Raw genomic sequence first — 72,089 nt, 5'->3', positions numbered from 1 at the left:
TGTTCACACATATGGTGCAGTAGAATACTGCCACTGACAATCGTCGGACTTTAAAACTTCACTTGCACTGTGGTGAGCGTCTGCGTGAACGGTGTATTAACAGAAATTCTCGCGTCATAACATCACACGGTGTTTACAAGTTGATTTACATACTAATATTTACAAGAGTTCATTTAAATCGAGAAATAATCTAATTGACCACTTTGAATCAAAACAATTGTTTCTTAATTAGTCTTTTTTTTTATTTAAGTACTTTTTCTTTGACCAACTCCATTCCAATCTCCTTTACAAATTAATTTCATTCATAGTAATCTTTATCACGCTTGCTTATTCATTTTGTAGGACCAATACATTTTTTTTAGTGCTCGTCTTATTTAGTGACTTGTGAGGGGAGCTTCATTTATGTCAAAAGTTTTTCTCGTATGTGCTTGTACTTAAAGAAAGTTCGAGGACAGATTTGAAAATAGCAATTCCGCCTCTGAGTTTCGTGTAGAAATACAAACAGTCGAAAAAAGAAAGGTGGGAAAAGCGGGTCTACTCGCGGATCGTCGACAGAATCTAAATTACTCCTCAACCAGGTCGAAAATTTAATTTACCTTGCGCATTACAAAAGCAATATGCGCGTCGCGAACCTACTCATTTTTATATGTAGTGCCTCACTTCCTAAGCACACGTGCATCTTTACAAGTTGATCCTGAGGAGTGGATAGGATCAAGGATCTTAAAGGATTTGCACTTAGGAAAGGGATTCAATAATCACATAATCACAGAGAAAACAATAAATATTGCAGTGCACACTTAAAATAAAATCTATCACTTCAAGCATGTATATCTAATATGTATCTTGCTGCAGCTTGCTTACTACTCTTTGCTCATTTCTTAGACTAAGTCAAGTTTATGCATTACGCATTTGGGTATTAATTATCATTTGTATATATATATAAGCCTCTCACTAGAGTGTTGTTTTTTTTTTTTTTTTTTTTTTGCTGCTGTCGCTACCTGTGAAGCTTGGGCGAGATCCTTATTATATGTGCTGCTAGCTTGTGAATTTGCAGTATCGCTAATGCTCAATAGTACCGTGAAGTTGGCATAATAAACCATGTTACTCATATCTTCTTTGACTCAGCTTGTTTATAGTCTGGACTCATCTTACTTTGCGTTATACAACAAACTTCCTTTTTATTCCATCACGCTTTTACTTAAGGTTAACGTCAGGCCTTTTTAGAACAATTGCACTGCGTCATCAATCTGTTCATGCTTAATCCTAGGTATCTGTTCACTTCAAAGAGATGTTATTTTATCGCTGGCACAGCACTGTGCTGGAATTTACAAGTTAAATCTACCGACTGTTTGACGCTAACAGGTGGTGCCTTATTTACGTCACCTTTGAAAATAGGGAATAACCTCATGGAATCGAATCTTTTCTTACAACTTTCCTATTTTGTCTGGACGTTTAAGTATTTCCTTTTAAAACAGGTCATTAATTTGTCCTCGATTAAATTTCACTTACTAATACTAAGCACATATAATCATCATTTTCATATTACTATTTAGTGAGAGAAGTGCATTATTCGCTCCTTCCTGCTCATTCTCAAATTACTATTTAGCGAGAGAAGTGCATTATTCGCTCCTTCCTCTTTCCTCATTTTAGTACCTCGGGGCTAATTAATACCTCTCGAGTACATCATTTTCCTTACATACTAACTTATAACTAAAATTGAAAATCGCCTCTAGGACATGTCCTCCTGTTTACATAAAGATTATTCATGTAAATACTTGTCTACAACTTATTCTGTATTTTATTTTCCAGACGCGTTGTTTTGATACATAAGGTTTCCTTTTAGCACCGGCTAACGTCCGTAGTCAGTTCAGTTCCGTTCTTGTTACTCATTGGTTAATCCTGATCTCCAATACCTTAGAATTTTCTTACAGCTTAAATTAACTTAATTCCTGGCGTTATAAAATTTTCTTAAATCTTGATGGTGGAACAATCCTTTGATTTTATTCGTGGCAGGGTCAGATAACAAATAGCTACCAATGTGTGGTTTCCTCATTATCACAAAGGGACCTTCACAAATGTGTTGCCACTTACGATTCTTCTTTAACAACAGTGATGGTTTAAAGTGAGTCCTGACTAATAACTAACTCCAAGAAACTTCTGCAGATGCTCTTCAAGAGCCTCTGGTCTCGTTCTTATGGGTACTATAATTTTATTGATTAATGTTGCATCTAGGACTAGCCTTACGTTACCATCTGATTTTAGCACAGACAATAAAGGACTCGAATAAGGTGAATGAGATACTTCTATCACATTCCAGCGTAACATTTTCTTGATCTCACACTTGACAGCTTCGCGTCTCGCATATGGAATGGAATAGCTTGTTCTACAGTAGGTTGAATGGGGCAGGACATCCATTCGATATTCAAAGCCTTTTATTAGTCCAGGTTTCTTAGAAAATACTTGAACGTAATCTGTTAACAAATTGTAAAGCTCATTCTTCTGCTGTTTGGATAATTCAATGGACTCACTAGCTTTACCGTATAATTCATTCTGACCGGGAATTAGGTCTTTATACTCATCGTCATTAACACTTTCAAGATCTGTCATGTCTTCTGTCTGACTGTACTGTTGTCTTTTAGTCCATGGCCGTACTGCTGTTTGAAGCACCCCAAAGTTTGTCTTCACCTTACTTCTTAACATATTTACAGTTACTTGTTGCTGGCTCGCTACTAGAGTACAGATTCCACACTCGATGTCAATTTTAGCTTTCGTCTGCCTCAAGAATTCCATACTCAGGATACATGGCACTGATAGGTTTTTAACAATAAGAAAAATGCACGTTACTGAAATAGACTCTATCTGGATTTGAAGCTGAGTCTGAAGATTTACACGTTGTGTTAGTGGACCAATTGCTCCCGATATGGTGCAACCTTGAATTGGAAGTGATAAAACTTTGCATACAGAGGATATTTGCTTAAATAAACATAAAGATAAGACATTTATATTAGCTCCTGTATCTACAATAGCTGTTACTGGTATGTTGGCAATTGATACCCTTATGGAAGCTTGAACTTGTTCGTCCCATACGTCATCATTGTCTTTCGTCTCAGTGTCTGCTACTAGATCATCCCGTAAGTTTGTCTCTTTGTCATACCTAATTGCTTTAATTTCGTGTGGACTAAGGGACAGGGTGCCCCCATTCAAACCTGCAGCATCCTCTAGGAGGCTCAAAGGTGCTGCTTTTAATTTTCCGCTCGACGCTTACTTTCCTGCTGATTTATATTTCTTAATGTTTCTTCCGTCTGGAACTGGTGTTGGTTTTGTGGTACGAACTCTGTTGGAAACGGATCTTGTTGTCCTGGCGTATTCGCTTGCGCATAATAAATTTGCGTATTATGCGGGCGTTTAGGCTTCAGAGTTCCCGAAGGTCCGTTCGCTTGTTGCGTGAAGTGTATATTTTGTGGCTGAAAGGTATTTTGCTGTGGCTTGTGTTGATTGTAACCGTTACTGAAAGGTGTACATTGGTCTCCACCTTGATTATGCCATTTATTTCTTTTCCACTGACGATTTGAATCGTAAGACTGATCGTTTTGATAATTACCGTTGATCGGTTGCGTGTTTCCATATTGCTGGGGCTGTGTGCTATAATGTGTATTTTCGTACTGAGGTGGTGACGAATTATATATTGGATTGTATCTCTGGCCGTTATTGTACTTATTTTTGTATTTGCTGTTGGAGTACGTAGTGCGTTTATTTTTGAAACCGTTGTGGGGTTGGTACTGGCTGTCGCTGTGACGCGCTTTCGCTCGGCCACCATTGTTGCCTGCGTATTCTGTATTGTGCTGGCCGCCTGCACTGAAGTGGGCGTTGCCAACATCAACTCTAGCGTCCTCGTAAATCAGATCTAACGAGTCTAACACAGATAGGAAAGTGTCCGTATCGTCCTCAGACACGTTTACTAACTTTTCTCTGATCGCAATCGGTAGCTTAGTTTTTAGAATCATAATAACGTCTTGGGCGGTGATCGGCGAATCCCAGAACTTGATTTTCGCTAAATACTTTTCAAAATATCTTCTCAAACTACCGCGCTTACTGTTAAACACTTCGGCGTTGTAAACTTCTTTTCTCAGGCGCTGCTGCACACCAGAACTCCAGAATTTAGCTAAAAACATCTGTTCAAACTCTTTGTAACTTTTACAAGAGTCGACCATTTCGGTTCCCCATAAGGCAGCATCGCCTACGATAAATCCACTAACGAATTGAATTCGCTGGCGGTCACTCCAGCTACTCGGGAAAATTCCTGAAAAATTTCGGAGGAACACTATAGGATGAATTTCTCTTTTCTGTGGGTGAAAGGTCGGAAAAATACGATGTTTGATCACGCTTTCCTCCTGCATCAAACTGACAAAAGTGGATGGGCTGGTAGTCTGGTTAACTTGTGCTTCTATAGAACTATGAGTTTGAGCGTTATCAAATGGTGAACGGTAATGTACCTGCTGTTGTTCATTACTTCGTGGTGAATTATTCCAGTTTCCTGACACGGGAGGTGGGGAATTTTCAACTTGACATTTTAGTGTACGAACTTCATCAACTATCTGTTGACGCCATTCAGGTAAATCTTGAGCTAACGTTCGTCTTATCTGGCCTAATTCTGACATCACCGTGTCTCCTGTTTTTCCAGGGGCTGCCAATATTTCAAAGGTCATGTTTTTGACAGTTTCCCTGAGTTCGTTCTTGACCTTGTTTTCTATGAATCCGTCTTTGTTTTTAATCCACTCTTGGTAGTGATCAGACAATGCTTCAGCATGTGCCTTAACAGTATTCTTTATTTGGTCCTCTACATTAAGAGTCTCAATCTGTTTCGAAAGATCATCAACAACATTCTCGATCGTGTCTACTGCGGTTTTAACTCCTTTGACCTCATCAGAGATTGCAGTATAATCTTCTTTTAAGGTCGCAGCTTGTTTTTGATATTCTATCACTTTTGAATTTATCTCTCCCTTGGCTGCTTCGATTTTTTCATCTAACCGTTTTGAAATATCCTCTATTTTTGACTCTACTTGTGTGTCAATTTCTAGCCTCATGATCGTGATCTGACTGCTGATTTGGCTTTGGACATTACCCAACAGGGTATTTAAATCAGCTGTTATGTCTGCCTTTAGTTCGGCCTTTACCGAATTTAACCGTGTATTTAGGTCATTTATCTCCGTTTGCAGATCTGTTTTTACTGAATTTATGTCTGTTTTTACCGAATTTATTTCTGTTTTTACTGAATTTATGTCTTCTTTTACTGAGTTGCACAGATTTGTAAGGACCTGATTTTTATTATGCCGTCTTTCGGCCTTCTCTTTTTCTTCGCGGGCCTTTTCTTCTAATTTTTCCTGCTTTTCACGTTCCTGTCTTTGCGCCTCTCTCTGTCTTTGACTTTCGAACTTGCGTTCCATTATTGCTTCGATCATTGCAGCCAAGTCATTTTTTTCAAAAGCGGGAATAGTTTGCACACTAGGACCAGCTTCTAAAACTTCGGTCGAGGCTGCTTCTGCCTCCGCTCGTGTACCTATCGCGCGTGATCGTAATGGATAGTGAGGTCCATTCGCATCACCGCTGTCGTCTGGTTTTGTTTGTGTCCGCTGTTTACCGTCAGCCATGTTCATGAATTATTTGTCAAACGTCAAAATGCTACAGATATTGTTTGTCACTGCCGTCAGTCGTTTGTCTGTGACGTAGTGCTATGGCTTACTGGGACCTAAGATAAAATTTTAACTCTGGGTAACAACTGACGTTCATTTACGCCAAGAAGACAAGATGGTTCCTACTAATTACAAACAAATGAAATATCACACGTTTTACCGGTTTTGAGCGTAGTTATCCGCCATATCGTAATTTTTTTATGCACTGACAACAATGTTACACTTTCACTGAATTTAACTACGTAAGAATGGACTATGGACAAATTGAAATAAAGCTGTTTCAAGGCAAGGAAAGACAGGTTTATGTTCTGATCAACTCGAAAGATGCTACGTCACTACGAAAGCTTGGCTACTGCGTATAAAAATTTGACTTACTATGGCTGTCTTGATAATGATACAGCTGGATACTCGCGTTTTTTGGTAATTTCATCAATCGTTCTTCTGAATTAATTAAAAGGTTTTCCAACTTCTCTTTCTCGGTTGAATTGCGTCCACATGAAAAAATGAAACAGTTATTAGAAGAAGCAAAGAAAATTTTTTAAACACATACATGAAATGATTTTTTGATCAAGTCCCTGTTCGGGCGCCAAGTGTAGCGTTGCTCTTGGGGCACATAAATAAAAAGAATTGTTACTTTTTTTTTTTAATGTCGAAAAAATGAATATTTTGGTGGGCCACTTGGCAACAGAATCAGGGATTTATTACGCTATTATAATAACATACGTTGACCATTAAATACCTGAATAAGAGCAGCATATTGATATATATATATATATATATATATTTGAGATCGCTCGGAAGAAACATTATCATTTCTGTGCATTTTTATAGTCGCGATGTAGTCATACCCGGATCAACACTAAGGGACCAGAAGATTTATAGACTTTAAAAGAAATGCAACACTACACAATTAAAAAGAGTTGGTTCAGAAATAATAGGAAAACGATAAAGTTCCTTCTGCCTCATGCTGCGTTCGGCCCATCAGCGTGATCGTAATTTCTGATGAAGTAACACAAAAATAATTATCATTCAGTTAAATCAGGAGATGGAATCATCAAGGTTAATTTACGAAAATAAGCACACTTATCTTTAACACACGTTTTTTTAATGCTACGTACCTTTTCATATTAAATTACAATAGATGACCATTGTGGTTAAATACTTTATACATAACAGTCAAAATGTCCTCTTGATTCTGTCTGTTCGATATCAGTTACAAGAAACTACATCTTTTGTGATTGGAAAAAATAACAATTAGCATATTCACTCAATATTTTCACATCAAATATAATATACAGTTGTGGAACGCAGCAAGTCCGCGTCCGCCTCTCATGGAATACAAACAGTAAAAGGTGAGGCGCGAAAAGCCTCATTTGTCTTGAAACAACAGAATTCTTTTTTTATACCATTAATCGATACATGTACATAGAGATTTACTGGCACCGCGCAAGAAGGGCAAAGATAAAGAATAATAGATTCTGTCGCTGCTATGCGATGATTCATTTCTTTTACTTTACAATTTTTCGATAACTTTAGGCCATCAGGCGTTTACTATTGAGCGTATATTAATGTTTGTGAGGCGAAAATTACTAATATTACACGCTACAACTCTCTCTACGCACTTAGTACCCCGTTTACTGTAATCAATAATTCTTGAATTAGTGTCTCGATCATACACATCTCCCTACAACTATTTGTCTGCGTCCCCCGCTACAGACTTCTACGCTAGCTACTCTTATTGTTACGCTCTGTGAACGCAGCACTGGTCCGTCGCTAGGCAATTTTCTTTTGAACTGGTCAACCCAGCTGCTCTTGCCGCATTTAGAAGAAGTTTCGCTGCTATACATCGCCGTACTTTTGCAACCTGGTGTACACCGGGCGCCTACTAATGGAGGTAAAGAACATACGTATTATGTGATATACCTTAAATAGTCTGTGTACCGTCCTTTTCACGCTGAAACGTATGGATTACGGAAGGCCGATACGTACTTTCTTAGCAGTGAAGTAGCAGAAAATAAAAGCTCACTTGGGCGTATAAAAGTATAAAAAAGCAAAAAATTACAAAATAATGGTTTGGGTACAGTAAAGAATGAAGATTCGTTTCTGTGACACATGGCCAATATTGGTGGTTGGTTGACCCGCTTTTTATCGTGACGGTTCTAAACAGTTTACCATTAATTACATTTGCGTCAACATTGTGTATCGTTATAAAACTAACTTGACTGAAAGTCTGTTGGATTAGCTCCTCCTGCCTACACTGGGAAATTTTTGTCTTTTGGAGTTTATTGTATCGATCATGTATAAAGTGAAATAACCAATGCTCCCTCGAATAATGATATATGTGAAACAGGCCGATTAAACGCCATGACAAAGATTAGGCTAGTCTAGCTTTATAGCTTATGGTCCTCTTCGTCGTTCATAAACTAATTTATTAGGTCTACAACTTTGCTTTCGCCACTTACAACAGATGGTAGCAGCGGAAAATGGTGGTGCAGCTGGCAGCTAGCAAGTGTCACAAAATAAACTGCATCTGTGAGCATAGCGCCATCAGAATATTTGTCTGTTTGTGATGGCATCATAAAGATAATCTCGACGGAATATGTCAACTTCCGTGCGCAGCTCTAGTCGTCTGTTATAAGTAATAATTTTCTGCGTTAACATGAAGAAATCTGCGGCAGAGGACCATCAAATGCTGCGTAAGATCTATGGTGAGTTACCTATTAGAGAATGGTCTCTGTAATTCAGAAACGGTGATTCTGACATCGAATACCGGAGCGGCGATGGAAGAGAAAAGGTTTTCGTAGCTATTGGAACCGACGGAAACAACCACAGGAGATTGTTCTCGAAAGCAATTGATGCATTTGAGCCCAATCCTGGAAGACAAATGACCACAATACATTGACAGTCATGAAAATGTGATTTTGCAGCGTGACTGTGCCACGGTTTGATGAAGACTAGTTAAGAAATGATGAAAATACAGAACAATAGTGTAAAACTATTTTGGCAGACAGACTTAACGAAGCCAAAGATTGCGTAGGAGAGGATACTGAAGAAAGATTGAAACGGTCAGTGAGACTGCTGAAACTATTCAGGCTAGAAAGAAGAAATCGAGATCCCAGGTCTGGTTTAATGAAGATTGTAGGATGAAGACAGAAGACAGAAGAAAGGAATGACCCAATATAATGAATGCTGGAGAGGAGAACAAGAAACACTGTAAAAGAATACCAGGAAAAGAGAAGTACATAAGGAACATAGGAGGAAAAAGAGAGAATTTGAAAAACGGTGGACTGATGAGTTGGAAGAGAGAAAGACTGCTCAGGAAACAAGGAAAATATATATGTGGGTGAAAGATATAAAGAAACGATCCGAACTCAGAGCAATTACCTGTAACAGGAGGAATTCTGATTAGAGGAAAAGATCAGTTTTAGACAGATGGGTGGAATATTTTAGTGTACTGAATACAGAAACGGAAAACGAAGGTGAGGTTCATGCTAGTATCGTAGAGGAGCTGCAGCAAGAAGTAAACAAAGGAGAAGAGTACCGGGTATCAGCAGACGGAGCATCACTGAAGAAGTTAACGGTAGTATCAAGACTCTTAAAAACAATAAATCTCCGGGAGAAGACAATACTACAACAGAAATGAGAACATATGGCTGAGAAAATCTAATAAGGGTTATGTATGAAATTATAGTGGAAAGAAAATATTGCTGAACAATGGAATAGATTAATACTCTGCTCTATGCAGAAGAAACACGACAAAGCCGACCGTGCGAGTTATAGAGGAATTTCAATGCTCGATATAGTATATAATGTAATAGGAAAAAACATGGTTGGCCCTCTAACAGGATATGTATAAATCTAAGATACTACCAGTGAGGTTTCAGAACTAATAGATCAACTACAGATAAGATTTTTACTATCAGGCAGATCCTTGAAAGATTTTATGTGTATAACCGCGATGTCTACCAGCTGTTCATTTATCTCAAACAATGATAAAATCAAAAGGGATGAACTCTCGAATGCAATGCAAGAGGCAGGCGTACCCAATAAACTGGGAAGACTAGTTCAAACGACTTGAGAAGAATAGTATCTAAAGCAAAGATTGAGGGAGCATTATCAACGGCATTTGAAGTTAACCGAGGACTGCGACATGGTAATGTGCTCTCCATTATTCTGTTCAATGTCGCCTTGGACAGGGTAATACGAAAGACACAAAGCGGCAACCCTGGGGGACCACTGTTTAATAGACTGACACAACGATCGTCCATATGCAGATACACTGAAGAGCTAAAGAAATTGGTACACCTGCCTAAAATCGTGAAGGGCCCCCTTCAGCACAAACAAGTGCCACAACACGACGTGTCATGGACTTGACTAATGCCTGAAGTAGTGCCGGATGGAACAGACACCATGAATCCTGCAGGGCTACACATAAATCCGTAATAGTACGAGGAGGCGGAGATCTCTTCTGAACAGCACGTTACAAGGCATCCCAGATATGCTCAATAATGATCATATCTGGAGATTCTGGTGACCAGCGGAAGTGCTTAAACTCAGAAGAGCGCTCCTAGAGCCAAGCACTCTGTAGCAATTCTGAACGTTTGGGGTGACGCATTGTCGTGCTGAAATTGCCCAAGACCGTCGGAAGGCACAATGGACATGAATCGATGCAGGTGTTCAGACAGGATGCTTACGCACTATGTCACCTGTGAGAGTCGTATCTACACGTATCAGGCACGAATACAGAGCTGCACACTCTCCACACCATTACAGAGCCACCAACAGCTTGAGCAGACCGCTGCTGACATGCAGAGTCCATGGATTCATGAGGTCACCTCCATACCCGTACACGTCCATTCGCTCGATACAATTTGAAACGAGACTCATGCGATCAGGCAAAGTGTTTCCAGTCATCAACAGTCCAATTTCGGTGATGAAGGCGAGTGGTAAACTTTGTGTCGTGCAGTCATCAAGGGAACAGATTGGGCCTTTAGCTCCGAAAGTCCATAATGGATGATGTTTCGTTGAATGGTTCGTACGCTGAATCTTGTTGATGGCCCAGCAATGAAATCTGCAGCAATTTGTGAAAGGGTTGCACTTTTGTCACACTGGACGATTCTCTTCAGTCATCGTTGGTCCCGTTCTTGTAGGACCTTTTCCCTGCCGCAGCGATGTCGGAGATTTGATGTTTTACGGGATTCCTGATACACACGGTATGCTCTTGAAATTGTCGTACAGAATAATCCCCACTTCATCGCTACCTCGGAGATGCTGCGTCCTATCGCTCTTGCACCGAGTATAGCAACACGTTCTCACTCACTTAAAACTTGATACTCTGCCATTGTAGCAGCAGCAACCGAACTAACAACTACGCCAAACACATATTGTCTTATACAGGTGTTTCCGACCGCAGCGCCGTATTCTGCCTGTTTACATATCTCTGTAATTGAATACGTATGCCTATACCAGTCTTGTTTTGGTGTTTGAGTGTATAATGATTTGTTATCCAGGAGGAAACGGGACCTGAGAGAAAAATTTAAAAAATTAGAAAGGTATGGAGCGGAGATGTGGCTGACAATTAATTAGTCAAAGACCAAGTGTATGTTAACATCTAGGAAAAGGTATGGTGAAGGACAAATAAGCATGACTTTGAATGGGGGGGGGGGGGGAATATGAGCACTGTGAGAGCTTAAAATATCTTGGGCCCCTGGTAACTGAGAATAATCTTATGGGAGAAGAAATACATACATGAATTGCGGCTGGTAACAGGAGTTACACTGCATGGATTAAGGTATTAAAAGCAAGAAGCCTTAGTAGGAATCTGAAGCTGACTGTGTATCCTACAGCAGTGACACCTGTGGTGATGTATGTTTCGGAGACTTGGACGATAAGGCAAAACGATGGGGAGTTGTTGCAGAGATAGGAAAGGAAGATACTAAGCAAAATCTACGGACAAATGGATGATAGGGGAGCTTTGGTGAATCGGAAATAATGAGGAGATCAGAGAGGTGTATAACAAAGCAGGTATTGTGACACAAATAAAGAATAATAGACTAAGTTAGTCGGGAAGTACACAAAGACTGGTGAAGATCAGGACAGCCAAGAAACAGCCAAGGAAGTTTTCAAAGGAAAACCAGGGGGACGCCATCTAAGGGGCAGCCCAAGAATCACATGGCTAGATAACGTGGAGGAGGACTTGAGAAGAGTGGGAGTCAGAAGATGGAGAGCCGAGGCACCCAGCAGAGAAGATTGGGCGTAGATTGTCCAGGAGGCCAAGGCCCTACATGGGCTGTACCACCAATTAGTAAGCAAGTAAGTAAGATGTATGGTGATGGACCTTTTAGTGAAAGTACTTGTAGAGAATGCTTACAGCGCTTCAATAACCGTGATTTTGACGTCGGAGACCGGCATAGTGGTGGAAGTGGGAAGCATTTCAAAGCGACTGACACCGAGTGGAAACAGTCACAAGAGGTACTTGTCGAAAGCAATTGATATTTTTGAGCGGAACACTGGAAGGCAAACGGCCACAGTACAGAGAAAGGCATGAAAAGGTGATTTTGCATCATGACAGCGCTCGACCTACTGTCGCAAAACCCGTCAGAACGTGCCTGGAAACGTTGAAATGGGAAGTAATAACCCACTTGCCGTAATCTGCAGACATTGCTCCTTCTGACTACCACCTTTCTTGGACATTTACACAAGACCTGGCTGACCAGTGCTTCCGGTCATATGAGTAAATGCAAAATCAGATCGATTCATGGATCTCCTCAAAAGATGCCCAGTTCTTCCGCCGTGGGATTCCTATGTTATCCGAGAGACGGGAGAATGTGGTGACCCGCGGACGATTTTCGAATGTGACGAGACCTGAAATGTTGCAAAATTTATGGAAAGAATTTTTGGTTAGAGTTACATAATTTATTGAACAGCACATGGTTGGCTGTGCTTGAGATCTGTAAGCGTACCTGGCGCTGTACTAACATCAGCACGCTGCCGAGGCATTTACCAGCGCCAGGGAGCACTGAACTGTGTGGAGCGACATCTTCTGTCAAAAAAGTCGTTTGTAACGCTGCCCAGCGTTGAAAGCCATCTAACGCTGGTAAAAAGCTTTCCTGTGTGCTGCTGTTCGTACCTAATCGGTTATCATTGCTACAGCTGTCAAACCCGACCAGTCACGGAATACTCATGAAATTATATGACTGTATCCCGACACATATGTGTTTAACGAGTTTAACATTATACTGAAAGTGCCTACAAAGAGGAAACATCGAGGTATAGAAAGTAAAAATAAAATAGATATAAAAACAACCAAAGCAGGAAGCCAATTTATTTCAAGCGGTTTACCACTGGCGAGGAACCTGTTGCAACTAAAAGCTATTAAATGGGATTGTAGCCTAATCGGATTTTGGGATTTTTTTTAACATTGTTGTTTGTTATCTTCTAGTTTTTTAGCGAGCAGAGAGTGCTATTTGTCGCTTATCGATTAATATCTAATTGCTTGGTATATATTTAGGACTATATTATTTTACGAAACTATGATGTCATATTGCAATTCATTGCCTTTTATGTTTAGTCTTGCTGATCTGTGGCCCTACCCGTTACCACTCTCTCATTTTTTTACGTATCCCAGTATTTTGTTTCTTATAGCAACTTCGTAAGTCAACTGAAGCGTATGTATATCTTTTGCTTTCTCGCTGGTGTGGTACTTATTCCGTCCCACTGATCTAACGAACATCTTGCTGCGGTACCAGCTGATGCTACGTGCGTCCCTCTAGTGCAATAGATTTGGTATTTAATTTAGGCCACGTCTCTTCGCGATTTTGGTTCCTGTTTAGGCACATATCGATAAAAATATCAGTACAGAGTCTGTTTCTGACGTATATGTATTACCGTGTTTGGCATTTTGTGACCTCAGCGTGAAATACGTGCTTCTTGGAGCCATGTTATCCGTTGCTTATTGAGGAACAGGTCATCTGAAGACAGCTTTCATTTTGTTGTAGTTTTGTTCTACCGTAACCTTTTTCTTTTGCACACGTGGCGAAGAGCATTACCATTGCAAGGCAAATGGTCACATAATGTTTTATTTTTCATTGATGTACATGAAACAACTTTAATTTGCAGACGTTCGTGGCTCTGTATTCGTTGTGGTTGATTTGTAGGGAACTGACAAGGAAAAGGCGACGTTGCCTATAATGTCCCGCTATAAGTTTCAGTTACAATTTAAGAAACTTCTTCCTATACTCGAGTTGAAAAACTTGTTTAGCATTATTAGTGGAACATAATTCTTAAATATGATGTGGTGCATTTTATCACGTGTTTTTATGCGAAGTTATTAATCGAACAATAATGTTGTATTATAATATGGTAACATAAAGGCGTTATGACAAGTGAAACGCAGATGAATTGGACATAGTTGTAACAGTATATCTAAGTGGCAATCATAGATTAAATGTATATGAACAAATATAAAATGTCCCTAAGCTAAACAGTTTGAGACACGCTGAAAATGTGAAGGAAAACGCCAACGGGCATGTTAAAATGTTTCCCAACAAAGCTGAAAACGAATTGGCATGATATACTCTTAAATTCTAAGAGATTATGGTCCATTTAAGCTTCTCGGACGTAATAAAACTTGCGTTAGACTTCGCAGAACGAGTCTGCTTGTCCCATAGTTTCGATCCAAAAGGAGCAACGACAGACAAAAACAATGCTGAAGCTGTCCATCAAATCAAAGATGAAGAAAATTAGAACTACAGTTCGACCTGTGAAATGGAAGTGTATCGGAGATTGCGGGAGACCATTACAGCGACTCATTCCTAAAACACAGAAATGGTGTAGTGAGTTTTTGATGAAGACCAAATGGAAGAAGTGACCAGACGCATGAAATAAGAAAATGTGGGCTCCTGCCAAGTGTAAAGGGGCAAGGAACGCAGGGAAGAAGTTGTATCCCGATGCATACAAATAGTGTTTTAAGAACTAAAACTTCGAACATTACCTTAAACTTTGACTAATACGTATCTTTAAGTACAGAGATATAGTTTACAAGGGAATTACAAATTAAGATACCAGATTCTCAATTTCTTCAGCCTGTAGATGTTTATAAAATTAAGTGCAGTGTGTTTAGCTTTCCAAGAGTTTGTGTTCCTTAAATCAGACAACGAGAACAACATCCTACAGTTGAGGATGACAATGTTTAAATAATTTTATAACGCAATTTTCAGTCTATAGCGAATAAAATATCAAATGTGGTACAATTCAGACAACTCTCATGTACTTGTTCAGGTTATTGTGTGCAGTCCTAAGGATAAGATTATTTTAATAATTACGAAATAATTTATCGCTCCTTTTGCTTAATTTCAGCAGATTCGCTATCAATTGTACTATTTATTACAATTTCCACGATTGTAATTTCGACTTTCGATCATTTTAATGTGGTTGAATGTGCTGAAAATACAGCAGCTATCAGTAAAACGAATAAAAATAATTTAAACCTGTTTTCACTTTATTAATGTTGACAACTGCTGTGTTCTCAGAACAAACAAAGATTTATCGTTTCTGTTTCGTTGGTACGGAACTCAGTAAGAAATGCGAGACTGCGTTGCAGCTTACGTCTACTCACAGGTTACAACTGGAATACTTATTTGTTTGTGTGAAACACATCAGCAGGTAACCTTAAGTGGGACAAAGAAACGTACATCTACATCTACATACATTTAGCGCAAGCCACCGTGCGGTGCGTAGTGGAGAGTACCCTCGTACCCTGTACCAGTACTACTCATCTCCATTTCTGTTCCACACGCAGACAAAACGAGGCGGCTGTGCTCAGATGAACCGAAAGTTACGACCACGTGCTCAATAGCCTGTCTGTTCGTCTCTGGAACGAAATACATCACTCATTCTGCGTATAAGGGATCCGGCAGTTTGTTGGTAGGTTTGTGGATGTATGTGGCATTCTATGTCTACGGACAGATCATGTAACTCGCACAAATAACGAGCCGCTGCTTTACATACAGGATGATGGGGCCAGATATCGACTCAGATGGGTACCATGGGATTTACATCAGGCAATTTTGGTCGTCTAGACGTTTACGTGAGTTCGCTCCTCAAACCATTGTAGTAAGGATCTTGTTCCGAGACACGAGCAGTTATACTGCAGGAAGATGACATCGCCGGCGGGAAAGACATCAAGCGTTAAGGGATGCAGAGGGGAATGTCTTCCACAGCAAAATACTGCTCCCACCAACCTGTGTCCGTGCTGTGCTGCACGTCTCGAGCCGCGGTTCACTTCGATGACGGCACGTGTGGAGACAACCAGTGACTCAGTGTGGCAAAAATGTGATTCACCGTATGGGTCGAGGCGTTTATATTAATCGGCTGTAGAATCTCAATAGCCCTTTGCTCATTGCAATCATAACTGACAATGTCGTTGGATCAACATGCGAAAATGTAGGCGTGATCCACTGCGGAGCTCCATGTTGAACAACATATGATGAACGGGGTGCTCCGAAATACCTTTGCGTGCACCAGCATTCTACTCTTTCGGCAGATATGTCACAGATCGTCATTTATCATACTTTATATAACACGCTTTAAAGTTCCTCCATGAGAAGAAAGTCGCTTTCCCTCCAGGAAGCATCTCCGTAATACTTGCGTATTGTTCGGACCTAGCAGTGACAAATCTAGCAGCGTGTCTCTGAATTGCTTCGATGTCCTCGTTTTTAATCCGACCTACGTATCCAAACCAAATAAGCAGAATTCAAGAGTAGCTCGTACTAGTGTCCTACATGCGGTCGCCTTTAAGGATGAATCACAATTTCCCAAAATTCTCCCAATGAACCGAAGCTATATATATAGATATTTAAACGTCAATGTCTCAAGCAGGTCACTAATAATGCTGTATCCGAAAATTACAGGTTTCTTTTTCCTACTCATCCGTATTAACTTACATGCAGCTCTAGATGTCATTCATCACACCAACTAGAAATTTCGTCTGAGTGATCTTGTATCTTCTTACAGTCAGTCAACTTCGACACCTTCCAGTACAACACAGCAATATCACCAAACAACTGCAGATTGCTGCTCACCCTCTTCACAGATCATTTACGAATATAATAATTAACAATGGTTCTGTCTCACTTCCCTGGGGCACTCCTGACGATGCTCTTGTCTCTTATGAAAATTCGCCGTTGAGGACAACATACTGGGTTCTATTAGTCTTCGAGCCACTCGCATATCTGGGGATCTATTCCATATGGAATCTGCCTGTTTCCCTTATCCGTAATTCGCAGTATTGCACGTGAGAAAAGAGCAAGCTGAGTTTCGCATGAGCGATGCTTTCGAAAACCATGCTGACCCGTGGACATAAGCGTGTAGGCATCAAGAAAATTTATTGTATTCAAACCGGGAATACGTTCACAGATTCTGCAGAAAGCCGATGTTAGAGATATTGGTATGTAAGTTTGCGAGTCCTTTCGTCTGCCCTTTTTTTATAGTGTAGTCAAATTCACAAACCACCCATTAACCCGTATCTTACCCAAAACCACCTTCCATTCAACAGCAGATTGAAGCTTAACATGTTACCGTCGGCATAGCTTCCTTCTCGGTATATCCCCGCTGTCTTTCTTCCGTCCACCGGGGAATCAGTATTTCTGGCTCATAGTCAAGACTGTCCCAGATTCCCTCCAAACTACCCATTTCTTTAATTATTCCCTTAAACTCATCTGCTAACTTTTCAATACTATTTCTTTCTCTTCCCCGGAGCAGTCATCTTGATCCTCCGATATTACTGCATCATAACTAGTTGACTTGTACTACTGTTTGTTTATCATTGTTTCGATTCGAAAGGAATGAAACATTACGTGATAATTATTTAACACAATTTTGATAGCACCGGCATTACTGTAACAGTACACATTCACTTTCTTTAGTATTGGTAGTAGCAGTATTGATAACATTAGTGTTATGAGGTGCAATTCATGAACTAGGCCAAGTTCAGCGTTAACTCCCCTAAGACGGTTTAGATGTTAGAAAGGGCTGAATTCCTTACTATTGCCTCGTAAAATAAGTATGTAAATAAATTAATTAACAAATAATTCAGTTTTCTTTAGAAAATATCCTATAATTGTAGTTATAGCACGTAAGTTGTTAGCTGCACCAAAAATTCCTTACACAGGTATATCTCGAATGATATATGTTGGCCTACAGCCATATAATCACTAGAACTCTTAGGAAAATCAGCGTTACAGTTAATGATCGTCAGTTTTCCATTTTCGTTATTCTTAGTTACAAAAAATCGCTATCGAACATTGTACAAGTTTTGATATCAGATAAATTCATCCCCTAAGCCTGGAGGTATTATTAAATTTATCTGCTTAGTAACAGACTTTTCGAACGTTCACCAGCGCGTACAACTAAGTACTGCTCTTCACAGAACTAGTTTTCAGGGATATCTGCCCAAAACTATGTTTCACATAAACATGTGTTTACGGGCGGCTCAGTTACTTGAGTACGAAAATAGCACCTATGTTCAAGAAAGAAAATCGTATCAGAGTCATTTAAAAATATTCTCAACTCAGCTTCATTAATACTGAGGTGATAAAGGTCACGGGTTAGCGATATGTACGTACAGAGACGGTGTTAGTGTGGCGTGCACAAGGTGTAAAAGGGCAGTGCATTGACGGATCTGTCGTTTGTACTCAGATGATTCATGTGAAAATGCTTCCCTTTGAACGTGGGATAGTAACTGGTGATTCACGCATGGGATATTCAACTTCGGTAATCTTCAGGGAATTCCGTATTCAGAGGCCCACAATTTGCTGGAGTACGCCTTCGCCAGCACACCGGTCGGCACTGGGAAACACTGGACAGCAGGCTCTGAACTAGGCGTCCCGATGAGGAGAGGAGATCAGGACACGGCCCCAGGGAACGCGCCGATGGCGCCCCCTGGGCCGCGTGCATATAGGCAGCCGTCGACGACCGGCCTGTCTCCCTCGTCAGCCCCCCTTTTCTCCCCTCATCTGTCCGGGTCCACCCCCCACCCCCATCCCTCCATCGGCCATAGGTTGTGGTGTCTCATCTCCGTGATAATTTTTTAGTGTAGTGTTTACGTGAGTGTTTAGTGTTGAATTTCCGCCATTTCAAAATTTAAAAGGTCACCGTTTCTATCGCCTGCTTTTATTGTTTATTATATTCTTATCACATTTTTAAATATTTTGTAGGCTGAAGAGCGACGTACTAAGCTGCTACCAGCCCACTCCATGGAGGGGGGGGGGGGGGGGGAGATCGAAACCCAATTCAGAAAAAAAACAGCTCTCCCATTCTCTCATCTAGGTATACTGCCTTGCTATGTCGCATCGAGACTCAGCTGGCATTGCGCCTCAATATGCCACACTGTGCTCTAGTCTTACACATCAATAGTCGTCGTCTCGCACCTTCGCTAGCTATGATAATCGTTAGACATAGTATTTTGATTGCTGTTAACCAAAGAACTTCAGATTGGACATCATTCAAATTAAGCACCACGTGTGCATTTTTTGTTGTAGTGAGAGGAAACCGTCCACCCACCTATCATTCCACCCTCCCCTCACGCAGCCAGGAATCACGAAACATCACGGGAGGGCACAGCCGCAATAAGTGGCGACGATTCTGATCAACAAGTTTTATTTAATTATCATGTGTTCTAGGTTGCTGCCGGGGAGCTGTCGTTAATGATTCTACACGCAAAAAAGAGTTTTGCATCACCCTCGTTCCCAGGACTCTTGAAGATAGAAGTTGACTGTGGATATTTTATCACAGACACAGTCCCTTTGACTGCCATTAAACTCGGCCAAAGGTGTAAACAACCATGCATGAGCAGCGCCTATTAGACGGAGAGGGTCTGACAGCCGATCAGTTCCAGTCATTCCACCAGGAAAGAGGTACATGGATCGTGTGGTCTGTAGTTCAATCATGCCTACACAGTAAATATTGCAGTCCGACCACGTCCGCATTTTTACTTTGCGCCAGGAAAGACTCTCAACAAGGGAAGTGTCCAGGCGTCTCGCAGTGAACCAAAGTGATGTTGTTCGGATATGGAGGAGATTCAGAGAGACAGTATCTGTCGATGACATGCCTCGCTCAGGCCGCCCAAGGGCTACTACTGCAGTGGATGACCGCTACCTACGGATTATGGCTCGGAAGAACCCTGACAGCAACGCCACCAAGTTGAATATTGGTTTTCGTGCAGCCACAGGATGTCGTGTTACGACTCAAACTGTGCTGCATGATGCGCAACTTCACTTCCGACGTCCATGGCGAGGTTCATCTTCGCAACCACGACATCATGCAGCGCGGTGCAGATGGGCCCAACAACACGCCGAATGGACCGCTCAGGATTGGCATCACGTTCTCTTCACCAATGAGTGTCGCATATGCTTTCAACCCTACAATCCTCGGAGACGTGTTTGGAGGCAACCTAGTCAGGCTGAACGCCTTAGACACATTGTCCAACGAGTGCAGCTAGGTGGGGACTCCCTGCTAAAATTAAATGTCATGTAACTAGGGTCTCCCGTCGGATAGACCGTTCGCCGGGTGCAAGTATATCGATGTAACGCCACTTCGGCGATTTGTGCGTCGATGGGGATGAAATGATAATGATTAAGACAACACAACACCCAGTTCCTGTGTGGAGAAAATCTCCGACCCAGCCGGGAATTGAACCCGCACCCTTAGAATTGACATTCTGTCGCGCTGACCACTCAACTACTGGGGGCAGACTATTCCCTGCTGTTTTGGGGTGGCATTATGTGGGGCCGATGTACGCCGCTGGCAGTAATGGAAGGCGCCGAGAGGCTGTACGATACGCGAATGCCATCCTCCGACGGATAGAGCAGCCATATCGGCAGCATATTGGCGAGCCATTCTTCTTCATAGACGAAAATTCGCGCCCAGATCGTGCACATCTTGTGAATGGCTTCCCTCGACTAGAGTGGCCAGCATGTTCTCCAGACATTAACCCTATGGAAAATGCCTGGAATAGATTGAAAAGGGCTGTTTATGGACGAGGTGACCCACCAACCTTTCTGAGAGCTCTACTCAGAATCGCCGTTGAGCAGTGGGACAATGTGGACCAACAGTGCCTTGATGAACTTGTGGATAGTATCCCACGACAAATACAGGCAAGCATCAATGCAAGAGGACGTGCTACTGGATATTCGAGGTACCGGCGTGTACAGCAGTCTGGGCCACCACCTCTGAAAGTGACGCTGTCTGGTTGTACAACATGCAATGTGTGGTTCTCATGATCAATAAAAAAGGCGGAAATGATGTTTATTTTGATTTCTATTCCAATTTTCTGTACAGGTTCGCGAACTCTCGGACCCGAGGTGATGCAAAACGTATTTGATGTGTGTAGATCGATTACAAGTACAGGATATAGTATGACAGTTGTTTGAATAGGTTGGCCATCTACGAGAAAGTGTGTATCTCTACATGACACAACGTGAATTGATTCATTTGGGTTGAGTGAGACATGGTGGACTGTGTCATGGGAAGCATGGAGGTCTCGATATGGATACCGTTTCATTGATGTTTCGCTGTGTTTAATGATGGTTTCTCCAACTGACTTGGTGTTTAAGACTGTGTTGGTCCCTTTCCTCTACGCAGCAAAGCAACTAGCAGTCATTTTCATGTCCGAGATTAACTCTAGTATAATTTTTGTGAATAGCTTCTTTGAACTGCAGTCACTCATGTTTGACGTCCAACTGAAGACAGTGACGAAACATCGCTTACTACGTCAGCTAGGGGCCGTGGCCTACTTCTGTTGACGCATGCTGTTGGTTCCTGTACGTCCATGTAACATTTGAACCTCTTCGTCAACCTTCCGTCTTCTTCTGACGAACACAGCTTCTCTGTCGTCTCTCTAAAAACATTCGAGTTTCTGTTTCTAATCTTTACTCTGTCACTTAAATGCAATAACTTATTGTGTGCCTTAAGAATTATAAATTTCCTACAATTTGTATCTTCGTTTAAGTAAATCATTTCAGTCTTGCTATTAACAGTTACCATTTGCGTGAAAGTTTAACTTAGTGAAGAAAGAAGAGTAGCTTTGATTTGTGCCCTTCGGTTTCCAGCGATGGGGGGTTACATGTTGGTTTTGAGAGAAGCTGACCGAACTGTAACTGGATACACCGCACAAGAGACTGGAATACGTCCACCTTTGTACGCCTTGGCTGTATTGTACAATACTATGCAAGGTAAAATTTTGAAGAAATGAAGTCCCATTCTTTACATCACTAAGACTTTTAATAACTACCTGAGACTCTGGTAAAAATTAATGTAATAGCCATGTATTCTACAAGTTCGCAATCATAGCAACACTTGTAGAATGTTAGTGCAGGACAACCCATAATCACCAATACTGCTGTCATAATATTTAATTCACTGTTCATTTTTTTTTCAGAGAAATTCCCAGAAAATCAACAAAATTACGGTGCAAGTTTTAACGAAAGACGACGAGGCCAATAGCATCCGCGTGTCCAAGGGAACGACGCCGCAAAGTTAATGAGTTGGACTCTGGCTGCGAGCCAGTCGTCAGAAGTGGCGCAGCTCTACCGTTTCTGAGGTGCGGAGAGACGAACCCAGGAGTAGCCGGTACAGGACAGGAGCTGTCTGCGCCGCCTCCCTGGAAAGCGCGTGCGAGGCCACTGTCACCATTAACACCAGTGACGACTGCCACAGTATATGCTAAATAAGTCTCTCCACGAGCTGTTTCTGGTGCTGTAATAAAACAGCGGCAACTGTATTCCAAGATATACTGCACAGCGCTGTCACCATGAATAAAACTGAGAATATCTGCTGGACCGAAACGACCTCCTGGGACAGGTGGCACAGTGCGGAGTAGACGCTCCCCAGCTTCCGGTAGCGGTCCGCAAGTGGTCGCCGCTGTCATCTGACTCGGGCTGTAGCTCTCAGACACTGGTTCAGCTGGCGTAACTCACTCCTCACAAGGAGAACGAGGCCCGCATACCTGGCAACAGCGGTAAGTGCAATACAACATGAGAGCAGTGGTAACATGTATGTCCATTTCACTTCGTTCGTCAGACATTTCAACGTCACAGCGGCCACACGTTGCGCGAGAGAGCCTGCATACACCACTTTGCAGGAGATCCTCACTGCCGCAGTGGAGAATTGGCGCGACCACAGGATGCCACTGTCCCGATAAAACAACAGAGTGAGCATCTTTTGGTACTTGTAGGTGTTTCGAAACAGGTCTGCGGCGATCGATATGGCCGTGGTGGAGTCGTATGTCGTCACATAGCCTAACAACCACGTGAAGGTAATGGAGTCCTTTTTTCTTGCGTTCGTAGCTTGCAACCAGTCCTCCACATGCGCAGTTATTACTAGGTTCATGACGAGAACAAAAGCTGCGTATAGAGTACCAGAACGTGTTCTCCGTAGCTCACACTTCTCAATGTCGACAGTGAACGGCGTCAGCCTGAAAACCCTGCAGACGGCGTGATATCGCGCCGCAGAGCTTGAGAGGTCTCCTCTATTCGCCATTTCAGCATCGGCTACCACTCCAGGATGCCTAAGTTACCTGTGATGAAAGAGAAAAGTTCTCTAGTTATGGTAAGCAACCTGCTTGCATTACAGAGAGATTTAATTAAAATTAACGACATACGACTGATCAACAAAGCACACTCAATCTGAGATAGCACTTCGAACGTAAATGAGTCAAGGTTCCACAAATCAATAGGAGATCAATGGAGTAAACATAGTCATGATTAAAAAACTCCTTCATAGTCACGATTTTCCGGCATCTGAAATCGATACAAAGGTACGATCATTATAGCAAAACAAAACTTGACCATCCAGTTCAGTTGCTGCATCTTGCAGACCGCAAATAGTGAATACTGAGAACTCGAATCACTCACGTATAAGTTCTTGTGTAGACCTATATTCAACAAAGTCAGTAAGACTGACCCTGCCGTAATATATTTATTAAATACTACAAGTATAGTTATTGTTACGCAAAAACCACCTATCAAGCTCATAGCAAAGTTTACTGTTACGAATATCTTTAAGAAGTCTTGCTTACATCTCAGACAGAGTCTGAAAGATTTCAAAATTTTGGGTAAAGTAACAAAATAAATGAAAGTAAATAAGACAGTAAAGATGGAGAGTTAAGAGAATATATTGGATCGTAATCGGAACCATTACAGACGGCGCACTAAATCAGCTGACGAGGGAAGTGGCGGTTGCCACTTGAAGGAGTAATGTCGACAGTCATCAGGGTAAGCGAAGCAAGCCTACATCATCTGGCTGAACAGAAATTCGTGTTCCTTGCCCCCTATACATGAGTTTAGTATTCCAAACTTTATCGGAAGTTTTTTTGCCAATATGGTATGACAGTAAACTGATTTTCTTTGTTATCATGTTTCCTCGTTAGTGTGATGCTGCCTTTTATTTTATTTTCCTTCCATTTCGGTGTAGCTTTTTAATAAAAGTTTTGTCGTGTAAAGTGGAATAGTAGCCATAGTTTTCTTCTGTTTTTGGTATTTAAGTTAGCTCTAAAAAGTTTATTTTATTTCGGTGCTCATGCTCGATTGTACATACATTTTTGAGTGAAATCAGATAATGGAATGACAATATGGGAAGAACAGATTGCTGCTCATCACACAGACGAGGAATTGAGCTGCAGACAGGCACAATGAAAAGACAGACTAAATCCTGAGTTTCAAGACGAAGTCCATCTTCAGAAGTAGAAAACACACACATATTCAGTCAAGCATAGTCCACACAGACATGGCCACTGACAGTAGGACCTGACTCATGCTATGTCGTACTCAGGCGCCTAGGGACAGTGGTAATGTCTGTGTGAGTTGTGCTCGTATGAATGCGTGTGTGTTACTTATTTCTGAAGAGGAATTTTGCTTTAAGGCTCAGTTTTGTAACAGTCTGATCGAACCTCTCTGTGACCCAATGCCTCCTCATGTAGTGAGCAGCAATCTATCCTTTCCATATTGCTTATATTTTTGTATAATTTGTTCGTTTCAGTAGAATATATCTATTTATTTGTCTGATCGGTCTTGCAATGTTAGGGTGTTATCTACATACCTGTACAAGAAATAAATATTATTAATCCATGTGAGATGGTATGAGGAAATTAGTTCTCAGTATGGTGTAGTAAAATACTAGCTAGTGTACCAACAAGGTAGTTTCCTATTACTAAACCGTATTCTAGCACATGTAGTTGGTTATTGGACGTGGAATATTTATGGGAGAGCTATAATTTTAGTGAAATAATGAAATTCGTCTACAAATATTGCGTTCATCTGACGATGAGTGCATTATATTTGACATTTTCAATGGTGTCATCAACTGCTACGTTGGTGATCATGTTGATTACATTCAACAAAATGTTGTGTAGAATATCGATGTCTATAATTTGTGATATCATTTCGCTCAAACTATTCACTGTATACTGATTTCTGCTTATACAGTCTTGAGTAAGTATATACATTACCTTGTTGTTTTAGTCAGATTGCAAATCTCTTTTACAGTTTATTACTAGATTAATAGGGCTGCTACGTATATGACTTTTTGGTAGTGACTGCAATGTATATGCGGATAGGTTCATTATGGAGCAATATGTATTCTTCTCTTCTGTCAAGTAACTGTTGAAAACTATTAAGAGATATGTAATTTTTTATGCAAATGAAACTCTAAGATTCTTTTTCTACATACTTTCTTCAACATGACTGCTACTGTATTTCCTTGTCAGTTACTATTGCTTTGTTAGTGTTTATTTTCTCATAAATGGTATCGTTGGTTTACATATTGAGGAAAGTGTCAGGTAATATGAAACGTTCATGTCAAAAGTCCAAGCTGAGAATAATTATCAGAACACGCAACAGAAGACAAACTTGTCATTTTGTGGAACAACCCTGTAAATTCACACATTCAGGAATGTATAAGTTAAAATGCGGTTGCCATGAAATAACAATCATACGACTAACAGGAATATTTCAAAACAATATCCATGGAATTTGCGAACGTCATTGACATGAAACTGTCTAAACTTAGTTCACACCTAAAACTACAAAAACTCGGTTAGTGACGTAACACGATGCCTGGCGGTCCCAGCGACTGCTGAAAACCGTAGGCAAGTAAATATTTTAGATGATAAATGAAGTTTTACATATGTGACGAAACATTCTGCATTGCTTTTAACACAGAGACGGAGCTAAAAAACAAAAAAAATGCATCGAAAATTTCACGAATTCTCTTACAAATGTTTACTGTTGAAATACATTCCTTTGTAGGATATTCTGTCAACAAAGATAATGTAATGTACAAATGATTAGGTATAGCCTGTGATCAGTCAAGTTAATCGCCTTTGGATTTAAAGTACATCACATTTGACAGTCATCTACCATATCTACAGGGTGAGTCAAAATTATGTGAAGAATTTTAATTTTTTTTTTCCTTTTTTACTCCAGTTTGTTGGAACCGATGTCTGATAGACTCACACTTGAACAGAGAAGAATGATTGCAAGCTTACTGTAAGTTGTGTTGCCGGCGAAAAAAGTGTGCCGCAGGCTTGCAGAACGATTTTCAGGTAGATGGTCACCTGCTCGTTTACCAGAAGATTTGTAGCTATTGGATTAGTAGCAGACAATTATCAATAAACTGTATTTCTGAACGTTGAGTGCATTAGCTGTGTTGATCAGGTTGAGACTCTGTATAACGAAATCTCGGAGCAAGTCCTTTTTCTCAAATAGTATTCACATAATAATGAATCACCCTGTATGTGCTGAGTACCAGTGACATACGCTAAGGTAATAATATGTAAATTATTGACAAAAGTTTTTGGCATGTGCAAAGAAAAAATTACGTAACTTGTGGGTTAGATGGAAAAATAACAGATATGGGACACTATGCACCTGAGGAAAAAGTCTTCTGTTGTGCTGATACCACTGGAGATGAGTATGTATCCCGGTTCTAATATGGAAATAAGTAAATAAGAATATTATCTACAGGGAAATTTACGACAGTCAGCCTCAGTCTATCACCAATCCTAGACAGCTCTGGTCTGCTGCGCTCGTTGTATCTGCATATTCCTTCTATCTTTCGTTTCCCAATACTTAAGAGTCTTTTTGCAGTTTACTTTTAATAATCTGCATCTCACAGGGTATAAACTAATTCCAGAGAGCAAGCCATCGTATTAACTCTCATACAGCACAGTCGTCCCCTCAGAAGTGAAGGCTCCAACTCATTCTCTTCCCACAGAACTGAAATATTACGTGTCTCGTAGTTCCCCTGCGGGATCGAAATTGTTATATGTGCCGAAGCAATGTTGGTGACTGTTGGCGACCAGATACCGTTCCTGAGCCGACCACTCCCCGTGGCACAGAGTCTGTGTACCTCATCTGTCGGCGCCTGGTGTACAGCTCATGTCTGAGTGCGAAAGCTTCCTTCTGAATGTTTGTGCAGCAGGTATCTGGCACGGGGTGGAGGCTACAGCCCAGTATTTACACTGGAGGCTTAGGGAAAGTGCATAAAAGCCACCTCTAGACCGAGTGGCTGAAGAGCCCTCATCGTTAATCCGAGAAGAGAATTTGCGTGACACGTGTCTTCAAATACTGCTCAATGAAGAGTCTCAAAAAGTGTGTGTAGTGAATACTCAGTTGGGCTTGTGTAAATATTTGCGTTTGCCTCTTGGCAGTGCTTCCTCACCCACCATTTTCCAACGGTATTTTGAACAGCTGACTGCACAAGGTCCAAACTGTTCAAACTATTTTGACGATATTGTCATAGCAGGTCGTACACCTAAAGAACATTTGCAAATTTGACTGCTTTGTTTCGTATGTTATCGGATGCAAGACTGAAGTGTAGACTGGACAAGTGTGATTTTCTTAAACCCGAATTGAAATATCTTTGTCATGCCATAAACCGTCAAGTTGTATATGCTCTTTAGTCGCATTTGTTAGCTATACGAGATTTGCCTGTTCCTCGCAATGTTACAGAATTGCAGTCAGGTTTAGGGAAAATGAACTATTACATTTGGTTCATACCTAATGCTGCACAAATTACAGCTCCATTTCTTCGTTTGCATCGGAAGAATCTCCCCTTTGTTTGGATAGTTGAGTACCAAGTAGCTTTTCAAAAACTTAAAGATGCATTGTTCAGGGATCGATACTTAGTTCATTTTGATCCTGACAATCCATATGTATTGCAAGTTAACGCTTCCACAGAATTGGTGATAAAGAGAGGCCTATTCCTTTCGCATCAAATGTGTTGTCCAGAGATCAGTGTAACTATTCAGAAATTGAAAAGGATGATTTGGCCCTTGTGTATGGTGTCACCAAATTCCACCACTATTTGTATGGCACAAAATTCTACTTAATAACGGATCACAAGCTATTTCAGTCCTTGTTTCATCCCACGAAACCGGTTCCTTTCCAAACTACCCAAAACTTGCACAGACGGGCTTTGATGTTGTCTCAGTACCAGTACAAGGTTGTGTACCGTCCGACTGCTCAACATGGTAGTGCGGACGCCCATTCACGTCTTCAGATTGGCCCTGATACAGATTTTGACGCTTCTGCTGCATCTCGTTGCCACATCGATGCTCAGGTTTCAATCTTTTCGGCTGAACTATAGGAAAATGACACAGGCTGTGGAACCTGATTCAGATTTGTACATTTTGCTAAAATTCATTCGCACATATTGGCGTCGTTTCATGTGTAGCATAAAGAACTCTGTCGTGCGCCGATACTTTGCATGTCGGCGTAGCCTCGCTATACTGAAATGGGTGATTCTTGTTCAAAATGACAGTGGACACCCAAGTGTGTTGATCCCTAAAGCTTTGCAGAAAGGAGTGTTCCACTTACTTCACCAATGGGGATTGTTCGGACGAAACATTCAGCGCGTCGACACTCTACGTGGCAGGGTATGGACGCCCAAACAGAACAGATGACGTCACAGAGTGACGCATGTGCGGAAAACCAGTCCGCTCCGCCACAAACATCACCATGGCAATGGGTGCACATAGACTTTGCAGGACCTTTTTGGAACGCTCGTTGGTTGATTGTGGTTGACTCGTATAGCACATTGACTTTTGCTGTGCCAATGAACTCGACAACGTCACGTAGGTGCTGTCCTCTAATTTTGCCTCGAAGGTTTACCTGAAGTAATAGTGTCAGACGACGGACCTCAGTTCACGTCAAACGAGTCTGAAACTTCCTGTGCACGCAATGGCATACAGCATGTAACTATCGCACCGTTCCATGCACAGTTAAGCGGCGAAATGCAACGTTCAAACAGTAAATGGCCAAACTTCGCTCCGCACACACCAGGGATGAAGCATTGGAGCTGTTTCTCGCCTCCTATCGTTCGCACCCACGAATGCACCATCGCCGGCGGAATTTTTGTTGATAATTCTTCCGGGTTATATGGGCGTGGTCCATGGAATTCTTCTATTCCTAACGTTTCGTCCAATACTACGTTGGACATCTTCAGAGGTATGGCTGGTCCTGCTGGACTCCGGCAGGACTCAGCAGGACCAGCCATACCTCTGAAAATGTCCAACGTAGTATTAGACGAAACGTTAGGAATAGAAGAAGTCCATGGACCACGGCCATATAACCCGGAAGAATTATCAACAACAGTACCATCCGGTCGTGAAAGCCTTCATTGCCGGCGGAATTGCTTCACAGCCGGCGCCATCGGACACTGCTCCACCTGCTCCACCCTCCTCAGCATCCGGCGACGAAGGAAGGCCGCAAGTATCGCTTCGCGTCGCATGTTACTGTCTTTTTCAGGGTGTTTAGCGGCAGCAGATGATGGGCGCGAGGCGAGATCGTCCGTCAGCTTGGCGCATGCATGTACCTTATTTTAGGTTCAGACGGCATGTAGCACCGCCATCAAAATCAACTTCGACACTGCCATGTGCACGGTGATCTTTCTGTGCCTCTTGACCCAGATTCATGGATCCCGAGGACAGCGCGGCCACATCGGCCGCCAGAGAGTGTCATCACGACACCGCGGGACGGTCCCATGGAGACGGAGCCTCCGCCTTCTCTAGTCCTACCACTGGAGCTGAATCCGCCCACACAGCAGCAGTCGACACCTTCCACATCAGTTTATTGGCCGGTGGAGGTGGATGCGTACCCTTCTGGTTGCTTTCCGGGGGACGTTTCCAGGGCGCAGGCCGGACGGAGCGGTGCGAGGCGAACCGGAAGTTCGACGCCACCTGCAGCCACAGCCTCCGGTCCAGCGCAACTTCCACCCCCCGGCCTCCCCCGCCGTTGCCACGCTCTCTGCCCGACGACGGTCCGTCTCCTTGAGGGGGGGGAGGGGGGAATTTTCCGGCGTAACATCAAGCGTCGGCACGTAGGCATGGAAACTCACAGTAGAGAAGGCTGTGAGACGACCTCAGCCAATAGTACGCTGACTAGAACGACACCACTGTAGGAGCGGCATCTGTACGAAGACAATGTAAGTGCTCCTCCAGCTAGCTTCGATCGCACTAGAAGAGCCGCACTAGAGCTGTGGTATAAACTCTATAGCAGTAACTTATGAGCTTGGATGATCTGCTTGCATGGAAATTCTATATATCGAGAGACATTAATTGTTTGCATGTCGCCATTTGCTTGTTGCTCATCTTTGTGGAAACGCAAGTGTTGTCAATTTAACATATTGAAATAAACTCTATTAATAGGATTTGTCTGAAATGTTGTTTAGCTATCCGAGAAAGGAGATTCCTAGGCACCCTACATTACACGATTGGGCAGGATCCCACAAATAGGATCAGTCAGGTTCTTCGGAAATTCTTCAGTCACCTTCCATGGCACATCAGTTGATGGTTTGATGGTCACCATAAGAAAGCGTCTCATGCTCGGTGTTCTTCTTGCTGTAGAATGATTCTATTTGCCTCAACATTACCTATCCACTGATAGGTATTAACACTGATCCACCATATCATATCTAGAAACATTTCGACAAACTCATTCTCCTTTTGTGATAAACATTGAAGTGCTCTCGATAGAATCTAGCGTTGTGCTGATTCATATTGGCTGTCCTGTTCCTTATACCACTGTACCCACCTCTCTTTGTTTCCTCAAACCTACTATATTTCAAATACAAAGAGTACACTGCTGGACATTAAAACAGAGCAAAAAAAGCATAGTCAATAATTTAGTTGTATTTTTAGTGCAGCACTATGTAACGCTTGGCAGAGGAATACTTTATTTAATTTTTTCGTTGAAGATGTACAAGGTGCAGAGTGGTGTCAGGACTGCGCTTGTATTCAGGTGTCCCGCTGCTGATTATGGTGATTGTGAGTGTTATGTAGCTGCGTAGAAGAATTTTAACCAAAGAGATGCCAGTTAGTAGTTCAGCGAAGTGTGAAAGAAAGATTAATTTATCCATCCCATTAGTTATAGCAGTTGATTTGCGGCCCTGAGCAGCGAGTGTCAGACGTCGGTCCTGGATATTAGTAAAGTGTTAAACTCAGCTAGCAGCCTTCACAGACCAGCCAGTTTGAAGCGGTGATAGGCCAAGGAGAGGTGTCAATGGCGTCAGCGCTTTGGCAGGTGGAGAAGTGTCAAGTCAGGCCCCTGGGCCAGCGTCAGGCTGCTGTGGAGGCGAGGAGATATAGGCACGATGCTGTGAGTGTGCTGAGGTAGGCAGTGTGAGCGGGAGCGACAGTCGTGTGCAGAACTAGTGAGCCAGCAAAAGACAGCAGCCGAGTGTGCATGCAGTAGGGATGCAATGACTCCTCGACTGGTCAAGCCGAGGTGCGAACCCTAACCCACTGTCAGCCAGTGAGCGGTCCCCTGACTAAAGGTACCAGGTCGACACTCTGCAGCATCGGGCCTAGGTCCTGCCAGTAGCAGCCAATGCAGGTCACCTCTAGTAGTGGCAGCTAGATGAATTACATCAGGTCAGCGAGTGGCATGGAGCATTTCTCGAACTCTGCTGGCAGTGGCTAATGCTGCCTGTCTAAAACGGGCAGCATTAATGTGAGTTTCACCCACGAACGGTTTGCTGAGGCAGCATATCTTGTTACATAGGAAAAATAATAGCCAGGTGTTGGTCCAGAACGTGTGGTAACTCTGGTCGGCCTTGCTACATTCTGACTCCTTCACTTCTACTGTGTCACCAGTGTTCGGCCCTGATGGAGACGGTACTCCTAGAAGTATGGTAACTTTGTATATGGCAAGGAATGAATGGTAATTTTTGCTGTGTCAGACCGGTCCATTCAGAGCTTCTTGCCAAAGAACGCCCAGACGCCCTCCTCTGTCCTGCTACCATGTACCTTCTTCTGTCAAGTAATGTTGGCTACTGACATCAATCCGGCCACACTAAGTACAAAGAAACCGTGACACAACAAAAGAGTGACATACATAACACAGAGCTTCCACCTCTGATGGCAACAGTGGCTCTGAACCTGCAGTCTACGTAGCCGAAACGGAACTGGATCATTGATATGGGCACATCATTCCATTGTGCGTAAACTTTGTCGTGGATGTGGTTAATTAGTGATTAAGGAATTCCAGTAACTCTATAACTTATTACCAGATAGTTTCTCTAGATGACACATCCCACCATAAGCTGAGTTGGGCAAGAGTTGGATATCAACAGTATCAAGGTACATCATTATAGGATTGGCAGCCTGCAGCTTTATAGTTTCTTGTTTAGATGTAACGTCACGGGGCCACCGACCTGATAAGAAATGCAGTAACTGTTGTTCATCTTATCGACTATGCGAACCAGAACTGATCGTGTAGCGTACCCAGTGACATCCCACACCTATACGCCATGTGCTGTGCCCATATGACAGTCTCGCGCTGACTTCAGAGGCTTGCGCACACGGATACGTCTCTCGGAACAGAATACGTAGAACAGAGACTCGTCTCAAAAGATGCTGTGGTGTCACTCTAGTGTCCATTGTTGCCGTTCCTCCGCTGGTATACCTCCCTCTGTTGCTGACATTCCGTGGTGCTCAACTCGTCGTTGCACATCGCGTATACATTCTTGCCTTGCTGGAAGCAAGCCCATTTCCCGACTCAAGAAATGTGATGTTACTGTACGATGCTGTAGGGTCGAGCCAGTCCTCTCGCACTCTAGTCGCGTGCGATCCTTGAGGCCTATCGTGGTGTTCGGCAAAGTCACTATGATCTCATCAATTTCATATTTACGTGGAAATCGTGGCATGCCAAACAACACGTGCAGCAACATTGTGGAACTGCAGACCCGATATGTCATGATACTGCTGCAGTCGAATGCCAGAATGTGTTGGCAGACAGTCCACGTTCTTATGCAAATTACAGTAATCAACATTCACATACCATTTATGAATAAGAAACCCCTCTGTCTAACCTTTTCTTTTATACAGAATGTGGTACAAGTAGTATTCACGCCATTTGCTTGTTTCTTGCGTGCCATCTTCATGTTCGTGTTGTTTCACTTTTAATAGGCAGCAATTTACAAACATTTCCTAATGTATTAAATTTCAAGGCACACGGGTGCCATTATTATCAAACATTACTTTGTCTGAAAGACACTAACCTCCCCCCCCCCCCCCCCCCCCGGCCGGCCAGAGGAACAGAACTGCGTAAGGAAGCAGAAACTGATTCACGGCATTGTGGACATACAGAAGATCACGACAGTATCCCTTGTTCTGCATAAACACAGGGAACAGAGAGTTACGTATCTTTCGACTGTGAAAAAATACTTGGATGACTACAGCTATGTCTGCATTCGGAAAGAACAAGGAAGAGAAAATGAGTGCATGGAGACTGGATTGGCCTGGAACAGACGTGTTGGTAGTAGGTATTCATTTGTTTCCAAGCGAGAGCCACTTTAATACCCACTCCAAGGTAAAATAGAATCAACACGGACTTATCTTCCCAGTTCCGAATAAAAAGCATTAGCCATTAATGTCATGAACGGGAATTCAGGGTTACAACAAAAAATTACATTTTGTCATATACATTTTCTTACCTTCACAATTTAGTTGTGCGTGTAGTTCGCAACATAGGCCGTATTTCTGCAAATAATTTTAGTAGATGTAATGTTCCAGTCCGCTTGAGTTTCGCGATATTAATAATGGATTATTAAATAAAATGCGAGTGGTTTGGTTCAGGAAAAGTTCACAAGAGGAACAGAAAAAAAATGGCTCTGAGCACTATGGGACTTAACTTCTGGGGTCATCAGTCCCCTAGAACTTAGAGCTACTTAAACCTAACTAACCTAAGGACATCACACACACCCATGCCCGAGGCAGGATTCGAACCTGCGACGGTAGCGGTCGCGCGGATCCAGACTGTAGCGCCTAGAACCGCTCGGCCCCCCGGCCGGCCAGAGGAACAGAACTGCGTAAGGAAGCAGAAACTGATTCACGGCATTGTGGACATACAGAAGATCACGACAGTACCCCTTGTTCTGTACTGGCTATTTGTCGTTAACTGACTGACCGAGAGTCGGCACTTTGAATGGGAGCAGCCAGAATTTGTGTTTGCATAGTACGACTCGAACGCACTGAAACATATGCATATAACCAACCAACTAAAATATTAGTCAGACAATCTGGACGGGACTTCCTAAGTGACAAGCATCTACAAAGCATTCTTGAAAAATCTTTCATTCCATCTTAAAGGAGATGTTGGGTTACAGGCCTTTCCAACCGGTATTTGTATTCTGTGTTGTTGTGACGCCAATTATTTACGACAACTGGATCCTTATTTAATTTTGTAGAACTTTTAACTGGATCTAGATGGATAGCTGAGAGTAAGATGTTGTTAATTAAGTTTCTTTCGTGCCATGTTCCTGCATATGCCTTACGCCTGAGAGAAAAACCCCTCTGTCGATAAAAAACCCCGGTAGGAATTTGTTGCTCGTTGTTCGTCTTACGTACGCACATATTGTCTCAGTGGTCTTGATAGTGCTATAGTGTGATTTTGTAATTCGTTGGTGTAGAAACGTTTCTGTCTAATTCTGTGGAAGACGCGAAACTTTAAAATCTTGCCGGTGCAGAGAATATTATCTTCTGATATAGGAGTTGTTTGAAGTAATTTTGCTCAGTAAGTTGTTCTCCTGTATATCAGGCTGCTACATTATCCCAAATACTTGTAGATGCTCTTGGTTTGTGGACAGTTTCATTGAGTTCTTCGTTTTCCAGAGGATTCGGTTGGAGTGAATTGGATACTGCTTCGAGAAAAATATAGGGGAAAATGAACTTTTGAATTTCGGAAAATTAAACGTTGTATGATAGGGCTACAAGAGTGATTTTGTGAGTCTGTTGTTACGTAGTCTGTTGATCCCGAATCTGGTGATTTCTTCTTTTATTCTGTGTAGTATGTTCTTGGTTTTAAGTGTTTCGTAAGGAAGTTTGTTTTGAAGCTATACCGTCGATCTACAGCAGTGTGTTCTTGGTTTTAAGTGTTTCGTGAAGGGAGTTGGTTTGGAAGGTATATCGTAGATCTTCAGCTAATTGAAGCATCCTCTGGTTAGCAGACAGAGGTTATTTTTTCGTTTCATTAGAATGTAAGAAGAGAAACTGGTAGCTCCAGTCCATTTGTTTGATATTTCGTGAGACGTCAAAATTATATCGGCTTTCAGCTTGTTTAATCTTTTCAGTCCTGTCTTTCTGGCTACTTAAGATTTCATCTAGACAGATGTAGACAAGGTATTTGACGTTTAGTTGTGGAACAATTTCTTGTCCACAAAGTCGAATGTAGAGTTTTGGGTTATCCTGTAGTCGGCGATTAGTAAGATTGCCATGTCTGAAAAGGAAAGGTTTACTTTTTGGTGGATTAGATCAATCAGATTCTCCATTTACTGGGCTACGTTTCAAATTTGCTGATGTAGCTGTTGACTTGTTCATTGATTGCATTCGAGTTGGGCGCATGACACCAGTAAGTGTTGTCATCTGCATATAGAACCATGTCTTCATTCCACCACCGGGGTCTTGGAATATCTGCTGTGTATATCGTACATAACAAAGTGGATATGACGGCAGCCTGAGGTACTCCGGGTCTGGGTGTGGAATAGGATGATTTTTGATCCTCGTCTCGTAGTTGTACTTTTCAGTTTCAAATGAGTTTAACTAATAATTGTACTACTGCAGATGGGAAGTGGTGCTTTAGCACTTTGTGAAGATGTCTGTACCTTATCAAAAGCGCGTCCTATGTCCAGAAAGAGGGTAGCAGTTGCACCTGTGAAATTGCAGGCTTCCGCTGCATTCCTAATTAGCCTTAATCGTGGACCAGCGGGATTGTGTTTCTGAAACCAGCTTGTTCATGTGATATAATGCTTTTGTCTCCTGCAAAATGTTGTAGTATGTTGTTAACTTTGTCTTTCAAAGTCTTGTCAATTATTTATAATTATTTTTATATTTCTAAGTTTGGTTTCAAAGTCGGTTTGCTGAGTGGTGAGTTCGACACGGTTTCTTCTTTATTTCATGTAAATCACAAATTGTACAAGGTTGAATTCTTTCAGTCCAGGTATGAAAAGACTTAACGATTTCCTTGGGGTCCAGATTTTCAATGATAACAATTCTAGTTAGAACATTCAGATCAATCATTACTGGGTTCTCACCGGATTCTGTGGACATGCTGGCGTTTCATTTCGAGTTACGCCTGGAGCGTGCCTTTTAAAAACTTTCGTCGTTATGTATCTCAAGAGATTCCGTTTCATGAGGAGAATCATTTGTTTAGCAATGAGTAGCTGGTTGTTGGACGCACTGAGATTCCTGAGGCTCCTGAGGTTGTTGGGGTCGGTTGGTGACTGTTGAGATTCGACCGGTGTCGTTGCGTCAGATCTGATCATTTTCTGACGTTTTTTGTTTGGGATGAAGAACGTTGACTCTGCATGGTGGAGATGGGATGACCTGAGCGTTCTCTTCATACAGTTTGTCCTGAACATGATTCCTGCCATATACCATTTGCTTCTTTTACTAATTTGACATTCATAGTACCTATATTTTGTCAAACAACAAAAATATTTGCTACGTTGAGGAAAACTAACAGATCAAATTACACTTACACCTAAAAAAAAACAGTATGAGAAAAATAAACATCATTATACGCAACATAATGAAATCACAAATATCTCATTCTCTAGATCAGTGCTGTAAATTCACTCGACCTTGTGTTTATAAATTGACATATGGAAGCCAAAATAAAATATACATTAGAGTAGACAGAAGGAATTTTCAAAACAATGTTCATACCACATCTGAATCTCACTGCCATGATATTATCTTGATTGGCCCACCGTTAAAACAACAAGTTCCACACACCAATGAAAAAGGACATGTGTTAAATATTTTACAAGAAATAGAAAGTTTCTTGTATATGATAAAGCATCAAGACATTATTTTGAATGAACAGGTTGAATCAAAACAATTCATTGTAAATATCACCAATGTCATTCTAAATGTTTCATGTTGAAACATATTTCTATCTTTAGATAACGTGTTAAAATAGATAACACTATTTAGGAGTGAAATTATATAGTCTGTCATTTAGCAAAGTTAGTCATTATCTTTGTATGTAATGCACTCTTCCATTCAAACTTAAACAATAACCAAATATATTTTCTGATTGCAACTGGTATATTATCAGTTAAGATAAAATAGGTCACTGGCTGACGTCTGCTATGTAAGTTGTGTGACTGCTCAGTAGCTACACTGAAACGGTGTGTTTCTTTTGCAGAATTGCAAAAACACGACCGTGACAGAATTCGAACCTGCAATCTTCGGATCCGAAGTCCGACGCCTTATCCATTAGGCCACACGGTCACTGACGACCAAGTATTCCTTACATTCGTGTCATCTCGAAATGCCCATACCGCTGAGGAATTGTGTTTTCGTTCTACACAGCCGCTGCCTCTTGCTGCTTCCCACCCATTCGTTACATTCAAACCCTTACGAGACCGACCAAATAGAGATTGGGAATCAAGACCACACACTTTGTGCATTCGGAATCGAAGGCAGGGCGTCCCTCGCCGCATTTACGTAAATCTGCCTCGAAGTATATTTTGTCTTCTCTAATGCTAGTAGTGCTACTGATGGACGTTTGCTTTTGTTACTATCCCAGCAATGTATAAATAAAGGAATTCTCTGTTGTTCAGTTTATTTGAGTCAACTCCAGTACCAACAGCCCTCGTGCCTCGTACTTTTCGTAATCCAACACAAAACCCGTTTTTTAATGGTTCAGTTTTAATAATCACTATCTCCCAACGAATAAAATAGTGCCAGAGACCTACCCATATTTTAAACTTTAATGTAACACACTCATCACATCAAAAGTGAAAGCTCAAAATGATTCTCTTCCAGCAGAACTGGAATATTACATATCTCCTAGTTCTTACATACTACAAATTAGTTCCTTCCCACTCCAGTGACCAAGTGCACCTGGATTTTCCCACTCTATCACTTTATCTGCTCCCTGAAACTGCAGCGCCCTCTTACTGTCGAGGATACCCCGCATGACGTCGGGTATGAACCTGCTGGTCCCATCAGTTCCATAGTCTCATGACGGTCGAGAGATCCGATTAAACCAAACAGAATTATCCTGGAATAATAAGATGCAGTGTTGATACACTAAGATTCTGATGCTGTCGACATTCGGCAGGTACTGGTATTTGTACTTCTCGTTCGAGGCACATCTCAGTCATCTCAAAACAAATAACGTTGAAATACGGTCTGTGAATGAGGGACCCCATACTTGTTCTTCAGTTATATTCAATATGCAGGTGGCTTTATTTCTATCCATGTCGTGTGTTTGCGCTGATATGCAAACCATCCGCATGTAAAAGCATGTAGAGCACTTCAGGTAATTTGCCGTTTACTGCTTGTTGCCTTCAAAGTCAAATTCCTGCTGCTTTAACGACCATTGATGTAGATTTGTTTCTTCCGTGCGAAATTACAAACAATATGGGTGGCAGTTATTTGTCATTGAATATAATTCTGTATGAAAGCACTAACCTGGTTACCAACACATGTAGTCCATTTGTCTTCGCAGTTACGGCTTAGAGTTCTTACTACGCCTTCCTCGGCGCTTTTGCTCCCTGATATAACATGGGTGAGGTGACAGATATGTATGCCGGGTCTGTGAGAAACGACGCAGAACATTTGGGCTGTCTCTCAATTGTACGTTGGTAAAGAACGAGAAACACATTGATTAAACTATGAAAATGAAGTAGTCTGTAGTTGACATATTGCAGGAAGGAAGTAGTTTTTTATGAAAGTAATTTTTCTTAAAGTGGCTGTCATTTCAATAGCCACTGCAGGAACCGTCGAATCAATACAGAAAGCTTAAAGCCACTCTTTTTTTCTGCTCAGTAATTTGTTTCTTTGTTTACTTCAATATTTCCTATTTTCTCAAACCGTTTGATATCAATGTTATATTTTATAGTGCTTCGTACTCTACGAATTTATTATCTAACGATTATCGAGCTCAACGTAGACTCATGTACATCTCATGAGAGAAACAAAGTCGGTCACAGAACTAACGGTTAAGGAGTCATCACTTTGAATACATGCAGTGAGAACCTCTTACTAGATCACAGAACTTGAGCGACGATTGTTACGACAGTTTTTTATTATTATTTACTTGATGATTATTTGTTAAGAAGTATTCGACTATTCTTACACTAAATGTTTAGTACAATATTTCAAATATTGAGTCGTTTGTAAAGTAATGTTGAAGGCGCATTATACATGGGAGAGCGATTATTTAACTAATAAGGATTTTTCGGGGTGGGGTTAAGGGGCAGAGGGGCGTTTCTTCTATAAAAAACGAAAAGTATTTGGAATCTAAAATAATCAAGGGGAATAAGACAAATTACTTGTAATGGAAATAAATTAGTTTTGTTACTATGGACTGTTACTGTAACACGCAATTACTCCGATACAGAATCCGGAAAACACGATACATTCTCATATACTACAGTACTAACCCACACCTCTGAAACACAGATTCCTAAATTTAGAATTCTGCAACATTAAACGCCACTGCTGTAGGGAGTAATTTAATATCTCGTTGAAACAGACGTATTTTAAAGTCATATTTTTTGTTGCTTTCTTTTGGCAAGTACAAAACGAATGTTATTCTCTTCTATATTTATCAAAGCTCTTTGTATTACAGAATAATATTACCTATGTCGAAGATCTGGCTAAGAATAATAATACTTACTTGTATTTTTTCTTGTATTTTGATCCTTCAGATGTGCCTCGCTAGTGCGAGAACGTCGAGATTGCGTGGGTGTCCCATACACAGGGTGTAACGGGTATAAGTGCGTTGGTGTCTTAATAGGTACACTCTCTTCATCCTACAGTCTTGTCACATATACGTCACAAACTTTATGATTTAATGTTTTCTGCCTGGTCCTAACAACACCACTAAGTCAACTACACCTTTCGGTATAGACTGATCGTTTTGCGTCCACGTGTCCACACTTCAGCACCTGACCTGCTTCCCACGGGAAAATAAGCATTAACGGCTTTTTCTTTCCACACATACTTGGATAGGCTAACCAAAATACAAACATATGACTTCTGTAAGCTATAATTATGAGCCTGCAAATGACTTGATGTAATGTCGTTCAATACACCCTCCGCAGTCAACGTAGTGATATCTGCGCTTACAGTCGTTACACCCTGTATACAGCCGAGAGGTGGCCGACGCTCCCCAGGTGTGGCGTGTGGTGGGGGCGCTGACCGCCATTCCACCCTCGGTGCATTCAGTCTTGCCCAGACTCGCGAAGCGTCAACTGCCGGGTGAGTTCTTGACGATAGTCTGATAGTAAAGGGTCGCATGCCGAACTCAGCTAATAGCCCCCGTCCCTGTTGACGAGAGAATCGTGTTTCTTTCTCAAATTGGAACGTATGCTTCTCGTTGAGGCTAAGTTTAGCCAGTGCTGATCTGTCTTTATGCCCCAGGCATACGCATCTAATGTATTCCATCCATCGCTGCTAGATGCTGTGCTGCGTTTTTCCCTTTCTTTGACGCTGACACGCTCAAGGAATGTCATATAAACCTGGTATTCGCAAGTGTATGTTGTCCTTTACTGAGATAAACATAGTTTTCGTTTTTCGTAGTGGTCGAAAAATGACCAAATTTTTTTTCGGAGTTTCTCCCAGTTTTGGCTTAGGTAGCCCCAGCACAGGGAATAAAGTTAAATTTCTGTTCCTCTTTCTCTTCCTCTTATTTGCGATAGGCTGTGTCATTTGTTTCCTTCAATGCACGTCAATTTTGGCAGCATACAGTCTAAGTTGTTACAGACTATCTCTGTGCCAGTGATGTCAGCTCGTTGCATGAAGGAACAGATCTAAGAGGGTCTTTTTTCCATAGACTGCATGTCCTAGGGGACCATCTGTATTGCCCTTGTTAGCACGTCCTAAACTGGAATACATCTCTTACGTTCTAGCTCCACCGTCAATTGTTTGTTTTCATGGACTTGTTGAGTCAGTCTGCTATATCTTTGCCATGTCCCCGCAGGACGAAAGGACATCCACGTAGCTTATTGGCTCTTTATTTGGAAACGTCTGCGATGAAAGTGATATCTACCGTGCAGCTAGTATGTGCGTAGTCAGCGAGAGGAAATGGTTCGTCTTTTAGCCCGTTCACTACCACTGGGAAATATGTGTCGCATGATAGGCTGTCAGAGAACCACTTACTGTATGTTACTACTATGTCTAGTATGGGACGATTGAGAGTATTAGAGATTGCCCTTGAAAGTTGTGCTGTCTCAATTATTACGTACAAATGGGAGAAATTTATCACCTTTTAGAACAGAGTGGAGTTTATAGAATTTCCTGCACTCTGTGTGGCAAATTATATGTAGATCAATCAGTTAGGGCTATAACTCCTAGACTAACTGAGCATGAAGGGAGTTGGAGACTGAGAAAGAAAGAGTTCACCTTCGCTAAACATGCTCTGACTGAATGTCATCCATATGACATGAAGTGTGATATTCTCCATAAAAGAACTAAGGGGAGAAAACTAACATTACTTGGAACTCTGGTCGTTAATAAACCACACTCAAAGAAACCTGACCTTGTCCTTAATGACCAAACACAGTTCCATTACTCATCCTTATTAAAATTGTAGCCAGCTATTATGCCCCTCATCATTGGCTAATAAGCTTTCTGTAACTGTTGTACACCCACATTCCATAGCCTTTTTCTTCCCCTCCCTTTATTTAGTCTGTTCATCACATCCACCAGTTTGTCCATATGACGTATGAGTCCATGCCATTACTCATTTGTAGAACATTTCTGTTTTATACGCTTACATACTTTTAATATTTGAATATACGGTAATATAAGATTTATTTATTCAGAGCCTCTTTAGGTGCTTCAAAAATAGTTGAAATGGCTCTGAGCACTATGGGACTTACATCTTAGGTCATCAGTCCCCTAGAACTTAGACCTACTTAAACGTAACTAACCTAAGGACATGACACACATCCATGCCCGAAGCAGGATTCGAACCTGCGACCGCAGTGGTCGCGCGGTTCCAGACTGTAGCGCCTAGAAACGCTCGGCCACTCCGGCCGGCCTTTAGGTGCTACATCATACTTGTTTCGTATCGATATAGCCATAAAAGTCACACATCTTTGTACAGCATTCTATGTACACTTATAGATTCTTGCTGAAGTTGTGTGGATTAGCTGTTTAGCATCACGTTATCTAACGATGGCCTGAGAGGCTGAAAGCCAGTTCATAAAAAACTAGTAAATATTATTGTGGAACACTAATACTTTGTATTGAAGTTATTAATATGTATAATTTCCTCCAAAAACTGGCAGAATATTCTATTAATATTAATGTTCATTTTATATGTGGTTGATTCCTTAATGAGGTAATTTTCTACATCCATTGTGTAGCTTCTTCTTTCAGTATCAGGTCTGATTTGCTGAATGTCTAGTTTCATCATATGATTTTCATGAATATTTTGATGTAATATAATGGATTTATCTCAATAATGTATGACATAACGAGAAGATACAGGTAAGAACTTGCGTATGTTGCGAATCTCAAAGCGTGACGCGTGATTATCAGTGGATATTTTCTATGTAGTGAGGTCCAGTATGTGCTGTGAATTTTATGTGGGGGGATTTATGCCGGTTTCGTTTAACCCTTACTTGTTATTCAGTTTGATTTTTACTTGAATGGGTGACCTTCTTTAATAGAAACCAGGCCTTATGGAAGATACGTGTAGGCACTATCTGATATGTTGTGGATATTTATATTTTCCAAAGTTTCTGTTGTAATTCTATGGTTCCGCAGTTGCCCACATGAAGAGATGGTTCCGTCATAGTATTTTTAAAAGTCAGTTTTTATTTGCAATGATTGTCTCTTGGTCTGTGTGAGATGAGTGTATGGTGTGAAAGATGCCTCGTTTGGTCGATATTTCAGCCAAGCGAGTACGCTGTGACGATGAGAGTGAATGTGATGAGTAGTGAGGTTACCACCTTAACGCTTAGCGGCTTATACTGACTGCGAATGTGGTGAGTGCAGCAGGCTCAGTGTCACTCACGTCGAGGCCGTGCATATTTCGTCTTTCATTTTGTGTGCTGTTTCCGACTCTTGCTCCGCCTTGTGTCTGTGTGAGTGTAGATCTACTACCATCACTGGACGTGGTGTGAGAGTTGTTTAAAAAGGTTGGCCATCTACGAGAAAACTTGTACGTCCACATGTTACAAAAGTGAAATGATTCTTTCGGGTGGGGTGATAAATAGTGGATCGCGTCAAGGGAAATAATAATTGTTATTAAGGTTTCGGTATGGATCCCAGTTCACAAATGCTTGATTATGTTTTATGATGATTATTTCAGAGTGTCGTGATGTTTAAGACTGCGATAGTCCCTTTTCTCTATGCAACAAAGCTGGCATCACTCAACTTTACGTCCGAGATTCACACTAGTATAACTTTGGTAGCGGTAGGTTTTTCTACCTGCAATAACCCTTATTTGATGTCCGACTGAAGACAATCACGTAACACCGTTTACATTCGCCTACGTAAGGTAGTGTTCGTGACCTTCTTCTGTTGCCGCATACTGTTGTTTGTTGCTGTAGCTCTGTGTCGAATTTGAACATCTTTGTCAACCTTCGGTCTTGTCCTGAGGAACACAGCTTCCCTAGAATCTCTTGAGGCACTCTGTAACCACTAAAACATGCCAGTTGTTGTTCCTGAACTTTTATTAAATGGTTCAAATGGCTCTGAGCACTATGGGACTTAACATCTGAGGTCATCAGTCCCCTAGACTTAAAACTACTTAAACCTAACTAACCTAAGGACGTCACACATATCCATGCCCGAGGCAGGATTCGAACCTGCGACCATAGCAGCAGTGCCGTTCCGGACAGAAGCGCCTAGAACCGATCGGCCACAATGGCTGGCTAAACTTTTAACTTTCTCTTAAATGCAATAATTTATTATGTGCTTCAAGATTTATAAATTCGTGCAATTTATACCATTTCTAAGTAAATCATTTTAGTCTTTGTCATTGATAATTACCAACTGCGTGAAAATTTTACGTATTGAAGAAAGTGCAGCACTTTTAATTTGTTTACCATGTTTTCCACAGATTGGAGGTTACATGCTGGTTTTAAGTGAAGCTAGCCACATTATAACTGGATAAACTGCACAACAGGTTTGAATCCGTCTATCACTGTACCCCTTGGCTTCGTCGTGCACTACTAAGGAAGAAAAAATTTTCAAGAAGAAGGTAATACCATTTACAATACTACAGACTTTTAATAGATATTTGCGGTTCAGGTGAAAATTAATGTAATAGCAGTGTACTGTACAAGCTCATAATCATACCAAAACCGCTATAGAATTTTAGTGCGTAACAGTCCATGTTCACCAGAACTACTGTACTCTTCTTTATTCTTCAGAACACTTCCCAGAAAGTTGACAGAACCACGGTACAAGTTATGATGAAAGACAAGGACGCCACCAACATCCGCATATCCAAGGGAACGAAGCCGTAAAGTTCAGGAGTGGGAGTCTGGCTGCGGACCAGGTGGTTAAAGTGGCGCAGCTCCACCGTTTCTGCGCTACGGAGAGTCGAACCCATGAGCAGCCGGCACACGACAGGAGCTGTTTGCGCCGCCTCCCTGGACAGCGCGTGCGAAGCCACTGCCACCATTAACACCTGTGACGACTGCCACGATATAAGCAAAATCTGCATCACCCTGGATGTTTCTGCTGCTGTGTTAAGACTTCGGCAACTGCGTTCCAGGATATACCACACAGCACTGTCATCACGGATAAAGCTAGCAGTACCTGGAGCGCTGAAAGAACCGCCTGGGACAGGTGGCACAGTGCGGAGTAGACTCTCCTCAGCTTGCGGTAGCGGTCTGCAAGTGGTCGCCGCTGGCATCTCACTTGGGCTGTAGATCTCAGACACTGGTTGAGCTGGCGCAAGTCACTCCGCACAAGAAGAACGAACCCAACGTACCTGGAAACAGCTGTAGGTATTATACCACTGCAGAACAATGATAACATATATGTTCATTTCATTCCGTACCACAGATATTCCAACGTCAGAGCAGCTACATGTAGAGCGAGAAACCCTGTGTACACCACTTTGCAGGAGATCCTCACCGCCGCCCTGGAGGAATGGAGCAATTCCAGGATGCCACTGTCCCAATACGACAACAGAGTGAAGATCCTCTCGTACTTGTGGGGGTTTCTAAACAGGTCTTCGGCGTTCGCCGTCACCGTGCAGGCGCAGTGTGTCATCATGTAGGTTACCAACCACACAAAAGTGATGGAATCCTTTTTTCTCGCGTTCACAGCTTGCAACGAATTTACCGTAAGCCCTGTTATTCCCAGGCTCATGACGAGAACAACAGATGCGTAAAGCGTACCAGCAGTGGTCCTGCGTAGTTCACACCTCTCTGTCTCCACTGTGAATGGTGTCAGCCCGAAAAACCTGCAGATGGTGTGGTATGGTGTTGCAGATCGTAAGATGTCTCTTCTGTTCGCCATTTAAACATCGTCTAGCACTCCGATATACCTTCGTTACCTGTGAAGAAAAAGTTCCACAATTATAGTAGGCCAGCTGCTTGCATTACACAGAGAATTAATCTAAAATTCTCGAATCACTCATAAATTGTTGAGTATGTTGTGTAGGTAAATTTTGGTTGTTTCGTCGTATGTCCATTTAAAAAAATTAAGAAGACAGACCTTGCTGTAATACGTCTGTTAAATACTACAAGCATTATTATTTCTTCATAAAAATCACGTATCGAACACATTGCAAAGTTTATTGTTTTGAGTGTCTTTAAGGAGTCTATGTTACATTAGAGACAGAACATGAAACATTTAAACATTCTGGGTGAAGTAGCTAAATAAATAAAAGTAAATCAAACAGTAATGAAAGAAAGTTAAGACCAAATATTTGATCATAATGCGGAAAGCTACAGACGGCGCACTAAATACCTTAGAGATCGAAGCGATGGCTGCCACTTGAAGGAGTAGTGTCAGCAGTCGTCAAGATAAGCCAAGAAAACGTAAATCTTCTGGTACATTGGAAATTCATATAACATTTCTCCCATATACGAGTTTAGCAACTCAGCTTTCATCAGAAACTTTTTGCCACTGTGTTATGACAGCGAACAGAGATTTTTTGTTATCACGATTTCGTGTTAGCGTAATTTCGTCTTTTATTTTATTTACATGTACGTAAAAGTTGTCAACATAAACCTTATGGACTGAAGTGGGATCGTAACCATCGTTTTCTGCTATTTTTGCTACTTAAGTTAGATCTAATTTTTTTAATTTATTGTGGTGCTTATCCCCCCCCCCCCCCCATGAACCATGGACCTTGCCGTTGCTGGGGAGGCTTGCGTGCCTCAGTGATACAGATAGCCGTACCGTAGGTGCAACCACAACGGAGGGGTATATGTTGAGAGGCCAGACAAACGTGTGGTTCCTGAAGAGGGACAGCAGCCTTTTCAGTAGTTGCAGGAGCAACAAACAGTCTGGATGATTGACTGACCTGGCCTTGTAACACTAACCAAATCGGCCTTGCTGTGCTGGTATTGCGAACGGCTGAAAGCAAGGGGAAACTACAGCCGTAATTTTTCCCGAGGGCATGCAGCTTTACCGTTTGATTAAGTGATGATGGCGTCCTCTTCGGTAAAATATTCCGGAGGTAAAATAGTCCCCCATTCGGATATCCGGGCGAGGACTACTCAAGAGGACGTCGTTATCAGGAGAAAGAAAACTGGCGTTCTACGGATCGGAGCGTGGAATGTCACATCCCTTAATCGAGCAGGTACACTAGAAAATTCAAAAAGGGAAATGGATAGGTTAAAGTTAGATAGAGTGGGAATTAGTGAAGTTCGGTGGCAGGAGGAAGACTTTTGGTCAGGTGAATACAGGGTTATAAATACAAAATCAAATAGGGGTAATGCAGGAGCAGGTTTAATAATGAATAAAAAAAATAGGAATGCGGGTAAGCTACTACAAACAGCATAGTGAACGCATTATTGTGGTCAAGATAGACACGAATCCACGCCTACTACACTAGTACAAGTAAAATGCCAACTAGCTCTGCAGATGTTGAAGAAATTGATTAAATGTATGATGAGATAAATTATTCAGGTAGTGAAGGGAGACGAAAATTTAATAGTCATGGGTGACTGGAATTCGGTAGTAGGAAAAGGAAGAGAAGGAAACGTAGTAGGTGAATATGGATTGGGGCTAAGAAATCCAAGAGGAAGCCGCCTGGTAGAATTTTGCACAGAGCATAACTTAGTCTTAGCTAAGACTTGGTTCAAGAGTCATGAAAGAAGGTTGAATACATGGAAGAACCCTGAAGATACTAGAAGGTTTCAAATTTTATAATGGTAAGACAGAGATTTGGGAACCAGATTTTAAATTAAGACATTTCCAGGGCAGATGTGAACTCTGACCACAATCTATTGGTTATGAACTTTAGATTAAAACTGAATAATCTGCAAAAACGTGGGAATTTATGGATATGGGACCTAGATAAACTGACTAAACCAGAGGTTGTACAGAGCTTCAGGGAGAGCATAAGAGAACAATTGACAGGAATGGGGGAAAAAAATACAGTAGAAGATGAATGGGTAGCACTGAGGGATGAGGTAGTGAAGGAAGCAGACGATTAAGTAGGTAAAAAGACGAGGGCTAGTAGAAATCCTTGGGTAAGAGAAGAGACACTGAATTTAATTGATGAAAGAAGAATAAACAAAAATGAACTAAGTGAAACAGGCAAAAAGGAATACAAACGTCTCAAGAATGAGATTGACAAGAAACGCAAAATGGCTAAGCAGGGATGGATAGAGCACAAATGTAAGGATGTAGTAGCTTATCTCACGAGGGGTAAGATAGATATTACCTACAGGAAAATTAAAAAGACCTTTGGAGAAAAGAGAAAAACTTGCATGAATATCAAGAGCTCCGATGGAAACCCAGTTCTAAGCAAAGAAGGGAAAGCAGAAAGGTGGAAAGAGTATATAGAGGGTCGATACAGGGGCTATGTTCTTGAGGACAATATTATGGAAATGTAAGAGCATGTAGATGAAGATGAAATGGGAGATATGATACTGCGTGAAGAGTTTGACAGAGCACTGAAAGACCTATGTCGAAACACGGCCCTGGGTGTAGACAACATTCCATTATAACTACTGACAGCCTTGGGAGAGCCAGTCCTGACAAAACTCTACCATCTGGTGAGCAAGATGTATGATGTGGTGTCACCGCCAGACACCACACTTGCTAGGTGGTAGCCTTCAAATCGGCCGCGGTCCGTTAGTATACGTCGGACCCGCGTGTCGCCTCTATCAGTGATTGCAGACCGAGCGCCGCCACACGGCAGGTCTAGTCTAGAGAGACTCCCTAGCACTCGAGCCAGTTGTACAGCCGACTTTGCTAGCTATGGTTCACTGCCTACACACGCTCTCAATTGCAGAGACGACAGTTTAGCATAGCCTTCAGTTACGTCATTTGCTACGACCCAGCAAGGCGCCATATTCAGTTACTATTGATATTGATATCGTGAATCACGTACCGTCAAGAGCGACGTTCATCATTAATGGATTAAAGTTAAGTATCAAACTAATTCCGCCCGCTTTCTGAATTCTAATTCCTTGTCATGTTCCAGACCTCACGTCAGTATAGTCCTTCCCTCCTTACGCCAGCCTGCGTAAGCTGAAACGCGTGCATTTCGGCCTCCTCTAGTAACACGGTGTTGGCTCTTCTGCCAACACAACACATGAGACAGGCGAAATTCCATCAGACGTCAAGAATCATATAATAATTCCAATCCCAAAGAACAGAGGTGTTGACAGATGTGAAAATTAGCGAAATATCAGTTTAATAAGTCACAGCTGCAAAATACTAACGTGCATTCTTTACAGGCGAATGGAAAGACTGGTATAAGCCGACCTCGGGGAAGATCAGTTTGGAGTCCGTAGAAATGTTGGAACACGTTAGGCAATACTGACGACTTATCTTAGAAGAAAGAGTAAGGAAAGACAAACCTACGTTTCTAGCATTTCTAGACTTAGAGAAAGATTTTGACAATATTGACTGGAATACTCTCTTTCATGTTCTGGAGGTGGCAGGGGTTAAATACAGGGAGGGAAAGGCTATTTACAATTTGTACAGAAACCAGATGGCAGTTATAAGAGTCGAGGGGCACGAAAGGGAAGCAGTGGTTGGGAAGGGAGTGAGACAGGCTTGTAGCCTCTCCCCGATGCTATTCAATCTGTACATTGAGCAAGCAGTAAAGGAAACAAAAGAAAAATTCGGAGTAGGTATTAAAATCCATGGAGAAGAAATAGAACTTTGAGGTTCGCCGATGACATTGTAATTATATCAGAGACAGCAAAGGACTGGGAAGAGTAGTTGAACGGAATGGACAGTGTCTTGAACATCAACAAAAGCAACACGAGGATAATATAATGTAGTCGAATTAAATCGGGTGACGCTGAGGGAATTAGATTAGGAAATGAGACACTTAAAGTAGTAAAGGAGTTTTGCTATTTGAGGAGCAAAATAACTGGTGTTGGTCGCAGTAGAGAGGATATGAAATGTAGACTGGCAATGGCAGGGAAAGCGTTTCTGAAGAAGAGAAATTTGTTAACATCGAGTATAGATTTAAGTGTGAGGAAGTCGTTTCTGAAAGTATTTGTATGGAGTGTAGCCATGTATGGAAGTGAAACATGGACGATAACCAGTTTGGACAAGAAGCGAATAGAAGCTTTGCAAATGTAGTGGTACAGAAGAATGCTGAAGATTAGATGGGTGGATCACATAACTAATGAGGAGGTATTGAATAGAATTGGGGGGAAGAGGAGTTTGTGGCACAACTTGACTAGAAGAAGGGACCGGTTGGTAGGACATGTTCTGAGGCATCAAGGGATCACCAATTTAGTACTGGAGGGCAGCGTGGAGGGTAAAAATCGTAGAGGGAGACCAAGAGATGAATACACTAAGCAGATTCAGAAGGATGTAGGCTGCAGTAGGTACTGGGAGATGAAGAAGTTTGCACAGGATAGTGTAGCATGGAGAGCTGCATCAAACCAGACTGGCGGCGCTTACCAGTCCCCAGCTCAGGAACCCCAGGGTCGCCAAGCCCGTACTCACCAAACAAATGCCCTTGAGATCATCGACATGCGGCAGGTGCTGGTATATCTACTTCTTACGCGAGGCATATCTTTGTCATCTCAGAAACAAATAACGTGGAAATACCATTTGTGAATGAGAGACACCGTGCTTGTCCAGTTTATTCAATATGCAGGTGGCGTTATTTCTATCCACGTCGTGCGTCAGCGCTGATATTCAATCCGTCTGCAAGTAAAAGCATATAGTGCACTTCAGCTAATTTGCCGTTTACTGCATGTCATCTTCAAGGTCAAAGTGCCGCAGGTTTAATGCCCGTTGGTGTAGATGTGATTCTTCTGTACTAAATTACGAACTACTCGAGTGGCAGCCATTCGTCATTGAATACTATTACTTTTGAAAGCACTAACCTGTTTCCCGAGAGCACGGAATCCACTTACCTTGGCAGCTACGGCTGAGAGTTCCTACTGCGCCTTCCTCGGCATTTGTGGTCGCTGAAATAACATCTGGCAGGTGACAGATATGTACACTGCGTCTGTGTGAAGCGAAACAGGATGTTAGGGCTGTCTCTCAGCTGTAATGAACGAGAAACACATTGATTAAAACATGAAAAATGAACGGTCTGAAATTGATGTAGCGTAGGAAGGAAGTTATATTTTAAGCAAGTAATATTTTTTAAGGTGGCTGTCATTTTAATAGCTACTGCAGGAGCAGTCGAATCAATACAGAACACTAATAGCCACATTTATTTCTGTTCCATAATTTGTTTGTCTACTACAACATTTCGTATTTTCTCAAGCCCTTTGGTGGCACTGTTATATTTTATCGTGCTCATACAATCGGAATTAATTACCTAACCATTATGTAGCACCATGTAGGCTCATATTCATCTGAAGAGAGAAACACAGTCGGGCAGGGATCTATGAAGTAAGAAGTTAGTATCTTGAATGGATGAAGTCAGAACCTCTTGACTGACCATTGTTACGACAGTTTTTTATTATTATTTATTTGTTAATTGTATTTAGTCAGTTAGTTTAGCTCTAAGGTACCACATCCATTACATGTAAAAATTCTCATATAACACGTAATATACACTGAAGCGCCAAAGACACTGGTATAGGCATGCGTACTCAAATACAGAGATATGTAAACAGGGAGAATACGGCGCTGCGGTCGGCAATCGCTGTATAAGACAACAAGTATTTCGCGCATTTGCTAGATCGGTTACTGCTGCTACAGTGGCAGGTTTATCAAGATTTAAATGAGTTTGTACGTGGTGTTACAGTCGGCGGACGAGCGATGGGACACAGCGTCTCCGAGGTAACGAAAAAGTGGGGATTTTCCCACACGACCATTTCACGAGTTTACCATGAATATCAAAGGTCCGACATCGCTGCGACCAGAAAAAGATCCTGTAAGAACGGGACCAACGAAGACTGAAGAGAATGTCCTTCAGAATATAAATCAATTGAGCAGTACTGCCTTTTGGGTTGAAAGCAGAAACAGAAAGTACATTGTCGTGAATAGGAAGACCAAACAAATGAAATGAATCAAAGCCAAGAATATTTTCACAGTGACGTGAAAGTGGAATTGTAAATGCCCTTGTTTTCGTGTGAGACTGGAATATGGCAGGTAAACAACGCGTACCAGGTAGCGGAATGTCCTGACCGTTACCCGCCTAAGTCGCGTGCAAGATTTTCTGAACTGTGTCGAGCCCAGCTGTTCATAAGTGGCTCGAATAAGCAACGAAACAGAAGTGTCACTGCCTAACTGAAGTCGCACAAAGCGTCTGACACTGACTAAGTTCATAAACAGTTTATCTGACTGTCGTTGCACAGAATTTGGGTAGGGTGAAGGCACATCCTGTATTTAATCATTACTAGTACCGGTAACCGCATAGAAAAAAACTAGATTCATTGAATATGAAGGTGCTTCACACTTACGAGAGCGAACGTGGGTAGAGTTCTTTTCTGATGCAAGCATACAGGCTGCACATGAGCTGGCATTACAGAAGCAAGGCAGTGACGTTCCACGAGGGTAAATTTTGTCTTCACATGATTTTGTGGTGTCACCGCCCGACACCACACTTGCTAGGTGGTAGCCTTTAAATCGGCAGCGGTCCGTTAGTATACGTCGGACCCGCGTGTCGCCACTATCAGTGATTGCAGACCGAGCGCCGCCACACGGCAGGTCTACTCTAAAGAGACTCCCTAGCACTCGCCCCAGTTGTGCAGCCGACCTTGCTAGCGATGGTTCACTGTCTACATACGCTCTCATTTGCCGAGACGACGGTTTAGCATAGCCTTCAGCTACGTCATTTGCTACGACCTAGCAAGGCGCCATATTGAGTTACTAACTGATAATATTGTGAATCATGTACCGTCAAGAGCGACGTTCATCATTAATGGATTAAAGTTAAGTACCAAACTAGCTACGTCCGCTTTCTGAATTCTAATTCCTTGTCATGTTCCAGACCTCACGTCAGTATAGTTCTTCCCTCCTCACAGCAGCCTGCGTGAGCTAAAAGGCGTGCATTTCGGCCTCCTGTAGTAACACGGTGTAGGCTCTTCTGCCAACACAACAGATTTCACAGCAGAAACATGCGTTAACGCTTGTTTACTCTATCCATGACGCGGTGCCTAGTTTGTGTGTGGTGGTCGGTGGCAAGACCGTATCTGTTTGTCACTTTGTGTTACACTGCAAATGGGAGCTACCTTACAGTTTTCTACGGCACTGTCGCATGAGTCCTGATGTTCAATAACTTGTAGCACTTGTTTCAAAGTAGGATGTGGCACATTGTACATAACTGCATTACTAATCATTGTGTCACTACAGTGCCGTCCACAGCTACATTGCAAACGACACTGCGGTGTCAAAGACTGAAGTTCAGTGACCTATTGATGATATGTCTGTTCTGACCTTCCCCACAATCGAAATAACTTGTAACGAGCTGCAGCCACCCGCACCTGATCCTCGTATTACTTAGTGAGGGCAGAAATTAATTCTTCAAAAACCAGCAACTCTAGCCTACTAGTCGATAATAGCTTCTGAGGGAGTTGGTAAACACCTATACCACCCATTGACGTGAAACGAGTAAGTTTAACAGTACACTGCACTTGACGTGTAGCACATTGAACGTCGAAATGAACGTAGTGCTCGTTACATTCCTCTTGTTGTTCACTGAAAGTTCGGGACGGTGGAATAGCACGGAGGCTGTGTCGTGGATGTGGCTGGCTGTTGTGGCGAAGTTGATACAGCACCTGCTTGTGTATTAACCTATAAAAGATACTTACTTAGCTCGTAAATTTTGATTCGCTAACACAAAATCCCTCCGTCTCCTCACATAGGGTGGGGTTTTAGAGCGAGCAATTTGTTATTTATCAGTAACCATTTTCCACACAAAAATGAGAACATGAATTTTCTTGAATTAGAGCGCCAACTACCAAGAATCAAAACAATTAATTAAGACAAAATGTAGGTAGTTTTTTATGTAGATTCTGATTCTGCAATAAAAAGGGGGTTCCCATTTCAAATTTTGAATTTGCCTCCCGTCCTAACCCTAGGGGGCTGGGGTGGTGGGCTGATTTTAGCACCAACAGATGTCCCCCTCGAAAATAATCATCTTTGGATTCTACACATTCTTTCGTGTGAAGCGTATTTTTCAAGTTAATCTGGTTTGCCAACTTAAAATTTACACCCCGTATATACAAATAACTGATCTTCTTGAAATTTTTTTATGAGTCTTTGCATGGAATGGAAAGTTGAGCGGTGCCAGCCCACCGTTGTTCTTGAAGACAGCTGGGCCTATGATGTGGGGTTCTATTTCATATGACAACAGGAGCACTGTCCTGGTTACCCCACGCACACTGACTGCGAAATTCTACGCCAGTCTGTTGATTCGACCTGTTGTGCTGTCATTCATGAATGGCATTCCAGGAGTGACTTTTAACAAGATAACGCTCACCTGCATACCGCTGTTGAAACCAAACATGCTGTACAGAGTGCCGACATGTTGCTTGGCATGCTTGACTACCGGATTTGTCTCCACTTGAGCTGATATCGAACATCATCAGACGAGATATATTCCCGAAATTTTATTACTCTACGTAAATTATTTTTTGGTGTTTGGTTTTTTCCGTCAGTGTATTTTAAAATTGTGAAATAAATATTTGTGTTTTTAATGAAATATTCTACGAGATTCCATAGCTTCTAGTATAGGGACCATTGTGAGACACAAAGATCTCTCTAAAAAGTACGCTGTGAGAAATTAAAGAAATTTGTATTTACTTTTGTGTGTGTGTGTGTGTGTTAAAAGATAGTTTGAAGTTCTAGACCCTACTTAAACATTAGTACTTCTTTAAAAAGTATGATGTTAATATATGTCAACAACAATTAAAACTTTTGTTTTTTCTTAGTTTTTAAGGTGCGCATAAAGTACCCCCGCCTCCTTAAGAAACGTTAGTAATGCGAGGATTAATATTATAGGTGTTTGAAAATTATGTCTTTATTGTCAATACACTGAGTTATTCGAATTTTGATCTTACGTTGAATCTGGCTGGGATAGAGATGGATGTGCGGGCCACTGCTGAGAGTATATTGTCCTTCCAGTGTGCAGGAGTCCTTGGACGATCGCTGTACGGAGTGGATTCTGGAAATCCCATAAGAAACGTCACAAGGGTATAATTCGATGAGGCAACTATCACGGAAGATCAGATGAGGCGCCCGGAGGACTTCCCTGCAAAACACGCAAATCAGTTCGCACTGTATGCGCCGTCGTCCAAGCTAAACCACAATATTAATTTGTCCAAGAAGAGGCAAGAAACAGTCCTCAGTCATGCTGAATACTCTCCGAGAATTCACATTTAGTGTATTCTCAACTCTGCACACCAAAGTGCTACACGTAATGGATGCGTAAGGGCTGTCTGGTCCTCTCGTGAAGTTGTCCAGGTTTGTCAGCCCACTAGCACAGCGTGTCTCGTTTATTAGCGCACTCAGATAAATGAAAGTGTGCCTCGTCACTAAAGAACAGCAGCGCAGTGTGTGGCAACTGTTCAAACAAGTCTCCACATGAACTTTTTCGCAGCAATAAAATCGCATTTTGCACCACACCCAGTTTATATGGGTTAAAATTGGACGCGTGGTGAGAAAATCGTCTCACAGAATGATAGTAAAGTGCAAGGACAGCGGTGTGTGTGCCTGCCGAGCGACGACGACATAAATAGCTTCTACGTTTTGCAGCAATCAGAACGTAAAATGGAAATGTTCAAAAACAGAATAGTAACTAAGCTTACAATAACATGTACTATTTTTGAAAATCAGCGTAATAATGAAGTTAATGACCCGCATTGGGCGTAATTACCAAGGCATGTACAGTGCTGGGGTTAGGTAACACCTGGTGCTACACTGATTCTAAATAAAATATAATCAGTTTGATCATAAACATCAATATTCAGCAGCTCCATCGTAATCGAATATCCAGCATTCACAACTATTATGCACTACTCACTTCTAATCAAAAGGTTGTTACGTTAAACACCGCAGTATCAGGTTCATTGTATTTATACGAAAGCTGCACACTGCCTGTTTATGCTTGGCACTTTGCTCGCTCTCTCTTTCTTGTCTTCGTTATTTCCCACACTTTATGATGGAATAATTATAGTACTTTGATGCCATTCCGTAAGATGTTATACATTTCAGTTGTCCGGAAAGATGGAAACAGCCCAAATTAATATATGGCAATAAAAGAATATGAAGTTTGAATTAATAGACAATTAGTTATTTTTATTTAACTTCCTGGCTTGACTGAGTCCTTTTAATAAGTCACCACGCGAGTGATGGGGTATTAACTGCACCACGCATATCGTTAGCGCCGTCGTGTTGTAGGCGAACCAATTCTACTGTGGTTCATTTGCTTGGAACTGTCCTGATCACATTTCTTTGGCAGGATTTTCTTCTCTAAAGTCAGTTCATTAAGTCAGGACCACTAAGTTCACTTCAGGCCTATCATTTCATTCACCAACCAAACCACTGAGGAGATAAAACAAACGTTCTTCACATCATGTTTCCACACACCCATTTCTCCAGTACGCGCCAAAACTTCGCAAGTATCTTTCTTGATATATGTGGTACCATTACTCACAACCGAAACTGTGTTGCGTGAGATTCTGTTTCAGCACCTTATATGAATTCAAACATATTTCAAATGATCCTCTCTTTATTTTTACGAAGAACGGTTTACGGTGCAAAAGCACATATTTACATACGTTCAGTAACGATTACAATGCATTCCAACGAAATAATATAAAAGAAATACTTTTATATAAATGTCTTTGGGTCCTGTTTTAATCGAGTTACGATATAAAATACCAGTAGTTCCATCTAGTAGATTTAGGCGATAGCTACACTGTTACTCAAAACTCTCGTAGCCACATAAATTACAGGTAGTGGCAGAAAACGGGCAGTTTTAATTAGTCTCTAAAAGCCGAACAGTATTATTGGTCACACTGAATGTCTGTCATGTGTTTCGGATAGGTCCGCTTGTTGCCGAGATGGAGTGCTGGAGTGGGCCTGAAATTGCTATGGCTGTGGAGGCCTTTCACCTTTCACAGGAACGTTGAGCGCTTGCTGCTGCTACACAGGAATACCGTCGTCAGTTCGACCTTAGACGGAATGATCCTGTACCACGTTATAGGTGAGAAATTATGGAGCAACGGGAAGAGCCCTTAAGCTGAAATCGCCTGGAAGAACTAGAAGTTGTCAGTCACAGGAACGGATAGAGGAAGTGCAAATTGTTGTCACCGAGCGAGGCGTCGCAGTGGTTAGCAGACTGTACTAGCATTCGGCCATCCTGATTTAGATCTTCTGTGATGTCCCTAAATCGCTTCAGACAAATGCCAGGATGGTTCCTTTGGACGGTCACGGCTCACTTCCTTCCCCATCCTTCCCTAACCCGATAGGACCGATGATCTTGCTGTTTGGTCCACTCCACAACCAACCAAGTAACAGTCCAATGCGTTCTGTGAGACAGATTGTGGTTCTAGTGAGATTGTTCAACCGTATTGTGCACAGAAATTTACGGAACAATTTGACGTTACAAATATACAAGATAGAGGTTGTGCATCAGTTAAACGAAAATGGTTACGAAAAGCAAATACATATGTCTGTTGAACTGTTTACTAAAAGTAGGGACAACGAAGTTCTTAAATTTGCTATGGCTGAATTACAACGCACATTCTTATCGCAGCGGTTGTGTCACCAAACAAAACTGCTGTTACTGGTGCGACGATAGTCCTCAGTAACTTCATCAACGCCCCTCACACAGCCAGAAAGTCACAGCAAGGGGTGCCGCCTCCTCAGTGGACATAATCGACGCTTTCTTTTTTGAGGATTAACATTTACGTGCAGCGGACAGAGGGTTTGTTAACCACATCGTTTCAAGGAATGGGGATACTTCGTTGCCTTAAAGGCCTCCACACTTGTTGATGTGCAACCATTTCTTTTGTGGGTCCTTAAACAAAGGGTGCGTGCTACAAGACTACACACGATTGCGGTACTGAAAGACACCATTCAGGTGGAAATCAGAAACATTCCTATAAATATGCTCGTTCGTGCCCTAAACGATTTGCATCACAGATTGTCCGTCATTGTGACAATGTTGGCCATCTAGGAGATATCATTTCAAAACACGAACTGTGCGTGAAATGGCAATACTCAAGGGTTTCGTTGCTGTGTATGAAAATGTTTTACAATATACACTCATGGAAATGGAAAAAAGAACACATTGACACCGGTGTGTCAGACCCACCATACTTGCTCCGGACACTGCGAGCGGGCTGTACAAGCAATGATCACACGCACGGCACAGCGGACACACCAGGAACCGCGGTATTGGCCGTCGAATGGCGCTAGCTGCGCAGCAATTGTGCACCGCCGCCGTCAGTGTCAGCCAGTTTGCCGTGGCATACGGAGCTCCATCGCAGTCTTTAACACTGGTAGCATGCCGCGACAGCGTGGGCGTGAACCGTATGTGCAGTTGACGGACTTTGAGCGAGGGCGTATAGTGGGCATGCGGGAGGCCGGGTGGACGTACCGCCGAATTGCTCAACACGTGGGGCGTGAGGTCTCCACAGTACATCGATGTTGTCGCCAGTGGTCGGCGGAAGGTGCACGTGCCCGTCGACCTGGGACCGGACCGCAGCGACGCACGGATGCACGCCAAGACCGTAGGATCCTACGCAGTGCCGTAGGGGACCGCACCGCCACTTCCCAGCAAATTAGGGACACTGTTGCTCCTGGGGTATCGGCGAGGACCATTCGCAACCGTCTCCATGAAGCTGGGCTACGGTCCCGCACACCGTTAGGCCGTCTTCCGCTCACGCCCCAACATCGTGCAGCCCGCCTCCAGTGGTGTCGCGACAGGCGTGAATGGAGGGACGAATGGAGACGTGTCGTCTTCAGCGATGAGAGTCGCTTCTGCCTTGGTGCCAATGATGGTCGTATGCGTGTTTGGCGCCGTGCGGGTGAGCGCCACAATCAGGACTGCATACGACCGAGGCACACAGGGCCAACACCCGGCATCATGGTGTGGGGAGCGATCTCCTACACTGGCCGTACACCTCTGGTGATCGTCGAGGGGACACTGAATAGTGCACGGTACATCCAAACCGTCATAGAACCCATCGTTCTACCATTCCTAGACCGGCAAGGGAACTTGCTGTTCCAACAGGACAATGCACGTCCGCATGTATCCCGTGCCACCCAACGTGCTCTAGAAGGTGTAAGTCAACTATCCTGGCCAGCAAGATCTCCGGATCTGTCCCCCATTGAGCATGTTTGGGACTGGATGAAGCGTCGTCTCACGCGGTCTGCACGTCCAGCACGAACGCTGGTCCAACTGAGGCGCCAGGTGGAAATGGGCTGGCAAGCCGTTCCACAGGATTACATCCAGCATCTCTACGATCGTCTCCATGGGAGAATAGCAGCCTGCATTGCTGCGAAAGGTGGATATACACTGTACTAGTGCCAATATTGTGCATGCTATGTTGCCTGTGTCTATGTGCCTGTGGTTCTGTCAGTGTGATCATGTGATGTATCTGACCCCAGGAATGTGTCAATAAAGTTTCCCCTTCCTGGGACAATGAATTCACGGTGTTCTTATTTCAATTTCCAGGAGTGTATTTCTCGCCCTGTTTCGTCACATCGAAATCGGTCCGTACTTCTGCTGCAGTTTTCTCCCAAATAGGCTCACAACCATTACAACGCGTATTTAGGCGTTTAGTACCCCGTTACTCCCACTCCTCTTCTTTGCACATTTCCAGTTCCTCGGCGAGTTTTGATCCACGATGCAACTGATTGTCGGCCAGCAACAGGACATGGGTACTTACTATAACTTCCTTTCTATGTCAGGGCTGCTCCCTCCCTTCTGCCTCTCCATTTCTGCCCACCACTTCAGCTCCCGATGTCAGGGTTCTACACACCCACCAAATCTATCCTTCATTTCCGTGTTCCCACTATTCATCCTACCACCTTCATTTTCAGTATCATCCAACGGCTTATATACTAACTCGCGCACTCCAACCCACTACAGAACAACCAAAGTTTAATCTTCCCACAACTTTTTTAACCAGCGCCGGTCCTTCATCTTTTTAAACTGTAGATGTTGCTCCTTTTTAATCAACATCACCATTTTTTCAACTTACTTTAAATATCTATTTTGTCTTTTTATTCTTGTCTGTTGAACTGTTTATTTCTATTTATATTTGAAAGGAAGGAAACAACATTGTATTTTGTAAGTATCATCGAATAATCAGCATTATATAATCTTTAAAAACATTTTTAAATTCTCCACCTATAAACCTTGCTGTAATGTCCGTACTTACATTTTGTAAAGGCATTTGGCTCAAGAGCGATATATTGTAGCGGAGGGAGACCACCTCCAGCACATATGTGGCGCGAACGGCGAAATAACAATAAACAAAAAATCAGAAGTTGGGTCGAAAATTCTGAAGTGCATACGCGATGTACGCTGCTCTGCCATGATCCGTCAGCCGTTAGAAAAGCGAGCCTCTACGACAACGGAGCGTTGCTCCTTCGGCGAATGCAATGTTCCTACTGGTAAACAAACTTTCCGAACAACTGCTTCGAATGAGACCATTTCCATCCTCTGCCTACCATGGCTCGCTTCACCCCACGTCACCCCACCCTGAATAAAAGCAGTAACCTTCGTTGCCACATCCTTTGCGGAAGAAGAGGCACGATTGGAAAAAATCTACCTTCATCACGATAGCGCACCTGGACAAAGACGTGCTTTGGCAGTTGCAAAACAGACATTTGAACTATGAATAGTTGCAACTTCCATCCTGCCGTTTTGACGCCTTGACTTTTACCCATTCCTACGTATAAAAAGATCTGTGAATGAATTTTTTTAGAAGTAAATGGGATACACACACAGAATCAGACTTCGAAGATCAAAGCTACCAACTGAAAGGTAATGGACAATGTAAAATGTCTTGAAAAGAGCATTTACTAACAATTTTCTTGCTTTAATTATACACTCTAATACAAAAAAAGACGACTGTGTAGGAATTATCTGAATGGAACGTAAATACAGTAGTAGACGTGCTGTACATGTACAGACAAATAAACATTCTCCCTTTCAGAAAAATTGAGCATATCAGTAACCCGTTGGTCCACCTGTGGTCCTTATGCAAGCACTTATTCTACTTGGCGTTGACTGACAGAGTAGTTGGATGTCATCCTGATGGATATTGTGCCAGATTCTGTACAAATGGCTCGGTGGGTAACCAGAATCACCAGATGACCAGAGTGTCCTGCCCAGATCGCTCCAGACGTTCTCAATTGGGGAGCGACCCTGGGGCCTTGTTGGCCAAGACAGAATTTGACAAGCACGAAGACAAGCTGTAGAAACTCTCGGCTTGTTCAGCGGGCATTATCTTGCTGAAATGTGAGGCCACGATGGCTTGCCATGAAGGGCAACAAAACGGAGTGTAGAATGTCGTCGACCAACAGCTATGCTGTAAGGGTGCCGTGAATTAGAAATTAAGCGGTCCCGTTATTAAACAAATGACACTCGAGATCATCACTCCTGCTTGTCGGACCAAATGGCGAGCGACACTCAGGTTGGTATTCCACTGCTGTCATGGGCGTCTCTAGACACGTCTTCTGTCTTAAATGGCACTGATTGGTGAAGAATTGTCTTCAGTGAAGAGTCTCGATGACCAGCGAAGACCTGTCTGAAGACGATCCAGGCAGTTGTGGGATACCAAACTGACTGTCTAAATGGAAGAGTTAAACGCTCACACCTGTCACACGTAATCGTAAAGAGGGAGGGACAATCCACTACATGGTCTGTTAAGACGTGTTTCGAAAGGAAGTAGAATTGTCATCATTCATGCTGGCGTGTAGGACGGCTTTGTATTGAATGTGTACATGAGGTTAAGACAACGGCCAGACGACAGAGGCTTATCACAGCGACATACATTCCTCAACTTATTAAAAGTGGTTCAGGGAGAAATTGATACCTAATCTACCTCCTCATACTGTCCGTGTTAGATATAACGCCCCTTATCGCAGTAAGTGTATGTCTCGTGCTACAATATCAAAGTCCACGAGGAGTGAAATGACGTCTTGGTTAACAGAAAAGGAAATTTCTTTAAAAAAGAACGTATTGGATCCCTAGTTGTATTTATTGATAAAATGAACAAACCAGGGTACATTACATATAAAACAGACAATATTTTAACCGAACATGGTCATACTGACGTACGAATACCTCCATATCACCCCTAGTTGTATTCTACAGTGCAGATATGGGCAAGAGTCAAGGACGGTGTTTGTGAACGTAATAGGCCTTTCTGAATGGACACGTTATTAACACTTATAGATGAACAAGTTGTTCCCATAGCAGAAGAAGACTGGAAGAGACGCTGTGAACACGCAAGTAAAATTGGAGAGCAGTATATTTCAGGTGGAGGCTTGCTGGACCGAGCGCTGGAGACAATCGGAAATGTGGAAAGTGGAACAGATTCTAACAGTGATAATCATAGTGATGCAAGCAGTACTGATTCTGCAGTTGAAGATGAAACTGAATCAGCGGACACTGCCAGTGCAAGTGAAACAGACGTGGCTAATGAAAATGAAGAAAAGAAAAGTGCGGTGGAGTGTTTCCGAAATGTGTTTTGTGTGTGGAATCAGTGACACTGAAATATCCATAGCATTATGTCACTCGACGAACTTATTATTTCTAATGTGGAATTGCGTATCCAATTAGTCTAAGAATCTGTGGACGTGTTCTCACCACTGTAGCTACTACACATGACCAAATCGTACGTTTGCTGGCAATGCTTGTGAAACAAATCCACTTAACGCCTCCAGCCCCAGTGGTCGTCCGCCACACAGCGGTACCTGCTACTCTCCCTTGCAGTGGGACTCCGGCGCACAGGAATGTCCTCTGTTTGCAGGGAGTGCGCACCGGTGTTCATGTGTGTACGCTATGTATTTATTGCCACGTTTGTATTTTTTGTAGCCAGTAACTTACATGCTCGTCTGGTTGTAACGCAAGACTTATGTACCTGGATGATTTAGTGATGAAAAGGGCGTCCGAAACTAATCAATAAATAAATCTTCCCGTGCAGTTTAAAGTCGCCCACTAAATGTTACTGCGATCAATAACTCTTTAATTGGTGCCGCGATCATACTCACCTCCCTACAACTAATTGTCTGTGTCCCACGCTGCAGACTTGTACGCCAGCTGCTGTCATTGTTACGTTCTGTGAACGCAGCTCTCGTCCGTTGCTGGGCAACGTTCTTCTGAACTGGTCAACCGAGCTGTTCTCGCCGCATTTAGAAGAAGCTTCGCTGCTGTACACAGTGGTATTTTGGCAAGCTGGTGGACACCGGGTGTGTACTGACGAAGGTAAAGGACATACTTCTTCTATAAGTTATGTAAACTGTGTATCGTCCATTCTACGCTAAAACGTACGGATTATGGAAGGCTAATACGTACTTTCTTAGACGTGAAAATGAAAGATCAATTCGGTGTATAAACCTGTACAGAACACAGAAAGCAAAAAATGACAAAATAATTGTTTGGTTGCACTAAAGAATGAAGATTTCCCGTCTTGACAGTTGGAAACAGTTCCCCATCAATTACTTTTTCGTCACCATTGTATATCGTTATCAAACGAACTTGACTAAAACTCTATTAGATTAGCTCCGCCTGCCTGTAGAGTAACATTTTTGTCTTTTGGTGGTTAACGTATCAGTCAGGCATAAAATGAAATCCCTCGAATAATGACATAATTGTGACAGATCGGTGCCGCGTGGAGTGGCCGCGCGGTTTGAGGCGTCCTGTCACGGGCCGCGCGGCCACTCCTGCCGGAGGTTCGAGTCCTCACTCGGGCATGCGTGTGTGTGTTGTTCTTAGCATAAGTTAGTTTAAGTAGTGTGCAAGTCTAGGGACCGATGATCTCACACACATTTGAACATTTGAAACAGATCTGTCAAACACGGCGCATAAGATTGGTCTAGTCTAACTGTATAGGTGTGACTACTTTTGTGTCTGTTTCTTGTCTGTGCCGTTTCAAACTGATTTATTATGGTCCTCTTCGTCGTTCATAATCAATTCCATTAGGTCTACAGCTTTGCTTCCACCGTTTGCAGTAAATGGCAGTGGCGACAATCATTAGTGCAGGTGATAAGTCGTAACTGTCATAAAGTTATCTTAAGCATTTGTAAACATAACTCCGCCAAAATATTTGTCAATTTGTGATTGCATTATAAAGTTATTCTCCATTGAATATGTCAAATTACGAGCTCACTTTTCGTCGTTTGCAGAAAGATGGAATTTTCTGAATTAACATAAAGGAATCTGCGGCTGAGTTTCATTAAATACTGGGCAAGATATATGTTGAGGTATCTGTTAGTGAGAGAACTTGCACAGAATGATTTCAGCGCTTTAAGGACGTTTGACGTCGAAGCCCGACATGGCGGTGGCAGAGAGAGGACTTTCGAGGTGACTGAACCGACGGAAACAGTCACAGGGGCAATTATCTAAAGCACTTGACGCCTTTGAGCCGAACACTGGAAGACAAATGTCTACAATACAGCGACAGAAACGAAACCGTGAGTTTTCAGCATGACTGTTCTCGACCTTCTGTCGAAAAACCCGTCGAAACGTACCTGGAAAGGTTGAAATGGGCAGTCCTGTCCCATTCACCTTCATCGCCGGACATTGCTCCCTCTGACTAGCACGTTTCGCGATCCGTGGCACAAGGCCTGGCTGACCAGCACTGCCGGCCTTATGAACAAGTGCAAAATTAGATCGATTCATGGATCTCCTCAAAGACGCCCAGTTCTTCCGCCGCGGGACTCGTATGTACCTGGAAGATTGGGGAAAGTAGTGATCCGCGGTGGCCAATACTTTGAATCGTAATTTTTTCGGAAGTTTTTCACAATAAAGTCTCGACCTTCGAGAAAAAACAGCGCAAGCAAAGTTGTAGATCTAAGAAGTAACATTCAGATATCTACTTCCACATCTAACACCCTTCTTCTTTGTTATGATCTGTACGTGCAAAATTATTATTATTATTCATTCTTTCTTTACTTTCTCAGACGTTAAGTCTGGTTAAAAATGGAAAGTGACGCGGACCTTGATGAAGCGTCACTTCCTTTTAACTATATGGTATGTGTTATATTGCATTTTGGAACTTTCGGGTAATTGAACATGTATCAATAATTACAGATTTCTGTAGCTGTATGTATAAGTTTGGATGTAGCAGTATTGCATTGATGTACTGGTGGATATTGTGTGGTATGACTCGTGTAGTTGATATTATAATTGGTATAATGTCAACTTTATCCTGATGCCACATGTCCTTGACTTCCTCAGCCAGTTGGATGTATTTTTCAATTTTTTCTCCTGTTTTCTTTTGTACATTTGTTGTATTGGGTATGGATATTTGGATTAGTTGTGTTAATTTCTTCTTTTTATTGGTGAGTATGATGTCAGGTTTGTTATGTGGTGGTGTTTCATCTGTTATAATGGTTCTGTTCCAGTATAATTTTTATTCATCGTTCTCCAGTACATTTTGTGGTGCATACTTATATGTGGGAACATGTTGTTTTATAAGTTTATGTTGTAAGGCAAGCTGTTGATGTATTAATTTTGCTACATTGTCATGTCTTCTGGGGTATTCTGTATTTGCTAGTATTGTACATCCACTTGTGATGTGATCTACTGTTTCTATTTGTTGCTTGCAAAGTCTGCATTTATCTGTTGTGGTATTGGGATCTTTAATAATATGCTTGCTGTAATATCTGGTGTTTATTGTTTGATCCTGTATTGCAATCATGAATCCTTCCGTCTCACTGTATATATTGCCTTTTCTGAGCCATGTGTTGGATGCGTCTTGATCAATGTGTGGCTGTGTTAGATGATACGGGTGCTTGCCATGTAGTGTTTTCTTGTCTGGTCCTCTTCGTCGTTCATAAACAATTCCATTAGGTCTACAGCTTTGCTTATTATTATTATTATTATTATTGTTGCCGCACGTTCAGTTAGTCGCCTACAAGAGGCGGATTTTATAGTTTAATGTCATTAACTACTCAGTAGTAAAGGCGCAAACGGTTTTGGAAATGTGACGAAGTTTGAAATATTAAATATCTCGTTCAGATAAATTTTTGGTTACAGCCATATAATTTCGTGGGCAGCACGTAGTTGACAGAGCTTGAAAGCTGTAAATATCTACTAACAGCAGTATACAGCCAAGGGATCGCTGAACTATGTACATCGGCACCTCGTGCCAAACAATTCGTTTGTAATGTTGAATACAGTTCAGAGCCAGCCCACACTAGTAAAAGGCTTGGCTGTGTTGCTATTCGTGCTAAACCGGTTGTCATGGCAACAGCTCTCAAGCCCGACCACTTACGGACAGTTCATGAAATTATATGAATGTATCGCAAAATATATATGTTTAACGCGTTCAACATTATACTGAAAATTGCTACAAGGAGGAAACGTCGTGGTGTACAAAGCAAAAATAAAATGGATATAAAGAAACAACCAGTGGACGAAATAAATGGCTTTTAGGAAAATTACCATTGGCATGGAACCTGTTGCAACTAAAAGCTATTAAATAAGCTTCTAGCGTAACTGCATTTTGGACTTTATTTTGATGTAACATAATGTCTATTACCTTATAGTTTTTCAGCGAGTGTAGAGTACTATCTATCTCGTATCGATCAATATTCAATTGATTGGTATATCTTTAGTACTATATTATTTTCCGAAACTATGATGCGACATTGCAGTCCATTTCATTTTATGTTTCAGTCGTGCTGAGCTCCAGTCCTACACATTACCATTCTCTCATTTTTGTAAGTATCTAAGTATTTTGTTTGTTACTGCAACTGTGAAAGTCAACTGAAGCTCTTGTATACCTTTTGCTTTTCTCGCTGGTGTGGTATTGATTCCATCCCACTAATCTTCTAAGGAATGTCTTGTTGCGCCACCATCTGTTGCTAAGTATGTACCTATGGTGGAATGCAGTTGGTATTTAATTGAGGACACATCTGCTCGCGATTTTTGTTCCTATTCAGATGCATAGTGCTGTCTATCGACAAAAATATCACTATGGAATCTGCTACGCTAGCATGTGTAATGCAGAGAAATGTCTGAAACGTTTTGCACACATTGTGACAGTTTTCTTCACAAATTTGAAGTAATAAATTCTAATAAAAGGAAAATATAAATTAAGTGCTAATCTGCAATTTGTCGTCTACAACTGACATATGTAGGAGAGAGGTGCCTTTATAGTACGAGGTCCCAATGCATACCACAACTACAGAATACTGCCTCTAACACTGTCCGACATCTTGTGACGTCGGAGTGAAGTTCCTGCTTCTTGGTGCCATATTATTGGCTACGTGTTGAGGAAGAGGTCGTCGGAAGGCAGTGTTCATTTTGTTGTGGTTTTCATAGACCGTAACCGTTCTCTTGTGCACGTTCCGAGGAGAATTAACGTTAAACATAATGTTTTATTTTTGGTTAACGTACACGAAACAGCTTTAATTTACAGACATTCATGACTCTGTATTCGTTGTGGTTCGTTTGTAGGAAACTGGCAAAAGGAAAATAGCGACGTTGCTTATAATCTACCGCTAGAAGCTTCGTATATTCCGCTGGTACAATTTATGAAACTTTTTCGTGTAATGTGCTTTAAAAATGTGTTTAGCACTATTAGTGCAACATAATGTTTAGAAATGACGTGGTGAATCTTATCATGCGTTTTTTATGCTAAGTTATTAATCGAATAATCATTGTGTATTATAGTACGGAAACAGATAGGTGTTATGGCAAGTGAGGCATAGAAGAATTGCATTTAGTTGTAACAGTATATTTAACTGGCAATCACGGATTGAATGTATGTGAACGAATATAAAATGTTCCTAAGCTAACTATGGAGAGGCACGCTGAAAATGAAAACAAACATGCTAACGAGGATACTGCAATGTTTTCCAGCGAAACTGAAAACGAATTGCAATGATATGTTCTTACATTTCAAGAGATAATGTTCGATTCACGCTTGTCGGACGTAAGACTTGCGTTAGACTTTGCACGACTAGTCGGTTTGCCCCAGAATTTCAGTGCAGAAGAAGCAATGGCAGACAAAAAGTGGGCTGAAGGTGTCCATTCAAGCAAAGGAGAATAAGACTGGAGCTACAGCTCGACCTGTGAAAAGGAAATATTTTCGAGACTCTGTGGGGAAAACCCCACAGAAAATCATTCCTAAAATACAGGAATGGTGCAGTGAGGTTTGTAGAAAAGCGAATGGAAGAAGTGACCAGACCCATGAAGTAAAAAAATGTTGACTCTTGTGAAGTGGACAGGGATGGAGAAAGGAGGGAAGAAGTTGTGTCGTGATGGCAGCAAATGGTGTTGTAAGAACCAATACAAGGGACATTTCCTTAAACTTAGACTAATAGGTATCATTCAGGTCAGGGATATAGTTTATAAGGATGTTACAGTTTATGCACACACTTACACATATTAAGAAAGCAGATTCTTAAGTTGTATCAGATGTTTAGAAATTTATATGTAGTGTGTTTAGTTTTCCAAGATTTTTAGTTCCTTAAATCAGATACCGAGAACAACGTCACACAGTTGAGTATGGCATTTTTTAAATACCTTTATAAGTTGCTGTTTAGACAATAGTAAACAAAATCTCAAAAGTGATGAAATTTAGGCAACTCTTCCCTAGTCGTGTAGATTATTCTATGCAATAGTAAGGAAAAGATTGTCTTGATAGTTACGAAATAATTTCTCTCTCTCCTTCATTAAATTTCATTGTTTTCGGCTAGGACGCCACTGTTTATTACATTTTCCCCGATTGTAATTTCGACCTTCGGTCTTTTTAAAGTGATTAAATGTGCCGTAAATACAGCAATTGTCACTAAAGCAGATAAAATGGATTTAAGCCTACGTTCATTTCATTAACGTTGATTATTGCTGTGTTGTCAGTACCTTTAACCACTATAAAATGACCGAAAGTGGAAATTACAATCGTGAAAATCATAGTAAATAGTACAGTGGATGCTGAATGTGATGCCATTAAACAAATTCTATGGCACTACCATCCCACAACAAATACAACTGTGAAATCTGTCGTTTATTTCGGTGGTACTGAAGTCACGAGGAAATGCGAGACCGCAGAGCAGCTTACGACTTCTCAAAGATTACGTCCGGAAAACTTATTTGTTTTGTGTGAAACATATTAGCAGGTAACATGAAGCGGGCCAAAGAAATGTATATCTACATCTGGATAGTATTCCGCAACCCACCGTACGGCCAGTAGCGGAGGGTACTCTGTACCACTACTAATCATTTCCCTTCCTGTTCTACTCGTAAATAGAGCTACGCAAAATCGATTATCTACACAATGACGAGCCAAAACGTTATGACCATCTGCTTAATAGCTTTTCTGTCTGTCTCGGAACGAAATACATAACCGATTCTGCGTATCAGGGAGCCGGTAATTTGTTGGCAGGTTTGTGCAAGTACGTCGCATCATGTGTCTACGCACAGGTCATGTTATTCTTGTAAATAACAGGTGACTGATTTAAGTACGCGGTGATGACGCCCGATAGCGACTCATACGGGTTCCATAGGATTTATATCAGGTGAATCTGCTCGCAGAGACATCAACGTGAGTTCACTACAATGCTGCTCAAACCACCGTAGCACGGTTCTGGCTCCGATTCACGGTCAGTCATACTGTTGAAAGATGACGTCGTCGTCAGGGAAGACATCAAGCATGAAGGACTGCACGTGGTTCGCAGCTGGCAGAGTGTCTTCGGTCACTACCGCAGGTCCTACGCAAGAGCAGGAGAATGTCTCCCATAGCTTAATACTGCTCCCCTCGGCCTGCATCCGTGGCGCACTGCACATTTCGAGCCGCCCTTCAGCACGATGAGGGCGTTTGTGGAGACGACCATTGGCCTAGTGTAGGAAAAATGTGATTCACCCGAATAGCTGACATGTTTCTGTTGATAGGCGATCGAGTCCCGATGGCCCCATGCTCACTGCAAGCGTAATCGACGACCCCTTTGGGTCAACATGTGAACACGTAGGGGTGGACTGCAGTGGAGATCCATGTTCATCAGTGTACTATGCACGGTGTGCTCCGAAACGTCTGTGCGTGCATCAACACTGTGCTATTTCGGCGGAGATGCCACGGATCACCATCTATCCTACTTTACAGCACAATCCACCGAACCCCACATTCTTTGAAGAGTTGCGGACGTCCAACCACTTAGCACCTAGTGGTAGTTTCACTGTCCTACCTCTTTTCCGTAGACGCTCACGACAGTCGCAAGTGAACAGTCAATCAGCTTCGCACTCTTCGAGATACACGTCCACAGGCTCTGCGTAATAATAAATTGCCGTCTGTCAGAGTCGCTTATCTCAGCGGATTTCACCATTTGCAGCCCATATCTTGGCTAGGGTGGTCTCCCGTCCGTGTCTGCTCCGTTTACATACTTTTGTTTCCACGTCACGTGCCGGCAACGACAACAGGCGGCGTCGTACGTAGCGGTGGGCAGTGGTCGTAACGTTCTGGCTGCTCACTGTACGCATCCGTACGAGCCCTACTCTTTCTGACCTGATCTTCATAGTCCTTACGCGAAATGTAAGTGGGAGGCTATCAGTTTCAAATGCTGTCCTCTAAGCTTCCCCAGAGGGTCCCTTGAGAAGGAAGTCGCCTTGCCTCCAGGAATTCGCATTTGATTAATTAAAATTTCTGGGCTGAATTGCCGTGGTCCATATATAAATGTTCTTCTCCTTCCTGACGTTTCGTTTCCTACTGCGGGGAACATCTTCCTAGGTGAGTCGGCGACTGGCTGGTAGGCTCGCTCGCTCGCAGTAAAACACTGGCGACATATGCCACGCGTAGAGGCAGTGTAGGCAGCGGAGCTACTGTTCCTGCGCTGACCTGTGGTGTTGGCAGTGGGGCCTGTTTTGACGAGCTGTCCTCAGTGAGCGTCCCTGGCTGTAGAGTCGCTCTTTGTATCTTCATCGGGACTGCGGGAGGGAACTACTCCGGCAGTAGGTCGGGCCAGCGTGTTGTCGGCCTGTGGTGGACCTGTTGGCCCAATCCACGAATTAGAAGTCTGCCAGAGTGTTATGCGTTGTTGTAGAACACCCCGACGATTTGCCGGAAGCGATCCCGCAGGAAAGGGATGCCTGCTTCCTCGTGGAGCAACCTCGTGGGGTAGCGAGGTGGCTTGTGGAGCACCAGTCGCAGCGCCCTATTCTGGAGGCGTCGGAGCGTCGCAATGTGCGTCGCTACAGCGTTACCCCACACCAGGGCCGCATATTCCGGAACCGGCCGTACCGAGGCCAGGTGCATGGAGAGGCCGTGGAGCGGAGGTAGTGCAGACCAGGAGTTGAGCAGCGCGTACAGCGCACGTAGTCTCCTCACTGCTTTGCCTCTGACGTCGCGGACGTGGGGCAGCCACGTCAGGTGCCTGTCCAGTGTGACACCGAGGTATTTGCCGGTCCGCAACCATAGGATGCCCCCCCCCCCCCTCCCACGATTGTGGCCCGCGGCAGGTCCACAGGTAGCCTCTTCCTGCTGAAGACGACAGCCTGGTTCTTCGCAACGTTGTACTTCAGGAGCCACTTCGTGGACCAGGCACCCAGGACGTCACATCCGAGCTGGAGGCGGCGGCGCATCTCGCCCGCGTTAGTGCTGCGGGTGAACAACGCAGTGTCGTCAGCATAAAGCGCTAATTCCACGCGTGCCACCCGCGGTGCGTCGGCGGTGTACAGGGAGTACAGCAGGGGGCCGAGAACCGACCACTGCGGCACTCCCGCTCGCATCTGCCGCTCGGTGGAGGTGCCTCCATCTGCGCGGACGTGCAATGTGCGGCCCGATAGATACGAGCGCTGTAGGACCACGTACGACGTTGGTACCCCATGTACAAAAAGTTTGTACACGAGGCCGTCGTGCCACGCGCAGTCGAAGGCCTCGGAGACGTCGAGAAGCACCGCCCCTAGGTACTCCCGCGTCTCCAGCGCTCGCATCGCCTGCTCCAGGAGGCGCAACACCTGCTGGGTGGTCGAGCGGCCGCTCCGGAACCCGAACTGTTCCTCGGGGATGAACTGCTGCTCCGTCACGTGGCGTGGCAGCCGCTCCACCTACAACCTCTCAAAGACTTTTGAGAAGGACGGGAGCAGGCTGATCGGCCGTAATTCCTGCCTGACGTGGGTCCTTGCCTTG

At 42.6% G+C, this 72,089-nt stretch overlaps 1 non-coding gene across 1 annotated transcript; it reads right to left on the bottom strand.

Moving 5' to 3' along the window:
• Positions 1 to 37,403: 37,403 nt before the first annotated feature.
• Positions 37,404 to 37,476, bottom strand: Trnar-ucg (transfer RNA arginine (anticodon UCG)). The gene has a single exon. It is a non-coding gene; the product is annotated as a tRNA-Arg (tRNA).
• Positions 37,477 to 72,089: the final 34,613 nt, after the last annotated feature.

The sequence above is a fragment of the Schistocerca serialis genome, unplaced genomic scaffold, assembly GCF_023864345.2.
Source record: "Schistocerca serialis cubense isolate TAMUIC-IGC-003099 unplaced genomic scaffold, iqSchSeri2.2 HiC_scaffold_1353, whole genome shotgun sequence".
In the NCBI taxonomy this organism is placed as follows: Eukaryota; Metazoa; Arthropoda; class Insecta; order Orthoptera; family Acrididae; genus Schistocerca; species Schistocerca serialis.
Note: the sequence above shows the minus strand (reverse complement) of the source record. Positions and strands in the feature narration are given on the sequence as shown.